The following is a 72089-nucleotide window of genomic DNA, read 5'->3' as shown; positions in this document are numbered from 1 at the left end:
AAATAATAAAAAAACATGAAACACTTTGCTGTGCTACCTCATAGAGACTCTTCGCTTTTCCGGAATATAAACCTAATTACTAAATAAAACTAATTTTTTTTTAAATTTCTTCCCAATATTTGTCTACATAAAAACCTTCCTCAGAGCTAAAGGAACAAATAAAAAAATACTCGAATTGGTCCAGCCATAAATCATTTTCAAAACGCCGTTCACAAATTGCATAGCAATGTTACTGGAAAGACTTATTTTAGTACTTGACTAGAACACAAAACATGCAATGCAAAAAATACAGGTTCCATAAATAAACGCCAAGCCTAAATCGGGTGATACAGGCTAGCACTAGGTTAATACCAGAAAGTATAAGCAAGAAGTAAGTAAGATTGTACGTATTTTTTAAATTATTGCTATTCAAAAAGCAAATGATTTTTTCACGGTGAGATGGTCTTTGACTTGCTGTTAGTATTACTACAAATCATAACTTTTTTTTCATTTTGATGTCACCGTAATAAACCTTTTGTTAACGACAAACAAAAATTCTTACTGAATGACAACAATGGCCTGATTTTAACTTCAACTATTCGACCGCAACACTTTGTGTGTAAGCAAGTGACCTTAAAAATAGCGCATTTAGTCCGAATTCCAAAATATTATTCCTGATTTCATAAATTAATTTTCTAGTTAGCCACGACATCACCGGACCTTATACCTTGTATACATATGTATGTAGCGTTATGCTGACTTAGCTACACAATTTGTGAAATAAGTAATTAACTAAATATCTTATTACGAAGTCCCCTGTAACGGTCTAAGTGCATGGTCGACTAACGATCTTTTTAACAAAAAGAACCATCTATTGCAATAAATTTGTTTTTATTATCGGATATATTACATTACACAGGGTATACTTTACACACATATCATGTGGACCCATAAAAATGTAACGATATTATATTATGTATATACAATATACATATTTATCTATGGTGGTGTAATGGTTGCAGCTCCTTACGAACGTTGTGTACAACAAAAAACTTGTCGATTAAAAAGAGTGGCGGAGAGTTTATTGCCAGTTCTTCTCTTCCGTTCTACGCCCTTGATTTGAGAACTGGCAATTAATGTAAAATTACAAGCATTTAATGTATATTTCTTCTTTGACGTTCATAAGTGTACATTGTGTTACCTTTATGAATAAATGATTTTTGAGTTTGACTTTATTAGATATGTCGGGGAATGCTTGGATTATCAGAAAATGTTCTGATCGAGTCAATTCACCGTTGATTATTATTGTTACTTTGGTTAATCATTGAGACTCCTTCAGTTACTTTTAGGAATCATAATTTATTTGATTAGATATGTGTTGTTATTACTTAATTGTTTCATAGTTTTCCAAACTAATAACTTATCAAACAACTAATAACTTAGCAAAGGGACATGAGGCTCATCTGATTTTAAGTGACACTCTCAATTCCAGAGAGCTTGCGAGTGCGGCCGGCCTTTTAAGAATTATTACGCCATTGTTTTGAACTTGCCTACACTGCTTTTACGTTATATATAATAAATTTTTAATTAATTGATTAGTTAAATTTTTACAAATTATAATAAACGTTTGTATTTCTCGAAAACCTGAGTTGAAATTGGATAACATGGGAACCTACGCTTGTGGTGGCACTAGAAATATATATTTAAAAAATATAATGTTAGCGTATTAGATTCTCAGAGAAACCTTTGTAGCATATTAGTAACAAAATCTAGGTGTAATCAAAAAGCTTTAGGCGCATTTTTTTCAATATGGCGGTGCGAAAAGGCAGTTTACAATCCTAATTCAAAAAGATCAACACTTATAAAATGTCTAATTACTTGGAGGATTAGTTACAGGAAACCAAATACCTGTTTAAAAAAATTTAATTTTCAAGTTTACAATTATTATTAACGACCCTAAACAAAGCTAGAGATTTTTAGTTATTTATTTATTCACACTTCGTTACATTTATACAAACAGCATAATACATAAAAATTATAAGGGAGGCAACAGGCGGCCTTAATGCTAATAAGTGATCTCTTCCTGGCAACCCTAGTAAGGGAAAAACTAAAAAAGAAATATAATGCGTAAAGTGCAAGAAGTTATATTATATACCAGGTTATATGTATAATTACAATAATTTAAATACCTCAGAACTAAGTGCATACATTAGTATCATTGTATCGTCGTTCCGTATAATTAGAGCAATTACGAAGATTTAATTTAATTATCTCATTAGTACCGTTGAATCGCACCATTAGTGTAAAATTTATTACACTTACCTACCTTAATAATACATAACTTCAATAATAACAAATCTGCTTTTCTAAATGAATTTCTTTTAAATTAAATTAATATAAATGTATAGGCGCCAATAAATAATAATGACGTAGAAAAATACCCGAATAAATAATTGAGTCCTGAAGTATAGATGTTAGTGCTGTTCTAGCACCCACGTATCCCGAACAACCGTGTGGAGGAAAGAAGTTGCTGTTCTTTGATCAACAGGGATCATCGACCTCGAACAGAAATGAGTTGAAGTTCGCTGTTGGGTTAAAGGGCCTTGACGGCTCAGCTCGGGCTGTTTTGGCGAGCGTTTCTATACCGGAATTCCCTATGGCTTAGATCGAGAAGTTGTATAAATCCTTAGTAATGTTATCGCAGTGATTGTCGATACAAGCGTAAAGCTGACGGTACCACATCAGCTTTCGTGATACACCAGTTTTGTTTAGCAACTGTCCCATTGCAGTTAGAGTGGCGGAAAGTTTCATATCAGCCCTGCGATTCTGTAACTCACTTTAGGAACTCACACAGCGGTTTTTTCAGTAGCGGTAGCGCACAAATCAGTCGTGAAGCAGTCATTTAATGATTTGACATTCTGATAAGAAGGGAGCTTGTAGTTTATTGTTTATCAGAATGCCAAATCGTAAAATGACTGCTTTAAGACTGATTTGAGCGCGACCGCCGCTGTGAAAACCGCTGTGTGAGTTACAGAATCGCAAGGCAGTTCTCGCTCTACGCCCTTGATATGAGAACTGGTAGTAAATTAAAACATTGCAATTTTATAAATATTGACGTTTATAAGGGCACCGAGTGCACTTATTTTTCTGCGAATGTCATGTGAAACCTCTTCCGTAAATGGCCAGTCTTATTAGCGATTACCGCGTAAAACATTTACGTATTTTACGAATATACAGCGATATCAATACCATACGGTCGAAATTCAATTAATATTATAAACTACTCGAAATAGCATGACTTCAAAAGCTTCGAAATCAAATACTTTGAAATTGTAAGTTAATAAACAGTCCAGCAACGATTTTCTGTGCACCATAGAACAATGTGTATGAAGCTCAAAATATGAATATTTTTTTTATCTTCAATAAAGTATAATTAAATTCCATCGAGCCGGCTCGGTGCGAGCCTTCGAGTTGTGAGTCTTGCGGTCCACACGTTGATATTTACTCGACTTCGAGTAAAACTATCGAGTAATACCGTATGTGAGTACTGACCTTAAGATAGACAAATTTAACGTCTCTTTCCTTGGTGTTTAGTCGAGTTTGTGATCAGAATTCTGTATCCACCAACCTAAAAGTCGTTGTTCTATCAAACGAAACTAACCTGCAACGCGTGCATCTTGTAAATTGAAACTGTACTGGTTGTTTTTACATTTGATACTGAAAACTTCTTCGTCGAGTCGAAACTTCACTTGACACAAAAGGAATTATTCAGCGCCTGAATTAGAATTATCAACATTGATCTATCAAATTTTGCAAGGCGCATATTTTATAAAAAAAACTGTTAAATAAAGTGTGTTTTGAAATAAATTCTAAAAATATTAATAGATATACAATGAATAATAATAAGCTTCACTTTATTTATGCACTCTTTAGGAATTGGAGTTTAACAAACTTTAATAAATGCGATTGACTCAGCTTTTCGCAAATTCTGTATCAAAATTCTCGTGCCAGAGGCAATTCCAACAAATTAATTCCTTATTACCACAACCAAAATTATATTAATCGTAGTCATAGTTTTCTCTCTTTGAAATAGATATTTGAGAATGTAATTTGAGTTCTCTTGCTAGTACGACACATTATTTTTTTATTTCTTTTTTTTTATGTGAAATCCGTTTGCACAGAGCATCGAAAACAAATGATGAGAGCTAGTCCAATTGGCTTGCGTGCCAAACTTTATATACTTTTACTTTATTCCTCATTGGACATTAACATCTTTGCATGTATTATTTACATAACTCTTATCGAGTGCTTTACATTAATTTCTCACTGTAATAAATTTGTTTTAATAACTTTCATTTATACATATTGACTTTGATATGATTAGATTTTTACGGAAAGTTAGTTTTAGGTTATTAATTATTAGTTTTGACATGAAATATATTTATGCTGGTTAATAACACATTGTTTTCGCTGGCCAAATTTTAACTAACAATATTATAATACAGTTAAAAGTGATTATTATACTATTACCAGAAAACCCTTTACTATAAATCGTCCCTTAGTACGCTTTAAAGAAAGTTGTTAATTGATACACTTATATGTATTATATTGCCCCTTAGTTAGTAAGGGGAAATGCCCCTAGTGGCCCCAGTAATCTGTTCCCCAGTTTCTTTATACCTATTTTCATGATCATTATTGTTTGTAGACATGGTCAACGTTTTATGGCATAGAACTGCAGCTAACTGACGACTCATTGGTCTAGTGGTTAGTACCCCTGACTGCGAATCCATGGGTCCCGGGTTCGATCCCCGGCTGAGACGAACATCGATGTGATGAGCATTTGGTGTTGTGCTTAGGTCTTGGGTGTTTAAATATGTATTTATATGTCTATCTATCTATAATATGTATGTATATCCGTTGCCTAGTACCCATAGCACAAGCTTCACCAGCTTAGCATGGGACTAGGTCAATTAGTGTGAATTGTCTTTAAAGACTAAAGACTAACGATGTTGTCCACGGAATGGGTATGTATTAATTGCCCCATTGGTATATATAGGGGTTCGAACACATAACCTTATTTCAATATGCTTAGAAATAGCTACACTAGAAATATAATACTGGTCAGTAAATTAGGCTAAATTTCAACAAATAACTCCTATTATTATGAGTTATAGATGACGCTTCGTAAATTATATCGCCATAAAATGATAATGCACACTTCCAATGATGCATTGATGCAATTAATAGATTTATAATTGTTCTGTTAATTACGTAGATAACACAACTTTACTTTATATGAAAACTATGACAATTTTGTTTGATTTTAACTCAAAACAAACATTTTTGATGTTTGTAGAACGTTAAATGAGAAAGTTTTGTTAGATTTATAAAATTTAATGGTTTGTAAACGATTTATGGTAATTTATTTATAAAGAGAAAAAATATAAATTCATGACAGAAATATGGTTGTGACAAAATTTTTCAAACGCTAGTCCCCACACCAGTACCACCACATGGTGCGTTTAAAACATTTGACTGTTTTGCAGTTTAAAACATTTTTTTAAAGAACAAGTTGTCTTAGTATTCTCGTGTTGTCGTGTAATGTATACGCAAATGTAATTCTAATTTAAAGTATTGTAAGAATTCGTAAATATTGAGTATATGTATATGTATGTTCAATACCCTGCAGAACCGGCGACACGGCGATTCGATCGAATTACGTTCAGTTTCGCGGTCATCTGGAAGGAAAGGCTAAATTAGCCTCTAAGACGGTGATTCCCCCCTGGCCACCGCTTGCAACTCTATATAGCGCTAATTCGGCCCCATATGGAGTACTGGTCCCAGATGGGAGAACAGTACTCCATATGGGGCCAGTACCAGCTCCTTCCGCTTGACCGTATTCAACGAAGAGTGATTCGAATCGTCGACGACCCGTCACTTACCGAGCGGCTTGATCCCTTGGCGTTGCGTAGATGTGTGGGGTCTCTCTGCATCTTCTACCGCATTTACCATGGAGAGTTTTCAGAGGAGTTGTTCGGACTAATGCTGAGTTTCATCATCAGACGTCAAGGCAGAATATAAAATACCATCCGTATGACCTCGACGTCCGTCGTTCCACAACAGAGCGTTTCTTCAGATAGTTTTTGCCGCGCACCACCACTATGTAGCCCACTGAAATATTTCCGAACCAATTTGACTCAGGGTCCTTCAAGAAAAGAGCGTACCAATTCTTAATAGACCTGCAACGTACTTGTGAACCTTCTGGCAAAGTCCATGGGCGTCGGTATCACTTAACATCAGGTGAGCCTCCTGCCCGTTTGTCTTCTGTTACATAAAAAAAAACAGGGTTGGACACCGGGGAATGGACACAGCCTTGAGGTACTCCAACGTGCACGGGTTTATGGTCGTATTTTATGTATTTAAAATCGAATATTAATGATACCGTTAGAATAATTATTACTACGATTTACTAAGATTTTTACAAAATAATAGCTTTGTAAAAATCACTTCAATTTAAAAATTAATCAACGCTGCGTCCTTTGTTTTGTTCTGCACATTAAATATAAAAAGTGCGTCAAGTTGCACGCCCAATTAAAGTCACAGAGTTCACACAAATAGAGGAATTTACATTAATTGATTGTATATGAGATCGTACCAATTCTTTAAAGGTCGGCAAACAGCTTTAAACGCACTCGCGAGCTCCTTGGCATAGAGTCTCTGTGACATCAGGTGAACCTCCTGCCCGTTTGCTTTCCATTCTATTAAAAAACAAAAGACAGCAGAGACAGCTAGAAAAAGGTGATTAATGTATCTGTCACCGTAAAATTGTAAACACCGTTAGATTGTAATCTATCTCGCGAGATTATAAACTGTCGAAAGATTGTGAACCTCAACGAACTGCTTACAATTTAACGTATTATTATTCGGTAGTTATATGAAATTGTTGGAAAGTAAAATTAATCTGTACTTGACCAAAGAAGTTTGAATGATAACTAAGTTAGTGTAGTACAATCTACCGAATAATAAATACGTTAAATTGTAAGCAGTAAGCTGAGATTCACAATCTTTCGACAGTTTATAATCTCGCGAGATAGATTACAATCTAACGGTTTTTACAATTTTATGTTAACATATCTATAACAATACTCAGAAGGGCCTCATAGCCTAGTGGTCGTATTAAGTGGCAGCTTGGTGAGGGGTACCGGGTTCGATTCCCGGTTCGAGGGCAAGTTTTAATTTAATTTAAATTTGTTCTCGGCCTTTGGGAGGGTTGTGCGGTATCGGGCGAGTGCCTAAACCGTACATGGAGGACATGGTCGAATTTCTAAGGCAAAAAGCACGAATTATAAAAATCTTATACTTGACGCTGGCTAATGCACAAACAGTGCCAGCGCCATAAAAAAAAACAATACTTGTATATCTTCGAAATATTTATTCATATATCTCGAAACTATATGCGATAAGCAAGTGTTATTCTGAAAATTACCGCAGATAAGAAAGATTGCTCTCTAGCGGCCGCTTTCTATACTCGATCTATAATCTTAAACTATTTGCAATCCCGATTTTCGCAAATTTAGATTGATAAATGTCAAAATTTGGAATGTCAAATTTAAATTTTACAAAAACGATCCATCGAACGGTTATTGAAAAGTGAGATGAGAAATGAGTTGAAATATCAATCTATGGATTGGGATTGCATATAGAAAGCGGCCGTAAAACTCTTTCAGAGAACATTATCAGTCTAACTTTTAAATGGGTCTTTTTGATAATATGTATTTGTAGCATTTTTTATTTCAACTTAAACCACTAAACGTTGGACTTGTTTCGTCCTAAATAATAATGCATTGTGCAAGTATTTTGGTGCAGGTCATTAAAAACATCACATTTGTGACTGTAGTAATTATTTGCATAGCACCTTAAAACAATTGTTTATATCCTGTTATAATACAAAAGACTCCTCGTTAAACGTTATAAATTTTATACGCTCATATCAACATCATTTTACTATTGAAACGGTTATCTGTTTAATAACTGCTCTGTGAAAAACCAATTTCCGTTGGAGCGTGATGTTTTTATTTGACATCCGCGGTTACGCCACTTGCCATTGTACTAGAACATCGATATTGCATTTATTCATTCATATTAAATGTTTGAAGTTTCGAGTAATAACATAATGGTTAGTTTAATGCAATCATATCATTTAGTTATCTTTGCGCTAAAATTTAAGTTAACAATACCGATTCATCGAAGTCTTTCCGAAGAGTGACCAATTTTTGGGAATATCTGAGCCTAGCTAAGTTACTAACTTTAAAAATGAAAAAAAAAACATCTCTGTTACATTTTTGTTCAATCATGTCGAAGTTTTACGTATTACAACAATTTTAGTTGTGTCTAAAATTGCACTGTTACATTATTGCTTGTGCACGTTTGCGATTTTAAACCTTTGGTATAAATTGACAATTTACTTATTTCTTGGTGTTTCGAGCTCTTTTATTGTCCTGCGCCTGGAGAAATCGCATACCGACAATATTATAGTTTAAAATAGTGAGGATTATTTATACCAACCAAATATTATGTTACTTTAAGATCTTCATATTTTTTTGAATGTGAATACAGTTTTAAAAATATATTTATTTATTTAATATATAAATATATGTGGCATTATTTTAGTCATCTATTTTTATTTTAAATTGTTAAAACCAAATGTTTTTTTACCTGACACAAAACGGCGCACTTTGGATGTATTTTCTGCAATCAAGTAAATTGCCATTCGTACAATAATACTTGTTTCGTGCTATTTTGATTTGTGAGGATTGTTATTTTTCTTAATTATACATGACCTGGATACAAGCCGATTCGCCGACATCTTTTATAAATTTTATGACAAATACTGATATTTAGACAGTCAGTATTGCTGCTTTCTTGGTTTAAAAAGTGCGTTTGATGTGGATTGATGACAATTAGAATATAGTATTGTCTTTGATTGACATAACTTATATACATTTAAATTAAAAACTTTTTTTGAACGGATTGAAGTTATGTATTATTATAAATTTACAACTATTTAAACATAATTTTAAATTTTAATAACATAACTTCAATCCGTTCAAAAAAAGTTTTTAATTTAGACAATTAGAATAATAATATTCTACTGCTACAGAGACCTGAAAGTATAATATTATAATGTTTTTTAACCCAATAATCTTTGAGCTCGACAATTCCAATAACTCAGTGGTGACAGCATAGATGGTTTATCAGAAATATTTTTGAAAATAAAGTATGATTATAGCCAAGAGACGGCTCGTGTCGCATGGCTGCGATTGGGCTATAACAAATCGCAACGCGTTCGTCGTTTGTTTTGCATTTTATTCCCACTTTACTTCCCACGCTATGGTAGCTGATGAAATTATTCAAATGGAAAAAATATTTGTTTAAATGTTATTTATACGGTTTTATAGCAAAAACTATTTCTGTACCTGATTCGTATCATTTGTTTTCCCCTAATAGGCAATCATCAGCATTTTGTGCCTGATTTACGCATGTGAAGGTTTCCTCGCGATATTTTTCTTTACCGTACGAGGTAAGTGTTAAATGCGCATATAGATTCCCTTGGTACTCACTCGGTTCGAAACTAGGACCACTTGGTTGTGAGTCGCACGTTCAATTCTCAACTCAAATTGCTTATCAATAAAAATATTTGTCTCCATTAAGATAAGAGTAGGCGAATTCAAATATGCGAGCAGTTTCATAATATTGTTTTCTATTTGCGGGACCTTTTAACAGATAACTATTTGTCTAGAACCTTTCATGTTATATAATCGTTTCGCCGTAATACATTTTTTTTCCTTAGCCTACCTTTTTAGTAGCTACATACCAACATATGGAACATTTTGCTATTACAAAGAGACTTTTCGCTACTCCAGAATGAAAACTGGTTTTTAGGATTTTGCTTGCCTATTTTAACGACGAATTAAACGATTCTTCTATCGCACATTAAGTCGATAATTTGTAGACAATTGACATGCCCCACGGTTTTATTTTAGTCTAGTCTATGCATATGTTTATAATTCCCACGACTGTATCTATTTTATTATTTTTTGGTTTTTAGTACATTTATCTTAAACATTGCAATGTATGTTTAACATAAAACCGTTTAACTTAAAAAGTTTTTTTACCTATTTTTATTTTCTAGGTTTTAGTTTTTATTTCGCATTCTGTTTAATTCATTTAGTGCTTCATTATTGCAAGGTTCCTTGCCCGTTAGTTTATATAAATAAATAAATTCTATAATATAAATATAATATATATTTAATTAATAAAATAGATACAGTTTTTAATATAATGTTATATACATATATATAATATTTATTTATTTTTATTTTATTTATTTAGTTTATTGTATTGTCACCAAAATCCAAAGTGTATACAAAATTTCAGATTAATCGGTTGACAGGAAGAGGGTGAAATTTGAATTACTAAATTTGACCCAAGAATAAATAAAACAAACGGGGTGAGCTAAATATAAAACCGTTTAATATACTCGATTGGTTCAGTCGTCTTCGAGTTTTACACTATGTAACCTATTTTGAGATTAATTTATGTTTATGCCTAACATGATCACGGGTAACGGGTAAACATAATATTGCTTGTATCATTTTCGTTGACTTAAGTACTTTCGATGGTGTGCACTAGCTGTGCAACGATGGATTTCGTATTTTGTTTTGATAACTTGCGCGTGCGGCAACTACTTGTCAATCTATTTCTTAAGAAATTTAAGGAAAATTACCAAAGAAATAGATGCTATCGTAGGCCATATAGTTGTTAAGATTCCCGAAAGAGTTTGAAAAAAAAATGCGTTTCTTGTAGATTTAGTTTTTCATACATTACGGTAAGGACCTTGTTTCACAAACTACTTGCAATTATGCGGCGGCGCGTCCGCCTATCTGTTTCCAGGAAGTGGTTGCGTAATTTGTTTCTTCCAGAACACAAACAGTTTTTATTACTTTTAGCTAATATAAGTGTTATATTTAAACACGAAATGTATAGCTTAGTGAACATGGCAATGCGCTTTTCTTAAGAAAAATAAAAAATGCCGTTTGTTAGCATATACAGTGTAAACTCTTTATAATAAATTTCAACAATGCTCAACTGAGCATTGTTATTCGTTATAGGGCAGGAAGAATTAATGTATGGGTATTAGGTTAAACCAAATAAATTTAATTCATTTTTACGCTATAGAGTTTATCGTTATAACGATAAATATGTTCTATATATGTGAAGTCTCCAATACGCATTGGGCTAGCGTGGGGACTACAGACCATTCCCTCTCGCCTAAGAGAGGAGGCCTATGGCCATTAGTGGGACATATACGAGTATATGAGTACGCTGAAAATCTCGAAGTTTATTAAAATTAAACTGTGTACAACGTGACGATTTTTACTGATAGGGCCCCATCAAAATAATAATTTGCCACGGGCCCCAGATGGTATAGTTACGCCACTGCACCGTATGACTGTATGCTTTTAAAATGTCAATTACGCCAGAAAAGTAACAGCTAGTTTTGTTTAATAAGCTATCTAGTCCACAGCTGTTACATGATAACAATAACCTATATTATGCATCGTGGAATTTCCACCGATGGTTATAATGACGATAACACAGCATGAAGCAAGTAAGCAACAAAACATTATGTGTACAAAACTGAAAAACTCTAAAGCTTTGACTACGATTCTACGTCACTTCACGTACTTTAATTCTACGTCAAAAAGTGAATAACTTATTAATGGATTATCTTTATTGATAGCTCACTGTTGGCCTGAAGAGTCTTGACAGATCAGCTCGGCCTGTTTTGGTAAGCGTTATCGGAAATGGACCACAACTAGCGCAAGGGCGTCTGCTGCGAGACACGGACTTAGACTTGAGCTGTGTGGGCAATTGCCTGAAGGGCAGGAACCCCATTGGAATGAGCGAAGTATTCGTACTTCGCGAGAGACCTCGCCTTCCCCGATGAAGTTTCTATTCTAATCTGAGTTTGCTTTGCCGCGCGGGCTGCTTTTAATTTGTCGTTAACTTACGGGGGTTTTTCGGGAAAGTAGAACCTGTGCTAGTTAATTCTTTTTTGGACCAATAAAAATATGGACATTGGTTATAATATATAAAACAAACGGCACTGTTATTTCGTGTTATTGGGTCGGCAGCATCATCTCTTGATAAAAAAAGCGATATACAAGTTTTCAAGAAAATTTGTATAATTAAAGCCTTACCAAAACTAATTTAATAACAAGTAACAAGAAATTTGTATACAAAATTTAAAAATCGCTTCGTGGACGTATTGGAAAGTATACGCTCACATGTTCAAATAGCATTCCCGTCTCAAAGCCAAATTTTAAGCTACCAAAGCGTTCTACCTGTCAAAGACATTGTCAGTTTCTACGCTCGACGTATAGGTATTTGACTTTTACTGGGCTAAGGGTCGTGATATTTTCGATATTAGACCAACGATTTTCAAGGAGCTCTGGACATTTACGCATACATCCAGACTAAAATTACATCAATAAGGGCCATTGACCTCCTCAATAAAAATATATATTAAATTACCGGAAAATTTATAGTATGAAACAAAACACTTCAGTTTTATCAGTGTTTAAGGAACTATTATATTAGAAATGTTATGACACCGTTACAGCGTATGTGACTGATCGACTTTAATCTAATATAGAAAATTCTCGTGTCGCGGTGTTTGTGGTTAAACTCCTCTGAAACGGCTCGACCGATTCTCATGAAATTTTGTGTGTATATTGGGTATGTCTGAGAATCGGACATTTTTCATCCCCCTAAAAGTTAAGGGTTAACCCCTAAATATTTTTTTTTTATTTTTAGATACTTTTTTGTTTTTATGATACAGCATTAAAAAATCCATACAACCCCTAACTTTCACCCTTCTACGATCAACCCCTATCTTTATATAAGTAGTTAGTTTATTAATAATGTTAAGTACATACTCCTTTTCGCAACGCGAAGCCAAAGCAAATATAATAAATCAATAATGTATTTACTTATAAGATTAAAAATGTATAAGAATAGAATTAAATATAATAAATCATGTCCTCTCACATCATTGCTGTGCCTAACCAAGGTCCTTATTGTAACCAAGTTTTTTTTGCTCCTCAGCATAATGCTAAGCCAGGGCCAATTACAACCACAGTACACACACATTGCACACTGGAAGCGAACTGAATGGCAAAAGGGAATTTTTAATTTTAGTTCTAATTTTTTATTGTTTTTGATGTTTTATTTAATTTTTTTCTTTAAGTACTGTGATTTTGTGTGTTTATGTGTGTGTGTTTTTGATTGTAATAAATCTTATGTCTATGTCTATGTCTATGTCAAATTGTAACATATCACCTGTAAAATATGAATCTGAATAAGGATTTGACATTGACAAACTCTGCGCAGGGTGAAGATTGAAGAATATTCTAATAATAATAATAATAAGGAAGTGTCAAACAAGTACAAAGAACGCATTATTTTTGCGTTAATTATGTTTTAAATTATTCAGCATTTGTTTAGCACAAAAGGTGTTAAGCGATGATGTCATCAATATCGATTTTATGTATCTTTCGTAATTATGATAACAGAGAACTAACAATTACGTTGTCTTGTACATTCATCGTTTGTGTACATAAAAATACATTGAAACATATTACTCTATAGCATAACTTATTATTTGGCAAGTTTTAGTAAAAACTAAACAATCTGACTTTAGTTATTATTTTACGAAAATATGGCATTCAAAAATTAAGAAATGTTGACATTTTATTTTAACTTTTTATCGACCTGAAAATATCTAAGCATGGTCTCAAATAATTCTATAGTGCAGTGACTTCGAAATATTATATATTATATAATATACCCTATAAATAAACCAATTATTCTTTATTTCGCAATACAGCGAGGCAACGCTGCCAGCGTTAAAGGTACACTGCCAGAGGGAGCAAACTTTTTAAATTTGTTTTGAATATTCTTTATATTAATAAATATTTTTATTATTATTATGTAAATAAATAAAATAAAAAATAAATCAATGGCGCTACAACCTTATTAGGTCCGGGTCTCAGATTTCTGTATCTGTTTCATGATCATTTGTTAATCTCATATGCAAGTAGGTGATCAGCCATCTGTGCCTGACGCAAGTCGATGTTTTTGGGTCTAAGGCAGGCCGGTTTCCTCACGATGTTTTCCTTCACAGTTCGAGCGAATGTTAAATGCGCACATAGAAAGAAAATCCATTGGTGCACAGCCGGGGATCGAACCTACGACCTCAGGGATGAGTGTCGCACGCTGATGCCACTAGGCCAACACTGCTTATAATTATCATGTAGGTTAAGAAAATCCTAAATACTGTATATTGTTATTTTATATATTTAACTCTCTTTATACATTCTATATATACCAGTAAGCGAAGTGTTTTTAAAACCCGTCTTGACATTACGCCTAATTAATATGCTGACAGCGCGTTTAATTAAAACGTGTCTTCAAGTGAATTCTATTGGCTAATTGTTTTGTTAACTTTATACTAATCTTAATATTGAAAAAGACTAGTCTTTTATTTGGTTAAGAATTCCATATAAATGCTTCTTTATTTGTACAAATGTTAGAAGCTACTAAACCGGTAACTATTTCAACAATACATAGGCTGTATTTGTTAAAATATTATTTTAACTATACAAAAATTTAATTTAATAACTCAAACAACTAGGCGCTGTTATTGAAGACGGTCAGTATGGGAATGCGATGAAAAATGGCCTACAATGTATACTTATTGTAAAATTAAAGCTATAACGTAGAGTATATTAATTACATCTAAAAATGTCACAGTATTACCACACTTTAATGTCTTTGTATTAATCAATCGTGCCTAAACCGTTTAGGCGTGTAAAACAATCTGTAAATACTTTAAGAACGTCTATATAATATAGATGCTTAGTCAGTCCCATTATGTTCATAATAATAGAATAGTGTTGTTTACAGGCCTCGTATCAGTTTCGCAGAAGTAGATTAGTAGTTCAGTGAATCATTGTTAGCATGGATAATGCCACTTTAAGGTTGCTCTCAATTACTTCCTCTATGCGAAAAGTATGGGTGAGGAAATTACTTGAAATTTTAATATCATCCAATCCATGTACAGTTTTTAGTTTTATAATCACTTGATTCCCGGCGAAACAATAATCAATCGTCGATGAAGCAAACATGGAAACATGTGTTTCAAACTTCTTAAAGATATTTTTATTGAAGTTATACTTCTTTAGGCACGTTATGCAAAATTGATGAGAGTGAAATTTTACGATGCGCGCGCACCGTTACACAAAATTATCAGTATGAAGTTGCCCCGCGGAAGATGCTACGGCATTGGACATAATCACATTCGAATAATAATAGAATTAATGTTACACTTAATGTAAGAGAATAATAATAAATATTTACATATTTAATTTTTCAAATGTAAACTGAACTTCATTGACTATAATGACTCCTTTTCCAGTCTTTGATTATTTAATTGTAATAAATTATTTGCATGCAATCAAAAACTATTTTTAATAATGCCAAAGAAGTATAACTTCTTACGCGCGTACATAAGTACACGCACCCTTTTTTTTGTTTAAGCATGCAAATGTGTGGTGTATTAGCGAGTGAAGACGGTTCATGTTTATTTTTATAGAACGGGCTCGAGGTTCATCCGATGTTAAGCCACCGCCCTTTAAGAATTGGTACGCACTTTACTTGAAACATAAGTGGTATTGGTTCGGAAATAGTCGTATAACATTAACCCTCTAAAAATACAAAAATACTTGTGGTTTCTACTTAGCGATGCCTACATCACCTGCTATCCTTTTTCATACGTTCCGAATTGTGTAATATCATTGACATTTAAAACCGACAGTTTGTCTAGTACGAAATCATGAACCATGACTTTTGCGATTCCGGCTTTTATGATTTTAGAAAATTAACATGATATCGACAGTTCCATTTTAATTTATTATAATTATTCATGATGAAGCATTGAGTAAATTTAATATTGATTAAAGCTAATGGTGACAACATCAAAGTGAAACTGATTTTGTTTTGTTTTAGCATTTTAGAATTATTTGTCTTTTATTTAATCACAGTACATATGTACTATGTTTTCTTATTCAATTCAGATTTTTCTTATTAAATTATTATTTATATTCATTATGAATATCATAATCCAAAATCCGTTTTAACCGACTTCAAAAAACACAGTCGGAGTTTTTTTTACATAAATCATAATAAAGAAATCAGTGGCGCTACAACCTTTTTAGGTCTGTGCCTCAGATTTCTGTATCTGTTTCATGACCATTTGTCGATCTAATGGGCAAGTATGTGATCAGCCTTCTGTGCCTGACACACGCCGCGCCGTCGACTTTTTGGATCTAAGGCAAGCCGGTTTCCTCACGATGTTTTCCTTCACCGTTGGAGCGAATTTTAAATGCGCACATAGAAAGAAAGTCCATTGGTACACAGCCGCGGATTGAACCTACGACCTCAGGGATGAGAGTCGCACGATGAAGCCACTCAGGCACATGATCAGGCCGATCTGTGGCCCAGAAGCTAAGCAGCAGGGGAGTGTAAAATCTTAACTTTATATACTTAAACTAGGTCTTGTAGGCTTTTCGTCTCCCGCCGGACCTTGGCGACATCTTTTCCGGAAATATCCTCATGATATTTATGGGCCAGTCGGACCCCGCTGACCGGCGGGACCCGCGTCACCTATTGTGCTATTCATCTTACTGGCGTATTTGACAATTCTGTGGCAGACATTTTCCAATTGCAATCTGTCCTCAATCAACATGTAGGATAGCCCATCACGGGATATCCACGAGCCAGTCAGGATCTGCGCGATGTAAGGTGTGAACTGCCTTATTTTGGCTTGTTTGTATGCCGCGTTGGCATCTTTGAAAAACATTTTTGCGGCTGAGGCTCTTTCAACAAAACGTGATGCCCCCTTCCAGGTGTCTATCGAAGGAGGTTATGAATTCGACATATATTTTTTTATAAAACGTAGACTACAGCAAAATTGTAAACAAACTTAACGCTTGTTGACTACTAAGAAAAACATTTTACTAACACATTAGGTTAATAAACAAAAAAATTCAAAATGCTTGAATAAGATCTGTAGGTTGCGGATTTAAATATAGCTTATACCTATTTCCAATACACGCCCGCATAAAGTAGGTACTTTTATAATTGGTTTCTTAATCTACAAACGGAAATATTATCGAACTTAAAATTTGATGACTCTGATCGAAGGTTCTCACACAATACTTGCTTCCGTTTCATTGTTTAAGTCTGTGTCAATACAAACATTACCGATTCGTAGAACTTCTGCTTCACATTGTACTCTAAATAGTGAGTAATTATGACTAACATGTCTTTTGTTTACGCGATACTCACAGTGGCTCACAGTCTTCGTGTTTTATATGTGTCGGAGAAATATGTCCATTCATATTGACGTCGTCATTAGAGGGTTAAGTAGGCGTCATGTACAGCGAGCACAAAAGATACGAATAATTATCGTAAAGTTATTTAGATTAACTCCTTTAACATTACAAATAATGAGCTGCTTCAAGACACGAATCTCACTTTAAATCACAATCTACTAGACCAAGTCGGTCCAACCTCTCATCATCACAATGCTCTATTGAAAACTCAGCAGTACTACCCTGCGTTCCCTGAACGCACTGTCCAAAGTCAAGATGGCGCCCCCACTCGAGGCATTTGCTCTGCTTTGTTGGTCGTAATATTCGTTTGGAAAACTATGAAACAATTAAATAATAACAAAACAAATCTAATCAAAATAAATTATCATTCCTAAAAGTAATAGAAGTAATCCCAATGATTAAACAAAGCAGCAATAAAAATCAACGGTCCATTGACTCGATCATAATATTTTCTGATAATTTGAGCATTCCCTGACATATGTATTTTTGAGAGACTCATCCAAATTAAAAACAATTGAATGTATATGACCGATTTGATATTTTCGATTTTATGTGTTCGATTCGGATGAGATGAGACCTAATGATTTTGAAGAAACATATGAAGACATGAGACACATTTTTAGTTCAGTTCAGTCGCTTATATAAAACCTAACTTGCCTAAACATATTATATTAGGCTTTTTTTGTTTGTTACATATAATGATAAGATTACATAATGTAATCTGTTAGTAAATAAGGTAGTAATTATAAAATACTGGCGATATGTCGCAGCTTTGCTTTAAAATAATTTGCAAATATATATCACCTCCGGGAACTGAACTTAAAAACATCATTATATGGTCAGAATACATTAGATTACATAGAAATAGACAACCTATTGCCAGAGCGAATTCTAATACATTTATTTAATGTTTACTAAACTGGCAAGTTTTCTTTCACAGTGAAGACACGAAGTCCCGTCACATATACCCAAGTTAAATATTGAAACCACTTTATATATATATAACTGTCATGATCTCGTGAGTTGAACGCACCACGCTTTTAGTTAGTCAAATGTTTGAGCTCAATTAGCGCTCGGAATTCACAGACCAAAAAGTTACTTAGATTTTTTTTACGAAATCTACATACGTATAATTGAAACAATTTTAAATGTATTGATTTCCAACATAAAATATGTATAGTATTTACAATATTAAGAATATTGTATCTTATTCCTCGAATAATAATAATTCAAAATTGATAAATTGGTCCATGTGGGACCTCTGTGGACCTCTGTGTTTAATGCTGGCAGCATCTCGTCGCTTGCGATATTTATTCGTTGAGGGAAAAAAGCACCAGGTCTAGGTTCCCGCTAGTTTGTAGATACAAGGGGGAAATAAATCAAAGTTGGAGGAAAGACTCTTTATATTTGAGCCGTCCGAGAAAGGTGAGACGGGGCTAACGTATCTACACAAGTAGTATCAAAGCCCTTCCAATCTTCCAAGGAATCATACACATAAAATCTATTTCCTTAATTATTAATCTGTAAGTGACTGATCGGCCTTTTGTGCATGACACATACTTCACTTATAAACTTCAGAGTCGAGACAGCAATATTCCCGAGTGCCAGATCCATTCCATGACATATTACGGAAGTCATTTGTCAAAAATGTATAGAGTTTTTACATATGGTAAAGTAGGGAAGTAAAAAAATAATGGATGTGGACGTAATGTTTAAAAATCAACTATTTCTTATTTAATTAAGAATTATTTTGTACTTTTGAGTATCATTCTTTAAACAATTTCTAATGTCTTAAGAGTTAATCATATAAAAACGAACGGTAATTATAGTTGGTATATATATGTCTACTCAGTTTTAAATTTAAAACCGAACTACTTGAGTGATAATGTTGTTCCCTTACATAGGTGGGATGCAACAGTATGAAGAATCTACACTAATAACCTTAATTTGATTGGCTAAAAATTACTGGATCACTATGAAAACTTCTTTCACCATCAGTTATCTCTGATAATCATAGGCTATAGAATATTTCCAGAAAAATTAGGGATCTGTATGAAAACTTCAATAATGAAACCCAAGGTGCGAAATACCAATAATTATAATTATATCGCGTACAATACTGTTTTACAGAAGTTATATCTACAGAAACGTATATATACCATATGTGTTACTATTACGTATTAATAATATCCAGCCGTGCCAAACCTATATAAGTCCCGATGCCATGCTTTCAGTGGCTAATGCCCACAGGCATTGTTCAACTCGATAAAACAACCTATTAAATCCTATCATGATTGTATTAAAGGAATTCACAATATGCAAAACTATGACCTATCGACGCGCGTGACATTGAGAGAGATTTATATGACTATAAAATAAAATTAATTCTTCACAGTGTGATAAATAGTCATCGGTATTTACGGATAAATTGCAACAGTATTCGTATTTTCATATATTTTTATGACCATACCATAAAATAACAGTTTTCGCCTAGTGGCTTCAGCATGCGACTCTCATCCCTGAGGATGTAGGTTCTCAGATGTGCACCAATGTTCTGCCTATGCACTTTTAATACTCGCTCGTACGGTGAAGGATAAAATCTTAAGGAAACCTGGCCTAAGACTCAATGGCGTGTGTGTCAAGCTTGCCTATTAGAAAAAAACAAATGATAGCGTAATAGATACAATCTGAGAACCAGACCTAATAGGTTGAAGTACTACATATCCCTTTATTTATTTAAAGTATGATCTATCTCCTATGTTTTTTAATATGTCAGGATATTATTATAATTCATTATTCATTCGCTAGAAATCAAACCCGAAGCCGAAGGTACAACCTTCGGCTTCGGACCAAACGCTTCTATTTAATCAAGTGAAATTGACGGTAGTATAAAAACAACAGTTTTTAAGCCCCCAATTAGCCATTGATATATTGTTGCTTGCGTTTCACAATACTTTTTTTTGTCCAAAAAGTAGTTTTCGACGAGATTCCACACCAGGAAGCCCAGTTTTCAATTCATTATTTAAACCTGTTTGAGCAGCTGAGCTACGGATTTCGTGTTACGAAAATTAAAGCAGGGTCAAATCGAAACTCCAATAGTGGATGCTTGCTATCTTACTCATAACGCACTGAAAAAAGGGGGATAGAAATATATTTCAATAATTCGCTGCAGCGAAGAATACCAATACAAAATGATTGCGTGTGGAATGCAATGGTAATAAATATTTAAAAATATTTTGACCTACATATGTAACAATCACTAATATTCTAGAAGCTTCGTGTCAGTTGGTATTATAAATTCTTACATATTATAAAATAAAATCCGTGAACAAAGAACGTTACTTTACGGACTTATGATTTATTCATATATGTATAGTATATTATGAAATTTGACTAAAAAAGGTTTAAAGAAGGTTTTTATAGAGAGAACTATTGGGACAATCTTTTTAAAAAATAGTTTTATTTAGTACTAGATGGCCTGGCGAACATCGTACCGCCTAACAGTCGATTCTTTATTTTTTTTAAATACTTATTCTGCTATTCGGGACACCGGTCTAGCTAAGATAAAAAAAAAGAAAGTTGATAAGACAACAAATACATTATGTCAAAAAATAAAAATTTACCTTCCCGCAACCCCTCCACTAACACTTGAACTTTATGATATGGTATTAAAGTTCAAATTGACTTTTAAGTATTACTACGAATATTATGTATGGGAATATAGAAAAGTGTTGTTTTTTCACTCATTTTTTTTTAATTTTTCTCTCCGTAAGAACCATCCTCGTACTTCAAAGAATATTATAAAAAAAGAATTGGCCACATCGGTCAAGCCGTTTTCATGTTATGTCGTGACAACGGAAAACGGGTTTCATTTTTATATATATAGATTTAGGTTCTAGAAAAGTGAACAGTCTGTTTGGAAGCACAGCAAAATGTTCCATATGTTGAAATGTTACTAAAAAATAGCCTTAGTAAAAATATCATATTAGGGCGAAACCAAGTAATCGTCATTCGTCAGTCAGTCATTCGTAATACCTAGCTAGTGATATCATTTTTACTATTCATGTAATTTATGGCCCAATCTTAAGTTTTTAAACATAGAAATCTAAAGACTGAATAAAGAAATGTCAATATATTTGATATTTCTACCTTACTTTAAGAAAGTTACTTTTGTATGCATCCATTAAAGCGCTGTAGTTTTCATTATAACAATACTCTTAAGGAACAGCGCCCGTACTCTGTAACATTATTGTGCTCAAGTTCGATACTTCTCTCCTTCTTCGCCCGGTACAAAAACTCATTATTAAAATCGGGATCCTACAGGCGCTGTTGAAGACAAAGGTGTACGCTAATCTTTAAACATACTTTTAGAAACCTTGTTGAATTGCATTGTTCAATTTTTTTTCCTAGAATAATTTTCACAAAAGATAGTGCGACTTTACATGAATCTAGCCCAGAGTTCCCCAAACTTTTTTGTGTCGTAGACCCCTTGCCATGTTTTTCCGTGTTGGGTAGACCCTCTACTTACCTGATATTGATTTCCTGTAAATTTCTAACTATAGTGAAGTTTAGTGTTAAAAACTTCAAGTAAAAACACTTGTTATTTTATACATTCATTAATTGAATTTAAATTAAAACTATTCAAAATAAAATTTTGTATCTGTAAAATTTTGTACTATCGGTATATGTGTTGAGATCCACTATCGTGGACCCCCATTTTCATTTCATGGACCCCCAAATTTTTTTTCGCTGATGTAGACCCCTTGCAGGTTGTCATAGACCCCTAGGGGTCGATATAAACCACTTTGGGAATCACTGATCTAGCCTATACAATAATTATGGCTAATAAGTATTATTATGTTGACTTAATTTACTACAATAGTGAAGAGCCTGAACTAAGGTAATGTTCATTAATAGTCTTAGTGTTCTATAATATTTTGACACTATGTTCGTGTGTCCGAGATATCGCACTTGCATTTTCACTACACTAGTTAACTCAAAAGGTTTAATTCTCTTTAGGCGTCTTAATCCTGTTGTGTCAAGAAGTTGGATTGCCTCAGCATTTACATGGCTATGTAGACCGTTTAAGTGAGCTAAGGCAAACCTTTTTGCCGTATGTAGGATTGTATCCACATTAAGATCCTTGGATACTTTAATTTGTATATGTTAACGTAAAATTGTAAACACCGTTAGATTGTAACCTATCTCGCGAGATTGTAAACTGTCGAAAGATTGTGAACCTCAGCGTACTGCTTACAATTTAACGTATTATTATTCGGTAGATTGTACTACACTAACTTAGTTATCATTCAAACTTCTTTGGTCAATTACAGATTAATTTTACTTCTACCGCATAATAATACGTTAAATTGTAAGCAGTTCGTTGAGGTTCACAATCTTTCGACAGTTTACAATCTCGCGAGATAGATTACAATCTAACGGTGTTTACAATTTTACGGTGACATATATACCATGGTGGACTATATATGGCTGATATTACCGAAGGATATCGTTTGGTTTTAATTACCAATTATATGTTAAAAAGTAAAAAAATATAATTAATAACATTTAAATGTCAACCACATATTTTTTCATCAACATTATTCGATGAAACTTAAGCGGGCCATAGACGGATTTGTTGCAGTCGGTCTTGACTGCAACATGCGGTCGCCGCACGGCGATCTGCAGTTTCCATACTAAATTCATATTCGCAATACAGAGAGCAAACCGCATGTTGCAGTCAAGACCGCTCAGGTCCGTCTATGGCCCGCTTTAGTCCAATGGACAACAAACCACACAGATGACTCATTTTTCTGTCACGTTTAAAGTTATTGTAGACAAGAAATACGGGATGCGGAGGAATAGTTTCAACGGGATGTGTACGATGTGTATGCGTCACTCGGCTTGCTTGATATTTTATTACATAAAAATCTTTGCAGTAATCTAGTATGCATGTCTCGTATCTACCTAATCGGTGTATTCATTGTACCATTGTTTATAGACAGAGCTATAAAAATACAAACTTAATTATATATAGTTTATCGACTATGTCGACTTAAAAGGTATAGGGAATATAATAGGCATAGACCAAAGAAAGAGGTCACGTGTTAGTTTGTGACTAAACAAGCATCTTATCAAAGAAGAAGAAAAACGAAAAAATTGTGGCTGGCTAGACGTGATTTGAAGGCACGACATGTTGGTTGAAATTCGTCAATCGCCTATTACCCTATTGTCTAGTAATATATTTTTTTATAGAACAGGACGCAAACGGGCAGGAGACGCGCCAAAAGGTTCGCAAGTGTGTTGTTGGGCTATAAATAATTGGTACTTTCGTTTCTTGATTGACTTTTATTTGCTTACCATGATTTAGTATGCGTAACATCTCATAGTAATAAATATATAAACTTAAGATAATTATTAGGAATTAACTTAGAATATCACTAAAATCTGTCTTAGTTGGTTACTGTCAGCGAGTTTTGATCTTGAGATAGTAATTAGTTGAGTTTCCGCAATCCAACAGCTCGGTGAGTCTAATAAATTAATTATTTACTTCGAAATCTTAACCAAAACCGGAATATCAACTTTGAATCTTTAATGGAAGCTAATGCATATATTTAAAATGAAATACACACGATTTTGTAAGGTTTTATTCATCCATAGTGTGTTATTATAAAACTCTTATAAATAAGTAAAACATAGATATGTTACAATTATATACTCAGGAAAATACCGCATGAACGCTTAGCTGACGAATGACATCCAGTTCTATTGTTTACAGCCGGTCATCCAACGCGTGCAATCTGTATTCAAGTTACGCTCCAGCCATTAAATACTACGCTAAACGCATTCCAACTACCCAACCACAGTACCATAAAAATATTATATACTAGAAGTAACCGGCTCTAAATCACTAATTTCGTTCTCGATATATGGAGTAGTATTCTGAGTAACTGCTTCAATGTTTGGCGTCGTCTGTTCTTCACTGTTTGCTTTAGCTTCATTCTCTTCTAACGAAATTGAAGGGGTAGCACTATCGGAGAAAGTCTCCACGTTTTCAGTCGTTGTTAACTCCACTATAATTTCTTTTGTTTCTATCGTGGTAAACACTGGATGTTCTTTAGTTATTTCAGGTACAACGACCGTAGGTATTTCAGGTGCAGCGGTGGTAGTTATTTCAGGTGCAGCAGTGGTAGTTATTTCAGATGCAGCGGGTTTAGTTATTTCAGGTACAGCGGTGGTAATTACTTCAGGTGCAGCGGTGGTAGTAATTTCAGGTGCAGCGGTGGTAGTTATTTCAGGTGCAGCGGTGGTAGTTATTTTAGGTGCAGCGGTGGTAGTTATTTCAGGTGCAACGGTAGTAGTTATTTTAGGTGCAGCGGTGGTAGTTATTTCAGGTGCAACGGTAGTAGTTATTACAGGCACAGCGGTGGTAATAATTTCAGGTACAGCGGTGGTAGTAATTTCAGGTACAGCGATGGTAGTAATTACAGGTACAGCGGTGGTAATTATTTCATGTTCAGCGGTGGTAGTTATTACAGGTGCAGCGGTGGTAGTAATTACAGGTACAGCGGTGGTAATTATAGCATCCGCCAGAGCGACTGGTGTAGTAGACACTTTTGTGATTTCTGTTACCTCCTCATTATTTACTGTAGTAACCTGAATTTTATCTTCACTTCTATCTTTGTTTATGTAGTTATCGTTAGATTTCATAATAGGAACTATTTTATCATCATACACGACTCCTGTGTTCGAACCTTTATTAGGCGTAGTTATAACTAAGTAATTATCACTATAGAACTTTGCATACACTTCGCTAGTATTAGCGTTGATTGGAAGAGTGGCCGTATATAAAAATTCACTAGCAAGATCTCGATCGTCGTGCACGGTTTTTCTGGATCCTTCAATAGTAACATATCTTCCCTTAACTCCAACTGTTATTTCATCCACATTGTATTGATCAGCCTTAATTATTATATTCGTATATTTATCGCCAATTTCAATTTTGGGTCCAATATCAACGAGACTCGGGAACAGTTCAATAATTGGTTTGAATATACTGAACAAAGGGTACGAGCTTTCTTTTTTTTCCTCTACTATTGATGGTCTCTCGGCCGGAAATGCATTGACTGCAGTGAAAAGCGCTAAAGCGATTATATAATTTCTTATGGACATTTTGCGACGACCGTTTTTAAAATATTAGCTAAAAAACTGGCGGCCGCGTGATTGCAGAATGTTATATATCAAGAGAGGTATCAAAAACCGGCTTAGTGACTTCGCACATTGCGTCGTAGCAGATTTTTCGATAAAGTAGCATGGCGTTATTTTTTTTATCGGGTTTGTGTTATTCTCAGTTTATTTTCAGTCAGTGTATTGAACTTATAAAAGCGGTTGTTCCAAACTTTTTGTGTCAGGCCGTTACAGATTGGTGATAACATATGGTACATGTAGTGGAGTATTTAAAGTGACTGGAAAATTGAGCTTTGATATTCATAAGATTTTTAATAACAAAAGATAACAAGAATAGCTTTTGTAGAAGTACATTTAAGCTTCTATTTATTTTCCTATGTGTTTTGTGTATGTGCCATTTACAAAATACCTGAATATTGACTTACCATTACTAGTAGTACTAGTATTTAGAGAATTTGAGTTGATTTGTTATTATCATGCACATTGTACTATAAAGCATGGTTTAACTTTTTACATACGCTTATTACGCATTACATATTGTATACACTCAGCCAAAAATAATACAGCGTTATTTTCTGAGTTATGATCATAGGGTATGATTGACACATTATTACGTGCAAGAGTAATGTGAATCGTATCAGGAAAAAAATATAACGTAAACAAAACTACTAATAAAATACAATATTATTCCAAAGGAAACACGTACTGACAATATTTTCTTTATATTTTTCAGGGACAGTTGAATTAGTTTCTTGATGACAAAATTCATTTATGTTGGTTAGTTAAAAATTTAAGATATACACAGTAGCTGGAGCATGAGACTGTAAGGTCGTGAGTTCAAGTCTGTGCATTTAAATTTGATTGTACAGTGAAAATAAACACCGTTTGGAAACTCGAAAATGAACGACTTGTGTCAGACACAGGCATCACCTACATGTCCATAAAACATACACTATACTGGATTACAATTATATCCTAGAATACAAGGCTTTACGTCATAAAAGAACACGTAAATATTAAAACGTTGGTATGCTGACCATGCCCCATATAGGAGTCTTTTTGTTTTTTTTACTAAACAATACAACTAAGCAACTAAGACCGACTAAAACTACAAAATATATATATAAAACTACATATACGATCTGAAATAATGAAGTTATTATTATTGAATTATGGTAAAATAATGAAAAAATTAAATTTAACTTCTAAATGTAATATTATACCAGTAAAGTATCGCAATACGAGAAACTGCTTCCAGCATTAAGGGTACACAGGGGACAATATTTTTTTTAGTTTATTATTATTACAGAATATGTAGTTTGAGTGTAATGCAAATACTTTTTATATATGTTTGTTAAATATACTCCAGCGACAATAGGATAAGATCCTAAGAGCAGTTGCAAAAGTACCATGGTACATAACCAACAACGAAGTTCACGAACACCTTAAAATGAGAACTATCAAAGAGGAAATCCTAAGACTGGCAGCTAAATACAAAGAGCGGTTAAGCTGTCACCCGAATGAACTTGCTCGCCAACTCACCATTAGACAGTATGTGAGTCGACTTTAACGTCACCATATTCTAGAGCTAGAAGACCGGCAGTAGCTCTAGACAGAAGATGAGTAGATGCTTCCAATGGGAAGTCACTCCACGTGACAGCACCACAGAAAAAAATTGCTCATAGCCTTGGGGCTGATTGTAAATAACCGCAGAAAAAAATAATAATATATGTTTGTAGCTAGAAAATTATTCTATTTCAGATTGAAATAATTCACAGTTCTCAGTTCTTACACAATGTCACCCAACGAAATCAATTCAATAGTTCTAGTTCAATCTTCAGCCCACACAGCCCATTAAGATAATCGGAACACTTGTCATATTTGTTCGCTTCTTATGATTGGCCTGTTTTTCTTGAGTGATATCATCAAGAAAGCTAGAAAAATAACTTTTCACTCATATTTACTTAAGTGCTCGAGGTATAATCTATATGGCTAATTAAATACATAGTTGAAAGATATGGCTATGTTGACTCTAGGCCTTGGTTGGTACATAAATGGAACATCAACTCTCAGCAAAAAAATTCTTAGAAAAATTCATTCCATTCATAATGTTTACATATAGGTATGTAAATATAAATATTAAGCATACATTTCGTTTATATACTTATTCAGAAAAACTTCAGTTAAATTTAGTTAAGTCTTTTTAAAATTTAGGATTTTTAAGATTTAAAGTTGAGATTTACGAATTCAAAAATCCAATACATACAGTTGTAATTTGATTTCTAAACAACTTGAATTTACGTCCAACAAAATGTTGATTGTTTTGTAAAAAGAAACCAATTTTTCTGAAACCTAAAACCTAGTTTATTGTTTACTTTTTAACGTCACCGCAAGTAGCGAACAAATATTGTTTAAGTTTTACACATATGGTTAGAAGTAGTTCATGTAAATTTTGTAAATTTCTTACATCAGTTTGATACTGAAGAAAACTTACTAATACTCGTAGTATTATAAGTAATACTTCAAAGTCATTAAAAGTCAAATTGATTTATTGGCACGTGCAATAAAATTGTGCAAAATTATAAATAAAGAGAATTTTAATAATGTAGACTGCAAAAGGTCAATATTTACTTTTTTATTCAATGTTTTTTAAATTATTTAGATTTAGAACATAATTAAAGTTTTCAATCGGGTTGAGTGTTTTTTTTTACATTATTTTTTGAATTTTTTTTTATAAAATGAATCGGCCTAAAGCTATTTATTTACATATTTCTTATATATACCTTCGATGCATGCCTGGAAAGATAGTGATTGATAACATTCAAGTTTATATCTTACTAGCTGACCGGGCAAACGTCGTTTTGCCATGTATATCATTTATAATAAAAAAATGGGGTTGATTGTAGAGGGGTGAAAATTAGGGGTTGTATGTATTTTTTAATGCTGTATCATAAAAAAATAAATAATAATTTTTTTATCTAAAATTAAAAAAAAAATTAGGGGTGCACTACCCTTAACATTTAGGGGGATGAAAAATAGATGTTGTCCGATTCTCAGAAATACCCAATATTCACACAAAATTTCATGAGAATCGGTCGAGCCGTTTCGGAGGAGTTTAACCATAAGCACCGCGACACGAGAATTTTATATATTAGACTAGTAGACTCGGCCAAGCGTTGTTGTGGCTAAGATTTTTGTTATATTACATAGTAGTTTCAAGAGAAACGGCAGGAGAACACCAATCCACCATACTTTTATGGTGGTTATGCCTTTAAATTGTAGCTTATGTGAAACGTTGGTACTTTTAACACAGCGCCATCTGTTAGAATTGTGACTATCAAATATTTTGCAATAAAATAATATTGCGGGTATAAATTGAGATGTAAGCTATCCTATCTTTTAAGTTAGATCAAACCGCACACGGTTTGCAAATTTGATTTAAATCGGTTAAGTAGTTTAGGACTCCATAGCTGACAAACAACGTGACACGTAATTTATATATATTAAGACTAGCTGGCCTGGCGAACATCGTACCGCCTAACAGTCGATTCTTTATTTTTTTTAAATACTTATTCTGCTATTCGGGACACCGTTCTAGCTAGTAAGATAAAAAAAGAAAGTTGATAAGACAACAAATACATTATGTCTAAAATAAAAATTTACCTTCCCGGAACCCCTCCACTAACACTTGAACTCTATGATATGGTATTAAAGTTCAAATTGACTTAAGTATTATTATTATACGAATATTTTGTATGGGAATATAGAAAAGTTGTTTTTAGACTTTTTCACTAATTTTTTTTAAATTTTTCTCTGCGTAAGAACCATTCTCGTACTTCAAGGAATATTATAAAAAAAAGAATCAGACAAATCGGTCAAGCCGTTTTCATGTTATGTCGTGACAACGGAAAACGGGTTTAATTTTTATATATATATATTATGTAACGTAAGTTTTAATAAATACTTTTTACATCCGCACACATGTGTACCACATCTTTAACAGCTCAACGGTAAAGTGTGTCAGATCTTTGTAAATACATCGGGTGACAGTGACTGTTGAAAACACTGCTTTCACTGAGATAACAATGCACATTTTCCGGTTGAAATTTTCTTTAAACAATATTTTAAAATTTGCATGCGAATATTCTTCAATAAATACTTTTATTTTACTATGAAAACCCAGTTGCACTAAGAGCCCTTGGTTCGGCAAGTAGGTGATCAACCATCTGTGCCTGACACGAGTTTCATTTTTCTTCTCCGGTCGTTAAATGCGTTTATAGAAAGAAAAGTCCATTACCGCCGTGATTCAAACGCATGACCTCATGGTTGACGGGCGCATACTCAAGCCACTAGGCCGGCACTGCAGCAGACATACGCCTTTGACCTAACAGCGAATCCTCGGACAGTCGGTCATGTCCCAACAACCAACTAGAACTAATTATAATACCAGGAAACTAATACGGTCTTTTTACGAAACCATTTATTAATGCTTTTTATGCTCAATAGTAATTTTTATACAAACCGGAAACCATTAACTTCCTTGTTTCCCGGTATTTAAAAGATACTGTTGGAATAATAATAAAAATAATTTCCATTAAATCTGCAACTGTATTGATCCTATTATTGACATTGAATAAAACATTACATAATCATCAAGCTAAATTTAAAAAGACCTGTGGTACAACCTTTTTAGTTGGGCTTCAGATTTCTTTATCAGTTTTTACCAATTCTTAAAAGGCCGGCAACGCACTCGCGAGCCCTCTGGCATTGAGAGTGTCCATGGGCGGCGGTATCACTCAACATCAGGTGAACCTCCTGCCCGTTTGCCCCCCGTTCTATAAAAAAAAATCAGTTTTTCTAATAGGGACTCGTTGACTAGTCGACTTTTCGTCGGCCGTTTCCGTCATGAAGTTTTCCTTCACCGTACGAGTCTAAGCTAAATAACTTACAATAATATTAAAACAAATTCGGACTTGCCAATACCCAATATAGCTAACAACTTAATTAAATTCATAGCACGAAAAATACGTCATTCTACACAAAGGCAAACAAACGAGCCTCATTCGTCTACAGAATTCAAACTTTAATATTGGTTTCTAATTATATTGGTAAATTTTAAATTTGCAGGCGGTGATTACCTAGTGGCTTCAGCGTGCGACTCTCATCCCTGAGGTCGTAGGTTCGATCCCCGGCTGTGCACCAATGGACTTGCTTTTTATGTGCGCATTTAACATTCGCTAACACGGTGAAGGAAAACATCGTGAGGAAACCGGCTTGCCTTAGACCCAAAAAGTCGACGGCGTGCGTCAGGCACCAGAGGCTGATCACCTGCTTGCCTATTAATAAATGATCATGAAACAGATACAAAAATCTGAGGCCCGGACCTAAAAAAGGTTGTAGCGTCTGTGATTTATTTTAAATTTATTAAATTATCCCAAAAGTTTCTTCATAATGATTTAGTTTCGTTATCAAAGGGATAGAATGTCCTTTAACTTTTAAGCCAAACCCTATTTACATGAAATCATCATAAAACTGCAAAAAAAGGTTAAGCGATAACAACTAATGAAATACAGATTACAAAAAAATCATTTATTAAAATACTTCTTTTAAATACACTCTTATCCTAAATATCACTTAGGGCTGCACTTCATTGGCAGCACTATTATCCAATTCATTTAAGGTCGGGCTCGCTGTTGTCGGTTCACGGTCGGCTTCGGTAACATCTTTTTTGTCATCTACAGCAGTTGTTACCCCAGTTTTCTCGGTATTGTACGCCACATTGGTTTCCGTAATTGGCACTATGAGTTTTTCGACCTTTTCCTCGCTCGGCCCATTCAATTGCACCAAAACTTCCAGTACTGAATCAGTATACAATTTTGCGGTGACGTCTTGTGCACTTGAGTTCACGGGTAGGGAGTATGTGTACAAGAAATGGCGAGCGAGCAGGTCATGGTCATCCTTCTTCACTTCATGGGTGCCTTGGATGATGATGAAGTCGTTTTTCACCTCAACTTTTAGATCTTCAGATTTATAGCTGTCGACGTTCACGATAATTTTGAAGTTCTTGTCGTCAACTTCGATCTTAGGACCGAAGTCCGCAATGTTGGGGAAGAGGTCCCATATCGGCGAAAAGAAGTTCATGAACGGGAATTTGGGGAATGTAAACCATGGCGCAGCTTCTTCGAATTCTTCTGGTATAGCTGGCTGCGTCGGCTTGTCGCTGGATGGGAAAGCAGTTGCCGTAGCGCACAGCGCGAATATCGCGAACAATCGCGGTGAAATCATTGTTAGCGTGTGTCACTCACAGGTAAGGTATAAACACTGTTTGCGGCGTATGAGCCGTGGGCTTTATAGAAGTGGTGGGGGGTACAGAGGCAAGCGCATCGCTGCACCGGCCGCTGTGACGTGCGTCAAAGTATAATAATAATAGATACGTTATTTGCATGTAAGTAGAGAATAACACAAAAAATATATAATATTTATAAACTATTCGAATTAGTGCATTAGTGCACATTAGTCTTAAGTGGTAAGTGAAAAAATAGTATAAGTGTCTTCTCCTTAAAAGAGACTGTAATTAGTGTTTGTTATTGGACACTTTGTTATATTAATTATCCTTAGGTTATCCCTAAATAACTTATCATTCTTAAGTTAGATCGTAATGTATGACGATGTCTCAGTGAAAATACACGTATTAAAAAAAATTGGATATTATTTTCCAGATTAATAAAAATATAGCCCATGATAAAATCAATCTTTGAGAGGAAATTAGACAAATTTGTTTCTCATCCAACACCGCGGTAATCGGATCTGGTGTTTTTATAAATTTTCATTTCCGTTTAACTTGTTTACAACGTTTTTTCTTTTGTAACGCATTAAGGCTGACTCATAAAGTTCTTATTAATTCAGCGGTTTTTACGATTAGTAAACTTAAATTAATTTACTTATATTAATTAAAAAATGGCCTGTTTTATAGTAATTTTTTTTTTACTGCTTGCAGAAATTAAGTTCGGTAGCGGTTGTTGTATGGAGATGTGTTTTTGGTGCCATGTGTGCGACGATGGCAAACATTTCGTTTGCGCTTCTAATTATTTACTAAAACATATATATGTAACTAAACTAATGTAAGGTTACATAACTCAGGCATCGTAGAAAAATGTCTTTAATGTTATTCAAACAAATGATTAATCATTTGTATTATATCTTTGTAACATCTGTTCTATATTTTAATATTTGTCCGTGGCCTTGTGAGGTTGTTCTAGAGCCGTCGACAGCTCGTTTACCTAAACAATACGTGTATCTTGGACCAACGTGACTTAACGACATCTGACTCAGCTCATATAATCATGTTTTTCATTTTCATAGACTACTGAGCTACTATATATTCAGTATAATATAATACTTGATGCGTTGGATATAACATGACATATAATTCTACACGAATGAAGTTGCGAACAACCCTATTTAGATATTAAAATATGTAAAAAAAACAGATAGGCGCATCTGAAGTTAAATAAACCCGCTACCTATGGGCAGAAGGCTCGCAAGTGCGTTGCCGGCCTTTACCAGCTATTATGAGAACACATAAAAATAAATTGAAATGATTCATACAATATTTTTACACTAACTTAACCCCAGAATATTAGTAATAAAATATAATGGCGTCTTATGACTCAATGGTTCGAGCAAAGGAAATCAAGTTACGAGGAAAATTACGGCGCATTTACTTAATGGGTTATTGGCGAGAATAATCTTTCTTTGTCATTAACTTCACTAATAGTTTCTTATTGAAACTTTGTTTCTGAATATTTACTATGAAAATATTTACACTAGTTTTATTGTCTTAGTATTTCTTCTTGGGATCTCTTTTAGTAATCCTATATAGAATTACTAAACGAGATCCCATGGTCATTCCAATGGCAGATATAGAGGTTTGGATGCCTCAACAACAAAGGAATCCAAATTATTTTCCAAAGAATATTGGGTTTTTTTCCCTTAAATTTTAACCCTCTACGATCAAACCCTATTTTTATTATAGTAGATATTTATTTTAATGAACTAAAAAAATGTTTCCTAGAAATAATATACATGGCAAAACAACGTTTGCCGGGTCAGCTAGTATTTAATATAATAATGTTTGTATAAAGTACTGTAGGTAAAACTGAAGCAAGAACATTTAAGTTCGAACCTAAACGAAAATATCTATAAAAACATGCAGACTAGACTAGACACACATTTCCCTAATGAGAATGGCTTGCAATTTTCCTTATCGTATTGCGCTTTCAAAAAGAAAACGACACTTTCTTACTCATATCTTATCACTGACTTGCTTCATATTACAAGACCGACTAATACACTGCGATAATTAAATGTTTTGAAGAAATATACAAAATAATTTTATTAAAAAAATAAATCATGCATATTTTTTTATTGTGATAATAATAAATTGTTTCACAAAGACACAATTTAACATTACGACTAACTTAAGTCTAATAAGTAATAATTTAAATCTAACCTAATTTACTAAAAGGGATATTTAGCATAAGAAAGTGTCCAATAACTAAGTCTCTATTAAGGGGAAGACACTCTTCATGTATACTATTTTTATAAAATCTATTATTTTTGTAAATCATACATAATAAATTTTTAAGTTTTCTAGTTAAGTCACGATTAAAATATTTAATTGATATTTATAAAGACAGTACAATCTTAACATAATAATAATTAAAAATGTATAAATACTATAATAAACTTAAAAAGTCCCAGTGGCAGAGTACCTTTAATCCTGAAAGCAGTTCCTCATTATTTGATTATTCCCAGAGAGAAGAAAGCACCAGCACTACCGATACAATCTACCAGACGCCGACTCGATATTTAATTAATTACGTCACGTGTCATTATTTATTAGTTAAGTGTTTTTTAAAATTGATAAATTGATAGATCACATAAACCAATATTTGTTATTAAAAGTGACTTTTGGACTCTCGTTATTAAGATATAAAGAACTTCTAGCGTTTTTATACAATCAATTATTTTAACATTACTCGCAAAAGTTTTTGTAAAATAAATATTTCACCCTAAAAGGCCCAAACGAAAGACAGAAAATCGGACACGCAGTCTTCCAAAATTAAATTAAAAAATTTAAATAATCATCTAAGTTGCGCTATTAATTACGTATAATTGGATTTCAACTTCCTTCGTTAAATTTATAACATTTTTTCCTATTTCATCGGTAGCTAAACAACCGTTTACATAACACAATAAGAATGCGAAGTAATAAAAAGAGATATATATCTTTACGAGCCTTTCATTCATATTTATAACATAATATAATATTATATTATCTGCAAACTTTGTATTAAAAGTCATAGAGTATACAGTATAATCTGCACACGGTGTGCAGTTTGATCTAGTTTGATTTTAACGTGACGCGTAATTTATATATATTAAGATAATAACTTATCAATATATTTCTTTGGTAACGTGAATCATATCTACACTAAGAACATTTACCTAATGACATTTTAATAACCGCTGTTTTAAAGATATATAATTCTAAATCATAAGAAAAATTTAATGCTAAATCGATCTAAGCAACAAACGCAATATGTAAATTAAGAATCATATTTCTTTTAAATTCGAGTATATCGTTTGCTATTTGCGTTGCTTGAAGATTTTGCTATATTTATATTTTTATGACACGACATTGTATAAATATAATATTTAATAATAAAAAATAAGGGTGCGTGTACTTATGTACGCGCGTAAGAAGCTATACTCCTTTGGCATTATTAAAAATAGTTTTTGATTGCATGCAAATAATTAATTACAATGAAATAATCAAAGACTGGAAAAGGAGTCATTATAGTCAATAAAGTTCAGTTTACATTTGAAAAATTAAATAAATAAATATTTATTATTATTTTCTTACATTTAGTGTAACATAAATTCTATTATTATGCGAATGTTGTTTTTAAATTATGTCCAATGCCGTAGCGCATTCCATGGGCAACTTCATTCTGTTAATTTTGTGTCACGTTGCGCGCGCATCGAAAAATTTCACTCTCATCAGTTTTTCATAACGCACCTAAAGAAGTATAATTTCAATAATCAGAACTGGGGTCTTAAGGATTATAGGGACTAATAGGGTACCACGTACCTCACGAAGAAGAAAATCGACAAACGCGCGGCGACTGCTGCCTTACATTACTCAACCGGCACAATAATGAAGGGATTTTAAATCGAATCATTACCTGTGATGAAAAGGGGATCCTGTACGATAATCGAAAACGCTTATCGCAATGGCTAAATCCAGTCGAACCAGCCAACTCTGACGGGGCAGTCGAAACTGCCTTCAAAGATTTTATTGATACCCGTCCGAATGGTTTTATTAGTAAAGGGATCAATGAACTACCTATACGATGGCAAAAGTGCATAGATATCAATGGTACATACTTATATTTAAAATAAACTTCTACGTTTTGTTCCTCCCATACAAAACGCCAATTTCATATGTAAGGACCTAATATTATATATAATAATAGTGCTAATAGTCGTTGGTGCCCTTCCTCCAACGTAAAGGCAGGATCCTGGAACAGTCTAGCCCCAGTGGCTAAGTCAGAGACGTTTTATATATCTTTTGTAGTACCTAGGTAACACTGAAAATGTTTAGAAAATGAAAAACCAATACCAATAGTTGCCAATACTTTTATTGTGTTTCGAAGTAATCTCCGTTCCTCTCTAACCATCGTCGCATTCGATGGAACCACTGAGAAGGGCCGTGAAAATTTTCTCGCGTTAGGTTCGTCTTCACGTGTAACAAGAGTTTTAGATTTGCCGCCAAATCACAAAAACAAATGATAAATGAATGCAATATACTACATTCGGTTACCAAAGAGTTCTAAATATGAAATTAAAAAAAAGTTTTCATTAGCAATGTTTCTAACTGGCCAGTTCTAAACATTTTCGTGTTACCCACGTATTGTAGGCTACAAGTTTTTCTTTAAGACTAAAATGCATGAAAGTAATGTAGTATCAGCGTCTCATTGTGGGTCCGTAACGGTTTTATTAAGGATATGTTATCTTATATATATCTGACTTTAAACAGGTTTATTTTGCTGATGCATTATGACACGTGCGTTAATGGGGACACTCACCCTGCCTTAAAAGTATATTTTTAATCATGGATTAAAAGCCCTTTCATAAAATTCATGTACCGTGTCATTTGGGATAAGATAAATTAACTAACTGTATTTTTTTGACAAGATTCCAGCGCATTAGCAATATATATTATAATGAATGTTTAACTGATTCTAGTATTTACATCAAAAATTAACTAGAATATAGATAACAAAATAATTTGATATGTACTGTATATTGTGTATTTCCTAATTTTACTAAAAAAACTAAATAAGTTAGAGAACCATAAGAATTAAATATTAATATTAACAATAAGCTTCGTGTAAAAAACATCATATAGCGGGCGGCCTTATCGTTAAGCAAAATGTACAAATTATTTTAAGAAAACCGCATCGCTGCGCCAAGGAGCCCATTGTATTTTAGTTAAATATATGAATTTAAAGGTATTTCAAATAAATATGTACCAAATAAATTAATATTAGACTTGCAATATTTGGTATTCGGCTTAAGAATTAGCCGTACCTTTACAATATTCGGCCGAATATTTAGTAATACCTATACGTATTTTTAGTAATATAATTGCTGATTTTATAAAAATTTTTTAGCTGACTTCTAAAGATTATCAATTTAGTTAGATATTATAGATAACTGTACCAGTATTTATGATTTTTCACAATTTTCTTGAAGTTTTTCGATTATCCGGATCAGGTACATTCCAACTTAGGGAACCAAAAAAAAATCCGCACAAGCTTCATCAAAATCGGTTCAGTAGTTGAGATGTGGGATAGGTAAATAATAAATTACATAGTTGGTCATTATAGTTTACAGATATTTGAAGACAGCTACATTTTTTAAATTACTTTTATATTATTATATGGTTATAAAAAGAAAACAACATAAAATAATACAAAGAAACAACAATGAATGATAAATAAAAGTAATTTAATACAGAACACGAAATCTCTAATTAATTGTCAGTCACAAAGCACGCCAAACGTCTCATTAAGGCGCCGACTCTGTTGTATTGCTAATATTAACTTTATAATTGTTAAAAAAGCTGTAGTTCTGACATACCATTTTCGTATTTGTGTCTATATTGTTAAATGTCCCCCACCTTATGACCTGGAAGTATAAAAAATACCGGAGACCACACTTATAGACAACCGTATTAAAAAAACTACATTCAATTTTACTTGCGACAACCGTGAGTTAAACTGGTATTAATTTGTAAGGCTAATATTATGCTTATTAAAATCTTTATACTTTAACACAATAGTTAACGCTACAATCCTATATTCGGTCACACATTTCGTGCGTTTATTTGATTTGTTTTTCATAGAGATGTAAGTATCCTTCTGCGTGGCATAATGTAAATTGTCGTTGATTTTTTATGACGCACCCGTTTCCTGTCCATGTTTTCCTTCAGTGTATGAGCGAGTTTTAAATACGCACATAGAAAAGTCCATTAGTCCAAGCCGGGTATGAAATCTCATCACCACACACTGATGGTTAGAGACGCCGAATACTCGGTAACAGGATGTTTTGACTACTAAGCAATTTATATAGTGGGTACCTTAAGCTTTAGGCTTTTATTTTTTATATATATGTTTTATATTCATAAATTCAGAATTGATTTTTTTTAATAGCTAAATAATGCTTTTAAATGATGATGAACTGCCAGTTCAGTCACTCTTTTAAAACGCCAAGGTCGCATTATTTTATATATTATTAACATTAAATATGTTAACATATTTTTTTAGATAAACGTATGGATCATGGAACACACAAGCTCAGTATATTGTTGAAAATGCTTTCGCGCCAAATAATTCTTATAAATAAACCAACCAACCAACCAATCGTATAATACTTTGGCCGAATACACGGTTCATTAACAACCGAGTTATCCGGTATTTCGCCGAATCCGATTATATTACCTGTTACAAGTCTAATTTAATATGCTTGAGTTTCCGGAGTTGGTATTCCACAAAAATGTTTTATTAATGAATGAAACATTAGTCATAAATAATTAATTAGGTACCCCATAATTTATAAACGTACAATAAATCCTAAATAGCTAATGAATATTTTGTCCTTGTCATTCTCGAGTTACTACAAATAAATAGACATTACAAATCATTTAAGTTATTAGGGCTGTAGTATGAATATAGTATATGTTACCTATGATTACCAATTACCAAACGATTTTTACATATTGTTGCCTTTAAGTGCCGTTTTAATATGATTTTGTAGAATAACGTTTATTAATTTAAAAGGTGATGTGGTCCTGCCATGGACACGGCCGTGACTACGGCTATTTTATACGTTACATTTTTTTATAAATTTTTTAATTTATTTATGTAAGTCGATGAATTCTGGCAACGGCTCATGATTAACACTTAAACGGACATCGTAGTTTCTCCCAGTCAAAAGTAATACTAATTACAAATCTCGATAACAGCAAAATACCTTTTAAATGGCGGCGCTTTTCCGCGCGCGTGATGCGTCACTGTTTTCGCTTATCGTGATGAATTCTTTGGTCCTTCAGCTGTCTAAGGATATAATTTTGGAAGTAGAGAATAGATTGAAACTACAACGACAAACGTATTAACTTTGTTATCTTTTGGTTTTTGGATTGCCCTCGTATGGCAGCATATTAAAAGATCTGTTGACGTCAAAAGAAACACCTTATTCAAAAGTTGTAATTTATCACTACGTAAACACAATAGGACAGAAAGAAACAAAAGAGTACTTACTAAATAAAGTACAATTAAACTGATTAAGGTTCTAATTCGTTTCTCAAGTTACAATTTCGTCTTGAGCGCTGTCAAGTATGTCACATTTCATTTTTTTTTTCTACGAAATGCGCGTGGTATTTCGTACTTTGCCTTGACGTCCGATGATGAAACTCAGCTGCAGTTATTAATCCGGCCATCTCATCTGAACACTCTCCATGGTAAATGTCGTAGAAGATGTAGAGAGACCCTACTATCCCTTGGGGTTCAAGCCGCTCGGAAAGTGAGGGAGCTTCCGCCCAGAGGTGAGTAAAAGTTAAATTGGACTAGATTTAGTCAACCCTAGTCCGAGTGAGACTCCACGTAGCAGAGAAGGTTTGCCTTTTTGATTTTTTTAAATACAGGCATTAGTTTATATAAATTAGAGATTAAAATTCTAAAGAATAATATATACAACCGTAACTGTGATGTCTTGATAAATGTAATACTTGCCTTCTAATCTACGAATTAAATTATTTTTCTCAGAAATGATATTATCGCGCTCACGTTCACACGAAGGTCACGATGTTAACTTTAATTTTCACTCATAATACAAACCAAATAAATATTTTAACAAGATAATATGGATTTTTCATACAAATTAGGTGTTATTCATGGAGTCATCAATTCTACATTTACCTAATTGTATTAGGAATTGTGATGGCAACGCGCGGAACGCGAAACCGATTCGTATGTAAAAAAAAAGTCTATGTCTATGTCTAATATTAATAATAATAATTATTATTTATTATTTTATTATATTATTCCTTCAATTTAATAACTAGGTATGTTTCATAACCTTTTAACTAAGCAACAATAGGTCTTTGTGAAAAAACATTGCTAAAGTTCTTTAAAAAAAATAATTAAAGCCCCTTTATTTGTTTAAAAGGTACTACAAAGGTCATTATGGTCATTCTGATAATTTTGTGTCACGGTGCGCGCGCATCGTAAAATTTCACTCTCATCAATTTTTCATAACGCGCCTAAAGAAGTATAACTTCAAAAATAAGGAAGGAATATGGGCAGTAAATTGTAAAAGGTCATCCAAATCTCGTGGACAAACGTTGAACTCATAAAGTCCTGTAATTATGTCTTGATGTAGTAGATATCTGTGACCCTACTCATGTTTTTGAATATGAGATGAAATTAACAAAGTTCTAAATGACTTGCTAACTCCGTCAAGTATATTTTGCAATTATAATAATGTCGGGTCTCTTTGGGCGGTAACTTCAATATTTGTCAACTCATTTTGTTGAAAATTGTATAAAGTTACTGAACTCATATATTTTTTTCTAAGTGCTATCACTCAAAAGTTAAATTATCATTTTGATTAACATTGTAAATATATTTTTATCTAAATTTAACAAATCGATAGTCATCTTTTATAGTGTTTCACTTGCTGAAGTGATTTTATCAGATTAATTCGTATAGTTCTTTAAAACCCAACAAACAATTGTTATTGTTTGGAATTACCAAGACCTGCAAATTACACAGAGCGTTATCAATACGTACCACAGTAGCGAATTAATGATATATTTTTCCTATAAAGTTTCATCCAAATACATTCAGAGTTTTTGTCTGTTAGAGAATACATCACTTTAAAATGCAGTGTCGCTGCAACTCATGATTTGGCGCATTAAATACAGCCTCAGGTATCTGATTTCTATCTTGATCAATTATCTTTAAAGGAAAGTACCAGCCTGTGTCTGCAACACGCCAGTTCCATGCGTAATGTATGCGCAAGAAATAAAAAACCAAATCGTAATTCCAAACGGGATTTGAGTTCAATTATTCTATACTGTTTAGTTCATTTCGAAGTCGATTTTCTTAAGTGAAATATTAAGGTCAAAGTACAAAATATCACTGCTATTTAATTTAAATTTTATTTCATTAAACTACCCTTTACAACGACTAGTACTTAGTTTGTGTTATTGTTTATTGCTTCGGAAGTTTAAGCAGCTTAACGCTGAAGTTTAAGAGGATGAGAATTTCAAGTTAAAACTTTGTCTATAATTAGTTTTGATCCAAAATCGTGTCATTGTATCTTTAAAAAGTTTATTATAAATATTACTGCTTATATGAAATTGGACTGTACTTAAAAAAACGTGTGTGTACTTATGTACACGCGATAGAAGTTATACTTCTTTGGCGTAACAAGATAATGATCATTACAAAAATACTAACAATAGAAATTAACTCTCTTCATTTTTCCCTAACGCGCCAAAAGAAGTATAACTTCAAAAATTCTACGCAGTTGTCAGAGAGTATTAAAGTATAATGAAAAGCAAATGATTTTAATGAAATTCGTTGCGTGTACACAGGGTACAAATGGTAGGAAGCGGGTCTTTAAAAATATCCAGAAATGACAAATAATAACCCAACAATGATAAATGTTATTAGGATTTTTTATTACAGGAGTAGGAAATGCTTTTGTATTCCTTGTTTTTTAATATTCCAACCGTATCATCTGCATGTCATCGTTCTACTGAGCGTTGTTAAGTTGTCGCGATCCACTATATGTGGTAGCCTTTTGTATTATTTGACTAATTTGATTTAGCGAAAGACAGCTCCTCTCTTGAAAGGAGGCTTAAAAATCAGTGGCGCTACAACCTTTTTATGTCTTGGCCTTAGATTTCTGAATCTATTTCATGATTATTTTTAAATCTAATAGGCAAGTAGGTGATCAGGTGCCTGACACACGCCGTCGACTTTTTGGGTCTAAGACATGTCGGTTTCCTCACGATGTTTTTCTTCACCATTCGAGCAAATGTTAAATGCGCACGTAGAAAGAAAGTGCATTGGTGCGAGGATCGAACCTACGACCTCGGGTATGATAGTCGCAAGCTGAAGCCACTAGGCCAACACTGCTTACAAAAATTAAAAGGTTCCCTTTTTCCTTGGACTCGGAGTCTAGGAGGTTTCAGTGTGCCTCTTATGTCTTCCACGAGGGCAAGAATCTTCTATGAAGTTTATACTGCACTAAAGGTTTTGATTAATAATAATGCCCCTAAAAATGTGAAGCGACCCCGGTTAGGGCATTGTAGTTACCTGAGGTGGTATTAGTAAGTATTGCCCATTTATTGTATTAAAATTAAGTTACTATTAACGTGAAGAATATTTTGTAGGATAATTCTACACGTTTGAACAGTTATAAATAATTAAAATATACCTACACCAATGTAATACATGATAATGTGTAAAATTTAACGAATATTTATATGTCCATATATAATATCGGGTTTTCACAATTCGTAATATAAAAGTATAATTTTGGTTACTATTTATTATTCTCATTATTATAAACTTGTCCTTGAGTAATTATGGAAAAACCTACTGCAGAGATCATTCGTGACTAACGTCGGCGTTAAAATAAAAATAAGAAAATTGCTTATATTGTATATTTCACGATTTTCCTGTTAATTACAAGTTTGTAATCATAATACGAGCGTAAACATAATTTAAAAAAAGATCTCAGATTAAAAATAAGAATATTAAAATATAAATCATTAACTAGTTTTCCAGGGCAACTCTATAAATCTTAATAACAGTGATTGACTTAAGAATTGGATTTACACTTTTATAAACCTTATTTGATTCTCTTACATGATGTATATTCCGAAGCAACTATATCAGAAGCCACTGACGGGTCAATTTCTTCTGATATAGTTGAGAATAAACCCCTCAGAGGTTTGAGTGAAAGTTAACGGAAGGATAAAAAACAACATTCGCTATGAAGATGACACTATTTTAAGGGATCAATGGTTGTGAATAGAGTTCATGAAACTGGCGAAAGAGACGAACTATTAATTCAATATCACCTTGATGGTCATTTCTCAAAACGAAACGCTTTAAGACCTAATCTATCTGTAGCCGGAATGTCGTTGGAACGTGCGGCCATTCAAATATTTGGGAACTTGGGTTACAAACGAGTGGGAGAATTAAGTCTTGAATTGAAATTGCCCGAGGATCTTTCAACAAAATGAATAAAGTCACATGACCATGACTCTTCGAGTCCGAGTTCTCCTTTGTTACATATGGCCAATTGTTCTGCAAGGCTGTGAACCTTGGACAATAAAAGAAGAACCCCGCCGGCGCTTTGAAGCATTTTAGATATGGTTTCTTCGTCGCATGCTTCGTATAAGCTGGATCTAGAAGGTCTCAAACGAGAAAGTTCTTAATTGAGTTGGAATATCGAAAAAACTTTTATTTTTATTTTTTTAAAGACAATTCACACCAATTGACCTAGTCCCATGCTAAGATGGTGAAGCTTGTGTTATGGGTACTAGGCAACGGATATAGATACATATTATATATAGATAAACATATAAATACATATTTAAACACCCAAGACCTAAGCACAACACCAAATGCTCATCACATCGATGTTCGTCTCAGCCGAGGATCGAACCCGGGACCCATGGTTTCGAAGTCAGGGGTACTAACCACTAGACCAATGAATCGTCAGAAATCTGCAACATTAAACAACGGAAGGTTGCGTACCTGGGCGACGTGTTGCGCCATGACCGCTGTTGGTAGCGGTAGGTAGTAATTCAATTACAATGAGTAAAATCCAGGGCAATCGTCGTGTTGGTAGAAGGAGGAAAAAGATTCGCAACGTGAGTGGACGGGTATGCGACTGCGGAAGAGTTGCTTCATCTGGAACAGGGCAAGACACGCTTCACGAGACTGATGCCAACCTCCAGTAATGGAGAGGCACCAAAAGAAGAAGATAGCATGTTTATTGGAACCTGAAGTTCAATATAGTTTTTTCAATACGAACTTCTAATTTCGCCTGGAGTTACGTGGTACTGAAAAGTAGAAAGCATACTACTATTTTAGTTTCAGATAATAAGTGTAAAAAAAGGTCTTTAGACACTCCAAATCTCATTTTGCGTCTTGAAGGGGTCTGATGTGTATTATTTCACGATTTGTGCAAAACATAGTTACGTGTAAGCCTACCATTTGGTCGTACGGCACGTAGGGAACTGTAATAAATCCACGTAGGAACAATTTATCAACATTCTAGTCTAGATCACGTACATTTTTTTAAATGTGTATAATAGACGTTTTTAATACAACCTAGATAAGTTGATACGTTTTAATGGCCTCTATATAAGTTTATTTAGAGCTTAGCGTAGTGCGACTCATCCCTGAGGTCGTAGGTTCGATTCCCGGCTGTGCACCAATGGACTTTCTTTCTATGTGCGCATTTAACTTTGAACGGTGAAGGAAAACATCGTGAGAAAACCGACATGTCTTAGACCCAAAAAGTCGACAGCGTGTGTCAGGCACAGCAGGCTGATCACCTACTAGCCTATTAGATTGAAAAATTATCATGAAACAGATTCAGAATTCTGAGGCCCAGACCTAAAGAGGTTGTAGCGCCACTGATTTTATATAAGCTTGTAACCAAGATAAGTGCATACAATTTATGATTTATACGACAAATCCGGTCCGGGGTTTGAACAAATTGAATTTCTAAATTTTTGGTAGAATAAACCCAGCACGGAACTCTTATCGATTTGACTGAAAAATAATTAAATTGAAAGCCGTTTGATCGTAGGAATTAGATATTGATAATAAAATTTTAAATATGAAGCCTTCAATATTTTTGACTGTGCATGCGATTTTCTTTATACCTGTATATCTGATAAATATAAAAATAACCATAATCTTAAGTCGTGACAATTTTCAATCTTAATAGATTTTTTTTTAATTTTTGTTATATTTGCAATCACATGTATGACCAAAAAGACTACAGACCTGATATGGCTTTTAATTTATTTTCATTAATTTAATTCATGTAAGCTAGACGTTTCGATTTTTTCCAGTTGACCTGCCTTGCGATTCTGTAACTCACTTTTCGAACTCGCACACCGGTTGTCGCAGCGGCGGTCGCGCTCAAATCAGTCATGAAGCAGTCATTTTACGATTTGGCATTCTTATAAAAAATTAACTTCAAGCTCCCTTCTTCGAGTTATAGAATCGCAAGGCTGGTCTGCGTTACGATAGCAACATCGTAGGACAGGAACTAATCAAGTTAATTGACAAAACATTGGCATTGGATATATAGCCTGTTTTAGCCATAGATTTCGGTATACATTTTCTTAAATATTGAACAAGTAACTACTCTGCCTTTATCTAAAGCATGTGCGTTTCCTCTCGGTGTTCTTACAACCAAGTGCTAAATGCATAAAGTCTATTGATTCACAGTCAAGAATCCAATGCGACTAACTAGCTACCAGAGCAATACCACTGAATGATTACGTAATATCACTTCGCTAGCCCTGCGACACAAAATGTGTCTTTGCCTCCTAAACCAGAAACTTCCACCGCTCCCTGTCCTGATTATTTAATCTATATAATACGGTTAAATAACTAAGAAATACCTGCTTAATATTTGAAAGAAATTTTCGTATTACATTTTGAGAATGTTGTTACGAAAATAATTTTTACGATAATATATTATATTTAATATTAGCAATTTATGATCTTCTTGACAGTGATTTATAAGGAGTCCTATTGGTTCTACACACATGTCTCAGGAATATAACGATCAAAATTAAATATATAAAAAGTATTAGTGATTTATTAATAAATTGTACAATTCACACACCTACAAAAGCACTAATTAGAATAATTAAGAGTAGTAGAATAATAAGAGTTAGACAGTTTTTACAAACAAACAGTAATATAATACGCTATATGCCTATATAGTTTATTTAATAATTCTGAGAACAAAGATCTTAGATTAGATCTCTATCATTAAGAAAACATATGTGTAGCATCCCTAATAAACATAATTGATGGTGTTTACGCTTTAATAGCTCGTAAAAAGTAATTTGCTATTTATGGCAGAGAAAAAAGATTTATCTCAGGAGTCATAATAGTCTTGTGTCTTTGGAATGGAATGTTTATGGCTGAATGCAGGATTGCATTTGTATGCACAAAACAGATTGTATTATATTTCTACCATAGAAATCTACTAAGAAATAAAACTTAGAAACAAACAATCGGTCACAATTTATTATTATTAATTACTAGCTGCCAACTTCGTTTCGCCTTAATATGACTTTTTTAGTAGAAAAAAAACCATTGGAACATTTTGCTATGCTACCGCATTGAGACTGTTCGTTTTTCCGAAATAAAAACTGGTGTTAACTAGTGTTTTTCCAAAAAAAATTCTCAGAACATACGTGTACATACATACGTGTTCATACGTGTTCGATTATTCCGCTTAGCAACATATTTTGTGATTCATTTTTATTTACATAGATTTAGTTAACACACTAGCTGAAAATGTTGAAGCGTTAATGTGTGAAGAAATCTCCATAGTTTTAAAAGATCATGTCTTTTATTTTTGCTAAACAAAAACCGCGATAAGGCTTCACACCTCAGCTTATCTTTATATATATAATTATTCTGTGAGTGTGTTTGTCACTGAACTTCTCTCAAACGACTGGACCGATTTTGATGAAATTTTTTGTGTGTGTTCAAGGGGATCTGGGAATGGTTTAGATTCACAAATCAGCCCGCCAGATGGCGCTGCAGGCAGTACTTTCATACTTTGCTTTACTAATCGCTTGAAATATCATGCAGGACAACGTCTGTCGGGTCCACTAGTTCTTACTATAATCGTAATCCACGACTGTTTTAATGTAAAGTGGGAACAAACCGTGATCCATGTGGTATCAAATTATTTCAGTACATTTAGTATATTATTTTCTTATGTAGCCAAGTTCATACTTCAAGTATCGTCATGCTCGCTTCAATGTCATTGCTTGTGGCGGCGTCCATGCGTCGGGTTGTCTATCTCCCTGAAACATGGCAAGGGGGCCGATGGCTGGCCATGCGTCATACTCGTGAACGGGTTCTACTTGTAGTGACTGGTCGGACTTAAATTCGTATATGCGGTGATGTTAGTTATTTTGACTGGTGACTTGTGGTGACTGGTCGTACTTGAATTCGTGTATGCGGTGATGTTAATTATTTCGACTATGTGTTTGCGTGTTGTTCCCGCTAGAATGTAAGTGCGTGCTCCTATTTCACCATGCCTCCTGCTGATAGGGGACAAGTCTTTGTTTTTAATTTATGTTATTATTTTTAATTACTTAAGATGTCATGTGGAACATGGTGTAATGGTAGCAGCTCCTTACAAACGTTGTGTAAAAAAAAAACATGGCGATTAAAAAGAGTGGCGGAGAGTTTATTGCCAGTTCTTCTCTTTCGTTCTCCGCCCTTGATTTGAGAACTGGCAGTAAATGTAAAACTAGAACGAATTGTATATTGATTATAGGACCCGAGATTCAGCCGTTAGTTTGTTGGTACCTACATAAAACCCTTACTAATAGGTACCCTAAACCTTTGCTTATCGTACACTGCGTGATATTGTCCGTAAATACGCCATCTATTGCCACAAAATTTCAATTGTACGCCGCGTTGTATGGAATCATTTCAATTAAATACTTTTTGACAAATTTATCTCGAAACTTTAAGTAAATAAATAAGAAATTCATATCCATGAAATTAAATTAATATGACCAACTATATTTCCAATATAAAAGCTAGATTATAGTATATTTGATGGCGAGACCGTCATGAATTTGATACGAAATAGATATTTTTAAATGTTTGCTGAACTAAGTTGAATGACTCGATATATCTTGAAGTGTTATTTATTTTGTTGTACATGTGTATCATTATTAGTCTTTCATGTTTAATGTAGTACTTAGTACGAATTACTTGTAATATGTTAATATGAACGATTACAACTAACTAGCTGGGATAACTAGCCGATTATGTAAATATATTTTAGTTTGATTTTCTCTATAGAGTCAGGATTCAGAATTTCTATGTTAGTATATCTGGGATTCGGATCTAAAGCGAAACTAAACAATCTTGCTAATAGATCTGATGGACTCGTTCTCAAACGGGCAGGGTTTGCACCCTCAATCAATTATCAGTTGTATAGCCTGCCATGTCATTATTACGTATATTATATACTCATATACATATGCATTTTCAAGCTTTGGTGAAAAATTAATGAATTTTGGTAACATATAAGGGAGCGTTCAAGTATTACGTAACGAATTTTGGGGGCGAGGGGGTCCTTTTGTAAAACGTTACGATGCGGGGCGGGGATTGAATTTCGCGTTATTGTTAATATTATCTTAGACTTTCCAGTACTTTACACCACATAATGGTAACTTTTAGGTATAAACAGTCATTAGGTGGTCACGAAACGTTTTATTATACTTGGATACAGAAAAACGTTACGTCGCGTTACATGGTGGGAGGGTTGTCAATAATCTCCAAAAAATGCGTGCGTCCCTAAAGAGTTTGTGTTTTTACTTTAACGTATATTTGATATAATGAGAATATCAATGCCATTTACTTCAACAGATTTCCATTTTGTCTCACAAATCTGACTAGTGACTGGTATGACGTAGAAGTAGAAGGACGCATCAATAGTTGTAGATTTGATCCTAAAAGTAAACACAGAAACATACAAAGATTCCTCTTTATAATTTAATTGTATGTTATTGACATAATCTAATAATCGCATGGCTGGTATAAAGCAAATGTGAAATGTCGTGTTTTGTAATTCATTACAGAAGTTTTATTTCAATTTGTAGTACTTGCGAAACCTAAAAATGATACCTTAGCTGTATGAATTTTCCTTCGAATTTTACGCATCTTTGATACGAACATCAACCTTTAATGTACTACAGTCTACAATTTAAATTAAATTACAAAGTAGTAGAAGCTCCTACGCAAGAAAGGTGAAATGAATAGAAATATAAATTGCAGAAATAATCACGTAGGCGTCGCTTTCTTAAGTTTCAAATTTTGACCAAACGTTTTTATTAAGATAATATTTAGATAAAAGCTAAACAAACTATGGTTTGTATAACTATTGTCTGTTTGATTTTTAATGATCACATAAACACCATGCAGCAATGTTGGCCAAGTGGCTTCAGCGTGCGAATCTCACTCCTGAGGTCTTAGGTTCGATCCCCGGCTGTGCACGGAGTGTTAGGATCAGAAGACTGATCACCATCTCGCATAATAACTCGAAACAAATGAGCACGAAATAGGTACAGAAAACTGAGGGCTAGACCTAAAAGGTAAACAAACGATATGTACATATAAACGTCACTGATTTTTATAGGTGAGCTACAGCTACCAATCCGACTAGAACTTTGCCAAACTCTTTAGTTTCGTAAAGTCATGAAATAAAACTTCTGTAAACGTTTAAAGATGGATTGTGGATGAAGGATGGTCCATCTCTTCCTCGGACTTAAATGAAGCTACCTGGACCAGTCTAACCACTGACTGGTTCAAAAGCCAGTGGCTAAGGTTGAGAAGTTGTCTATATCCTTAGCGATCGGAATAACTCTCTCTTTCAGGGTACGGCGAAATCATATTGATTGTAGAATGTAGACGTAGATTGCAGGTGTCGCTACAAATTTAAGGAACAGTATTTGCGAATAGTTCTATTAAATTAATTATCTTATTAATGAAAGGGTAAAGTGCTCGCCTGAATTCTTTATAGCAATCCTCAACGATAAGGTATAGAATGGAATAATAACGGCCTTTGGATACGAAACAAAAATCTAACTCGCCTTAGACTCGCAGACGACAGCCGTCTTCAGTAAGACCGCTACAAAGCTAGAAAATAAATGCCTCAAACACAGACAGGGAAAGTCAAGCTACACGTCATAAACACTACAAAAACAAGAAATTTATCCAATAGTCTGTGCTTTCCAATAAGAGTAGACAGTAAACCATATAGAATATGTTAATAACTATGTATATTTAGGAAAACAAGTATCTTTCGACAAGAACAGGAGTGAAAACGAAGGAGATAGAAGCATAAATGTGACTTGGAAGAAGTACTAGACCCACAAAGAAATTCTGAAAGGAAACTACAGTCTATAACACAATAAAATAATTATGGCTTCAAATATTCTACCATATCTGACAAACGCAAGTCAAACGTGGGTGATCAACAAAAAACATCCTGTCTTGCCCGCATACAATGGAAAGAAGTATCTTAAAGTTGAGAAGAATAAACAAAAGAAATGTTGACATTCGTAACAAAACTTACAGATGCACGTGTACACGATCTAAGGCAAAAATGGAAATGGGCAGGTCAAATTGCTGGAGCGAAACTCGAAACAACGAAATGGCTACTGGAAAGAGATGTATAGGACGACAAAAGAAAATATGGACTGATGACATAATAGAACTAACGGGAAAAACTGTATGAATGTTGCTCAAGATAAAGATAACTGGAAGAATATGGAGAAGACCTTTAGCCAAAAAGGGGCCATACAAATACTAGATCACTAATAAAGTAACAAAGTTAGATTTTTAGAACATATATTAACACAACCAATGCTCATATTAAGCTTTGTGCTGTGTTAATGATATTGGTTATGCAATGTGTAATTCTTTAATATTTTTTTTTCAAAACAAAATTAATTTTAAAATGGACTACCTATATATAAACTAAAAAATTTGTTCAAGAAACTAAAATATTTCAATTGAGAATTGAAAAGTTGGAAACGGGTCGGGCCTTAATGGAGTTCTTTTTGAAATGCCACTACATTTGAACTATTTTTATTCAGACACAATTTAAAGTTAGTGTATTTACTTGTTAAAGTGTGGCTCCGCAAGGTACGAGAGGGGTTCTTGCAAATATTACGTATCTTTAAATTTCCTGGTTCTCCGACTACCACATAACGACTGAGTATTTAAAACAAAACTAGCACTAATTTGAACAGTTATTTTAAAATTTTGTTGGTCCTATAATTTCCTAAAAATATCAATATTAACTTAAATAATAACAAAGCAAACATAAGCAATAATACCTATTTTAATAGATACGTAGAATGTTATTACAGTAATTTTCGAGAATAATTCCGACGAATTAGTGCACCTATTTGGGACAATTAGCTCTGGAAATTTGAGCTGAAATAGGCTTCTGTTGTTACTGTGCCGCGATACCGGCTTGTACTTACGAATTAAATTCGAATAATAATACCCCTTGCTAAAATTATAAAAATAAATTTGATACAAATTTCTTTAAAGATACAATAAAACATCATTACATAACTATCTATAGTAGGATGTGCGAGTAATAATGAAAATATTAAAACAAATCAGATCAAAAATTATCTAATCATGTAGGTAACACAATGTACACTTATGAACGTGAGTAATTTTACATCTACTGCCAGAACTCAAATCAAGGGCGTAGAACGGAAGAGAAGAACTGGCAATAAACTCTCCGCCACTCTTTTTAATCGCCGAGTTTTTCAACGTTTGTAAGAAGCTGCAACCATTACACCATGTTCCGCATGACATCTTAAGTAATAAATAATAATAAAATAATTTAAAAACAAACATTTGTCGATAATCAGCAAGAGGTAGGTAAAATAGGAGCACGCACTTACATTCTCGTGGGAACAACACGCAAATACATAGTCTAAACAACTAACATCACCGCATACACGAATTCAAGTTCGACCAGTCACCACAAGTAGCACCCGTTTACGAGTATGACGCATGGCCAGCCATGGACCCCCTCACCATATTTTAGGGAGAGAGACAACCCGACGCATGGACGCCGCCACATTAAACAAACATAAGTGGAAATGGGCGAGGCCACGGTCCGAGGAACTGAAAAGTGGAGCATCAAAGAAGTAAACTGATGCCCAAAGTATAATAAATGCAAAAGAAGAAGATAATTAAAAAGGTCAAACCAGATTAAGGAAACAGCAGCTACATGAGAGTGGCAAAGTACAGAGAGAAATAGACGGATTTGGAGGAGACCATTGCCAAAAAAAAAAAATTGGTTGTTTGTAAAGTAGGTTTACGATCGAGATGTTTACGTGATAACGTCTTATTGGTGATATAAGTTTTTGGGAAGTAAGGAATTAATGAAGATAACAATTTTTTCAAATTTTAAATTACATCTATCGTTTTATTCACACTTTTGATGATAAATTTCGGGTGTAAAATGACAAGTTTACTTATTCGACTATGATATACATTTTTCTTCATACATTCACGGAATGACTGGCAGCGCTCGAGATGAGACGGGAGATCGGTCCGTCTCTCTCTCGTTATACCTGCGATCGCGCTCGTGAGGTTTTGGTGTGACTCAAGTTTCTGAACATGTCACCCGACTAAAACGATTTTAAAGACGTTATCACGTCAAAAGGGCACACAGATACCTAGGAATTATTAAGATGATAGAATTATAAATGTATTGAACTTAAACGTATGACATAGTCATTACAATGTTGTTAAATTCTAAGGTAGTTTATAACACGTTGCGTCTAACTTCATTCAACATGCATTACTGAATCGTCGTGGGTTTGAAGAAGGACCGCCAAGAAACTAAGTACATTATGAATTCTATGATTAAATCTATTGTAATGAAATAACTTTTGATGCTAGTTACTGTGAGCTTTTCAGCTTAATGTACTAACCGGTTCATTACGTGATCCGCATCCCTTAAGCGTAGTTGGAAACTGGTTTAAACTTCAGAAGAGAACCACGCAAAGGTAATTCCAATGTAAATCTTCTTAGATAACTGTGATGCATGTTATTAACGTCATTCATTTCGCTATCATTTGGGTTTTTTTAAGAGTAATTTATTTGCAGGAATATGGTCCAAAATATCATGGTGGTACAATCTAAACTTTGCATATTCTGTCATACATAAAGGCGTACAAAATCTTATATATATAAAAGAAAGTCGTGTTTGTTACAACACTTATAACTCGAGAACGGCTGGACCGATTGCCATGGTTTTTGATTTGTTGGATTTGTTTCCGTCCCGAATAGCAGAATAAGCAATAAAATATCGGATAAGTTATCAAATAACAATAAATAAATTAATTAATTTTACGAATGCGAAAACCATATGGTGCCATCTGTTGACAAAACTACGCATCATTTTACGTCGAATTCGTGTCAGTTCAAGAAATTCAGATCTTGAGGTGAAAAAGGAGATGCATAACCATGCTTTGATCCTGATCAAAAGATGTTGGATATCAGAAAGTGCTTAACATGCAGTATCGCCATATTGACGCTAGAGAGAAGATGCCTAATGTGTAAAACTGCCATTCTTCTTTCGCAATGACAAGCAATAAAACATTTCTGTATTTGCAAAAAGTTGTATTAATGTAATACTTAACATTAATGAAATCCTAAAATAAGTTAAATTAAAGTAACAACGATATTATAAGGTTGTAGGGCGGAACGAAGTTAGCCAGGTCAGCTAGTTTGTCTTATAAAATTAAAAGGTAGAATTTTATATAGTAGTTATATATTAAATTACATCATCGAAGTCAATTCTTATATTATTTTATCACTACATAATCTTTACCAAATTACTGTTTATCATAATGTTTCACTTAAATAATCATTAATGGAATATGTGTTTCAAAAGTAGTATATTAATTTGATATTTAAAAACTCTTGTTGGAAGATCTTTGAATGTTTTTGGTAAAATGTTTAATAACATGGCAATCAATGCCATACAAAAAAAATTCCATACAAATTATTTTATGATGGGTCACTGTTTTTTAATCCGACACTTGACGATATATTTCTGTTTGTTTTAATTATTAGCTACCGCGCCAACAATTGACAATACACAAAATCACACGTATATTAAAAAATATTGCAATTGTGTCTGCATAAAGTTAGTCTTTACTTTCGCTTTCCAATCTTATAGGTATCCTCCGGTCTGGATAAGATGACAAATTATGTAGGTGATTTAGTCCTAGAAAGAGTGAACGCGTTGATAGTTTACAGTACTGAAAAATGTATATTGTATTATTCTAAACTCTTTCATACTTTTTAGTACATTTTAGAGTTTGCTAAAAAGGAATTTACAATAAAAAATTCATGAACGTAACGTTTTTGTAAAGTAAATAAGCGTGATATAGTAAACAAATTTTAGGCATTTAGTACACATGCAACGTTATTTATGACAAATGTATATTCAAATAGTTTTTTATAGGCTTTATACAATCTCGCTAACACATGAATTTTCCATTTCCATTTTCCATTCCAACGAGGAATATTCGTGCTCCCATACTTCATACGTTACTATAGATTAACACAAAAAAATTATATTTATGTTATAGGTTCTATTCTATTCTATTGTCCATGCCATTTTGTTTTTTTTTTATTGAAAAAAGCTTGCCAACAATCGGCAATACCCAATAGACAATTTTTAATGTGACAAGCATTATGACAAACGCAAACATGACCTACACGAAATAGTAAAGAGATAATACAAATATACGAAACAATTATTAAACAAAAACTAAACGATAATCGTTTTTAATGTAATATGTAATCATTACTAACTAATATTCTAGTAAAGTTTATTGTTCCATGCACCGCCGAATGCATTATCATAAATTTACGAGACATTTAACTCGATGATGCTATTTTAGCATCTCATTATGAAACTTGATAATTTCCGCATTCGTACTAAGTTACGCTTTAATTTTTGTAAGAAAGTACTACAAACTTTAATCATATTTTAAAATGCCACAAATAATAATGTTTGCGTTGAAATATAAAGCATTGAATTCGAATGGTTTTCTTCAGATTCAATGGTTTAAAAATAACAGTAAAACTCGCTTTATTGCTATTAATTAGTTATTAATGTGTTAACTAGGCGGCTAACATCGGTCGGAAAAACATAATGCGAAATCGGCGTTCCGGCGTCTTTTCAAGGACATACCTACGACCTCCAGGTACTTAAAAAAAGAGCGTACCTTCATTTAAAAGCCAGCAACGCATCCACTAACAAAATGGTTATAGTATGGTATGATATGCGGCTACTATCCTATAAAACAGCATATATATTAAAAATTCTTGTTTTCCAATATCAAATTCAAGATTTAATAAAAATAACAACTTACGTCAACTTTATACGCATTCTTACATTTAATAATCAACTTCACAATTTAATTAATCACTAAATATTTTTATTAATTGCTTTTATTATAGCAAAATATTTCTTAATATCGAATAAATATGTCCAGGATCTACAGTAATATACGATTAGTACCGCCCTAGTGGCTTTCGGCGTGCGAATCTCAACACATTATCATTCAATAGAACCCCGGCTGTGCAGTCATGTACAACACCGTGGGTGGCCTCACTGGTTTTTTACTACAGTTACTTACTGTTACAGGTTCTTATTGTGTATTTGCTGAACAATATAACAGGTGTCTCAAAAGAAAGTTATGCTTTAATTACGCTAGTTCAATGTGCATAGATCTTTATTACACCGCATTTTACGCGCAGACCTGAAGCTGCACCCCTAAAAAATTCGATTGGTGCAAGAATTAAAGCCCTAAGATGGCAGTCAAAGGCTTGACTTCGTAAATCAGGTAACTGAGAGCTTTTCAACGTATAAATATCTTGTTTTCGGATGAAGCTCAATTTCATTTTAATAGACACGTAAATAAGCAGAATTGCCGCTACTGAAATACAACAAATCCGAAACGCAAGCTTCATTCGCCTATAGCGACTGTATGAGCTGCGATGTCAGTAAAGGAATTATCGGCCCTTACTTTTTAATTTCATTGTTCGATTAAATTATTGCCGCGAACGCGAGGGTCTACATTTGGACGGTATTTTTTTTAAAATAAATTCCCAAAATGTCTACTTTGGTAATAAATAAACATTTTTTTGATACACGACCTACTTTTTTAATCGATCAACTGAATATGAACTTTCTTTTGAGACAACATCATATACAATATGATATATGTTAATCGTTCTTTTAAGAAAATTGATTAATTATTGTGAGGAAAACGGGATGTCGTAAGTCTTTCAGAATTAAGGCTTTATGCCTAGTATAGGCGGCGCCACTTACTACATCGGCAAAACTTACACATAGACCAGAAAATTATCAAGGAATAATTACTTGATAAAGAGCTATACGAAGTGAGTAGGTACTAAGCTACATAAAGATCCCGAGATCATTTTTATGCGAAATAAAATCTAAGTTTAAAGTAATATTATCTTTATTGTTTACTTAAAAGGAAACTCTTTGATGGAAATGCTATGAAATGTTTTATGACGTAATAACTTCGCTAAATATTCGATATTATTGCTCGAACATTAAACTGCGCAAAATGTAATACAAACTGTATAAGCTGGTCTTACTTTAATTAGTTTTTTATGAATCACGCTCGTAAGCGTGAACCGAATAATTTTTATCTATAATAATACAAACTGAACAAAATATAAGTCTTTTTATTTTGTTTCCTTTGGAGTAGAGACTCTTGGGCCGAAGGGATTCAAGTGCACAGGTGCTAATTAAATATTTAAGTTAGCACTGGGAGGTACCGGTCACCCCAAAGCTGGTGTTTTGGGGTTTTCCCCACTCACCGGATAAACATCGCAATTCAGCTAGAAAATGATGCCAGCATTGAAGGTACACTGCCACAGAGACCACACTTTCTAAATTTAGTTCTAATTATATTTTTGTAGGTTAAGGATTAAATAAATACTTTATTATCTAAACATTATTGCTTTTTATCTTATATTAATAGTTCACTACATTTAATAGTTTATTTAAAATAATAATAATAATTAGGGATGCGCTTAGTACAAAGTTTCGCTGTGTTGCTGGTTTTTTTTTTGTTTAACAGTAAGAACAAATTACTATTATTTTGTCTTTATTATTTGTAACATTTGTATTTACCAAAATTGTCATATATTTTAGATAAGATAGCTTGTAACATATACCGTAGATATAGTATAATGTACGTTATTCAATTCATTTTGCTGATTAAAATCTATAAAAATATCATATTAATTGTTAAACTGATTTAACAATTACTGATGTAAAATTACGCGATGTATTCAAAAACATTATAAAAGTAAGCAAGTCAAAATAAAATCAGGCCAGAAATATCAGACTGAGGTATTGTCAGACCATTTTATTCAATTTGAAGTTTGATATTGGTATTGTACTCAAGACGAGATACGGCCCTAATAATAAGATTCAGTGTCGACTTAGCTCTAAGTATGACTTTCGTATCGCAAATACAATAAATACATAGTTCTTCCTGAAGTCTAGACTTATTAGTATCTCTCGTTTATTCTACCTAATATAAATAACCTAATCGACAGCGGGGTTTTTTGTTAAAAAAATACATCCATAATTTGTTGTACATATTTTCGTCACATACGTTATGTATATGTCACCGTAAAATTGTAAACACCGTTAGATTGTAATCTATCTCGCGAGATTATAAACTGTCGAAAGATTGTGAACCTCAACGAACTGCTTACAATTTAACGTATTATTATTCGGTAGTTATATGAAATTGTTGGAATGTAAAATTAATCTGTAATTGACCAAAGAAGTTTGAATGATAACTAAGTTAGTGTAGTACAATCTACCGAATAATAATACGTTAAATTGTAAGCAGTAAGCTGAGGTTCACAATCTTTCGACAGTTTATAATCTCGCGAGATAGATTTCAATCTAACGGTGTTTACAATTTTACGTTAACATATATAAATCATTGATGTATTCTGTGATTTCGCAAAAATATATTTTTCTACTGAATAAATTCTCGTAATCCGATCACAGGCTGTAAAATCTTGAACTGGGCTCCAGTGTGCCTCCCTTGGGACCTGCTGGCTTCAAGCAAATCTCCGTTCCGAATAAAAATATGCATTTTCTGTACATTTCCATTTCAACGTTCAATATAAGTGTATCCACAAATGTAGAGGTTTCCTTATTCTTACAATAAATCTAAGGAAATACAATTGAAATCGGTACACGTAACTTCGAAGTATCAACGCGCAATAATTGTTTACGGAGAGGAAAGCAATAAAAATGAAATCGAGGAATATTGCTTTTTAAATGAAATATCGAGAATTCTGAATAAGATACTCCTTGCTATTGACTATCAAATATTCTATATATTTCATTTTGATGACTTTGTCATTTCATAAATCAAAATTCTGTTGCTAAATTAAAAAAATGGACGACAATGATATTCATAATCTCGATACCGAATATAAACGATATTTACAAATTATGAGACCATATTTGGGACAGCTCCTAGACCAAGAAGTAATACACACATGCAATGCTTGGATACAAAAGCTCTCAGACTGCAAAGAAGGTGAAAAGGTTTTAAGAAATAAATATATATTTACTCTTTGCTACCAACTTGCTAAAGGTATACTCGAAGAGCCGTTTTTAAAAGCACCTTCAAAGAATTACTTATCCCCGCTACCTGATGACTCTTACAGTGACGAGTCTTCAACTGAAATCGAATGTGTAGTTATTAATAAAGATACAAACACGAGAATTATATACCATAACCCAAAAACTCCTTTAACTGCTGTAGGTGGCGATGAACAATGTTATAATGATACGCCCTTAAACTCGATACATAACATCTCGAAACATACACATAATTTACAAGATTCGTCTAAATCGCAGATACTAACACAAGACATTTTATCAAATGACGATTTCCAATACCTGTTTTGTAACGAAAATGAAAAAGGTGATACGGCAAATGATGCGAAATATAAATGTAGAGTGTCTAACCTGATAAAAAAATTGAGACAAATTAAAAAACAAAATATGTTACTCCATAACGAACTACATGCTTTGAAAGAGAAGTCAGAAACTAGTCTTGATAATTCTCAAGATGTTTTGAAAGTAAACAATGAAACAAGCACTAAAATGTCATTACATAGCAGCCATACGCACGTTAATTCACTTAAATGCAAGCTACAAGAAGTTCAAGATTCCAAAAATACTTTAATAGACACTATATCTAATTTACAAGAAACTCTTGACTTTTTCCATAGCATGAAATCCCAAGAAATACAAGAAATTGAAGCTAAACATAAGCTAGAAATTATAAAACTAAAAACTTCAATTCGTGAAGAGATAACAACAATAAAAGATAAGGAAGTGGAAGACTTAAAAAACAAGTATGACGATACTGTAAACAAGCTTCAAATTGATAATTCTAAACAAATTGAATCTATCAAACAGGATAAAGACGCTATAATATTAGAAAAAGACAAGATAATACAGAATAAAGAATCGGAAATTTTACAACTCAAAAGTATGATCGATGAAATGAAACGTAGTCAACTAAACTGCATAAATAAAATGATGTTCGATAAACCAGACACTTCAGAAAGTTCTTCATCAAAAACTGAAGAGCTAGAAAGACGATTAAACAAAATGGAAAGAGCAAAATACAAAAACATTAAAAGTTTCGAATGTAAACTGGCTCAACTACAAAGACAAAAGCATTTAGCTGAATGCTCATTGCAATTACAACTCATGAAACAACGCACACAAGTCGTGGCCGAGGTAACAGATGAAAATCAATTAGAAATAACAGCAGCTTTAGGCAAATTAGAGGAAAGATATAAAGAAATTGTAGCTTCGGTACAAGCAACAGCCGTTCAAAGAAGAATGCAAGATCAGATAGCTTTAGACTCGTTAATTCAAGCAATTTGTGGCACTCACGATAAGAACATAAACTTACAAGGAGCTAGTCCATTGCAAAACAAAACTATGCGTAATTCAAACAAGAGTGGTAATCAAACTTGTGATATAGAATTATCACCGTTATTTCACGGCAATAAGGTCGGCAGTGTAGTTGCGGGGAAGCCCTTTGGCGACGACAGTATAGTGAACGAGTATTGTCTTGATAGCGAGAAACTTGGACAACTATTTGAAAGGGTCCACATTCCTCAAAGGGACACTGGTGATACTTTAACAAAGAAGTAATAAACTATTTGCATGTCTCGATTCTGGAATAACATTGTAAAACAATACATAACATCGTGTAAGTGTTTGAGTACGGTAAACATAATAGAGTTATACAAACTAATTTAGCCAAGCAAATTTCTCTCTAAATTTACAGTTAACCAAATTATCTAAATTGGATATGAAATATGGATTTTTTTGAGTGTTCAGAGAAATAGTTTAATTTTGTATAGATAACATGTAATGTTTGTTATGTTAATAAATTAGTTTTTTGTGTTTTACTGCGTAAACATTGTAAATTTTACCTAACTTACCATAAATAGTTTCCTAATTCAAACGGGCTTTATCTCGAAAAGCGTCGTACTTATCGGAAATTTGCATAATAATGCCATTAGTTCAACTAGTGGCGATCATCCCTGGTAATCTACACTAATATCTAGATTTGCATACCGTTCACAAATAAATATGGAGGTCGCTTCAGTGGTGCTTCTTATCAAGGACATTGTGATTACGAATATTCAAATTTCTAGATCCAACTTTGTTTTGCTACATACAACCCGAAGGTTTATATAATAGAGCGAAAAGAAGCAAAGTCAGGACTTTCTTTGTCTGTAAGTTTGTTTTTAAATATACATTTATTGAATTATTTGTTTTACTTTGTGAAGTAAAGTAAAACAAACTTTTTTACAGTGGCATGGTCATTGCCCTATCTAGGGTTATTTTTTCAGAACTGGGTCTCCATGCCTGCAACCCCGACATTTTAGCCCCATGAACCCTATAACGTATATAGAATCCGAAAAGTGATAAACTGATTACGTATTGTTTCTTGGACTGGTATCAGATATCAAATATCCACTTTACCTGTAAAATTGTTAAGAGTCACAATTATGCATATTTATTAAGAATTATTTAAATGAAGCAAGATATATTTAATTATGTTTCATCCCACATTGAGTTTTAAACAAGTTGATTTTAGATTTAAGTTTGGATTCATAGCAGACAAATGGAAACGTTTTGAATTCAATTAATCTGGTCATTCACTTGTCCCGCGGGCCTTTACAACTGTAATTCTTCACCGTCACTTACAGTGACATAAAAAATTAAGTACCCAGTTTCTTTGAAAAATATCCTTTAATTTAGAAACCACTTCCGCTCCCAAAAGAAATCTCCCGAGACGCGATAATTGAAGCGTTTTAACGTTTTTGAGTCTTTAGGAGTAAGAAACAGGTAGTAGCGGCTTGTTTCCTTTATTAAAATACTAGCCGTTTGCCGCCCGCTTCGCTGTGCGAATTAAAATAGGAAATAAATAAAATTTTATGTTTCATTATTATTATTCTTCTTTTTAACTTCCCACTATAAGATTGAAAATTTTCGCAAATCGAGTTTTTAACAGATGTTGACGTTTTGAGGTTCTAGGAAGCCTCTTTTGTTTTTATTAGCGGGAAAAATTTTCATAAAAGTAAAACAGAAATAAAAAAATGAAGGAACGTTGGAATTAGAAAAATTTCGCATCGAATAGTGGTAGTTTCATGTCGATACGATCAGTGGTTTAAGCGTGAAAGAGCCTCAAACGAACACCATTTTCTTTTTATATATATAGATTATTACTGAGAATCTAAAACATTGCGAAATATATCCGGGATCTAGTGGCTAGCTAGATCGATTACCGGCAGAACAGTTAGATAATATGACATTTCATGTGTATGATGATATTTCGTTTTTAATTAAAAGCGCAATAAATAATAATGAATGGATATTGTTTTAAAAATGGGGCCATCTATTTTAGCGATTCAATCTAGATATTTAAATTTCGAGAAGCGCAGTTGGGGAAAGATTTAAAACACGTATCTTGAGGGAGCAATTCGATACATAAACATAATGAGAGATATTATTTAAAATATTAATAAGTTTTCCTGCAAATCGTATTATAACGGGTCTGTGCTGTCACGGCTCTTAACTTAGGACATACGTCAATTGTTTGACAAATGTTTGGTTTTCTTGAATTGATAGCGTCAGCAATCTGAATACTTTCGAAACTTTGCATTAAATCTAATGATACTATAGTAACGATATCAAAGGAAATTTCGATTAATAAAAAATAGATTTTTAAAATTTATAGGTTTATGTATTAACTAACAAATTATAAAAGTCTGCAAGACTAAGGACTCGCTTCATGATACGCTAGTGAACTTTCAACATCCAGGTACACGAATGGTCCAGGGCTAGTTTCGCTTCGTCCTTCTTTGTTCGCACTGGTAAGAAATGCAGCACCTTCTATGCGTTTGTTGTCCTGGAAAAATACAACGTTTGCCTACATTTACCAAGTAGAAGAATAGTAACAAGTGTTTGTATGCTAAGTAGCGCTCCGTTGTTTTATTCGTATTTAGAACTAAACTATCTCCGTATATTGTTACATACATGATACAACGTATATATATGTTCACAAACGGAAAATTGAGTTTTCTTATCGGTGAAAAAAATATAATCATATAATCTCGTGGTCATTCTCTCAGTCAGTCTCGGTCAGTCTCTCATTGATAATTATATTGTCAATTCTGAGCTCGCGCGTTTGGGTCCGACCCCGCAGAATATATATTTACAACTAAAACTCAACTCTTGTTGAAGGAAAGCATGGAGGAAAGGAGGGAAAAGCCTTCTTAGGTATATTAAACGCGAAATCCTATATGCGACCTCATACAATCCCTGAGGTCGTAGGTACGATCCCGGGCTGTGCAACAATGGACTTTCTTTCTATGGGCGCATTTAACATTCGCTCGAACTGTGAAGGAAAACATCGTGAGGAAACCAGCTTGCCTTAGACCCAAAAAGTCGACGACGTGCGTCAGGCACAGAAAGCTGATCCCCTACTTGCCTATTAGATTACCAAATAATCATGAAACAGATTCCGAAATCTGAGGCTGAGACCTAAAAAGGTTGTAGCGCCATTGATTCTTTTTTTACCAATAATATGTACTCGTATTATAATAATAACACAGCTGAGCAGTGTTCGTCTAGCGATCGTTAAGCCTGACTGGAGATTCACAATAAACACTTATGCGGTGAAGAAACATGACGTGACCGGCATGACTTAGATATAAAACCGATGTGTCGCAGAAGGCTGATCACCTACTTGTCTATAAAAAATAACCAGATGCCATCCGAGGAACTAACAGATCCTACAGGAAAAGCTATGGTAATATGATATGACTATTAATTAATTCGTCGTGATAATTAAATTGTGTACATTACGCTTATCCGGAGAGTAAATTGTATTTTAATGACCCCTATCTAATATCCAAGACAACGGTAAACATAAATTATGTCTCGTTTCCCTTTCCCACTTAAAGATTAGTTAGGTATTAAAACTTGATAAATTATTTCTCAAGTTAATGGGTTTTTTTAATAAAACACCAATTTTATAAAAGCCTAACCTAATCCGCATAGTTAAGCGAATAAATATCAGGGAAATAAGTATTTTTAAATAGGAATTTACTAGTAATAACGAAAATTTGTAGTGGGTTGTGTCATATTTCATTATTTTTTTATTTATTTGTAAGATTTTTGTTCACCGTATTTGTCATGTATTTAACAATAGATGTAACTAAATAAGTGTATATAAATATATATAAATATAAAAACAAATACAATAAAAATAATACATGTATCCGAATGCCAATGCCCCTTTTTTGACATACCTAAATAAATATAGCCTTTATTCGAGTACTACACTACACTAAAACCAAGTCATTATATTTTACACAAGTACTCGAACTCCAACGGACGGAGGCCTCCGCCAAATTCTTCTACGTGTCTCTATTCCTCGCGACAATTTTCCAATTCTGCCCCGCTTTCCCTTTGATTTGATCTTCACAAGTTTCTGGTGGGCATCCTCTCATTTTTCTTCCTACCGGGCCATTCCGAGTAAGGCTCTTCTTGACCCATCTGTCATCACAAATGCGAGCAATTTGACCGGCGCATTTCCACTTTAACTCTATTGTATGTGTTACGACTCGTTTTTAACTTCTTTAAGTTTCAATCGAACGCACCGCACCATAGCCCTTTGGCATACTCCAACCTTCTTTATCGGCAACTGATTTGACATATGGGAGTAATATTTTAGACTATATCGCGACTGCATTTAACCCAGACTTAAATCTAAATACCTGCAAAAAATTCGTCTTATTAGAAAATTTACTATGGCGGCGGATGAATTCTAAGGAGTTCAAAGTTCTTGAACTCCATTCAAGTGTATTTTTCGCCTTAATTAGTGATATAAGGTGTCAAGCATAGCTTTTGTTAACAAAAGCGTCTAGGATGTATATGTACTTGACTTTAGGATTAACTAACGTTTTACTTTAATACTAGCTTCCGCCTGCAGCTTCACCTGCCTTGACTTTGGGACTCTATGGCATTTTTTGCAACATCTACAACAATTATTTTCCAAATAACTCACATTTTCCGTCGTTGTGGATTTTATTGGCGGCTATTTTTGATCGAAATACACAGATTATATGCGTATTTGTGTAGCATACATCGCAGAGTGGTAATTGACACGTAAAACTTGACGTTTGTTTACATGTTTACAAACACGATAGGTACGTCATAGGTACGGATGTCATATTGTATAGAGAAGTTTTGGCGGGTTTGTGAAATGTTAAATATTTAATTTTAAAAGCCAATACTTATTAGAATTAAATAACGATTTGTATAGATTCTACAGTCACAAAGAAATAATTTGAAATGTTATCCTGTATGAAACTCTTTAAAATAGAGAAGAAAATATTATAAATCGCGTCGACACGTCCACCGGTGTTAATAGTTGCATATGGGATCTACGTGAAATCCAGACCGCACAGATTATGCTTACATACTGTGTTTGTTCACTTAAATTTAATAAAGATGTCGCGAATAGGAAAATATCGCCGTATCAACCTATCATGCAGACTTTCAAAATGTAAATGAATCTTTTGATAATCAATATTTGATGATCCTTAGAATATTAATATATGTGAGTTGTTAATTGTTAAAGATTATCTCTTACTCTAAAATTATTGCAAGTTGGGTTGGCACGGCGAAGTTTTTATAAAAATAAAAATGTGTTTATTCTTTAGAAACAATTCATGATAAGGTGTAAGATTTGGGAACCCTTTTAAGTAAAAATAGTCCCTGTCACAGCTATTCTATAACAAACTGAATAGTTCATTTATTCGCCAAAAATTATACGTTATGAAAACGTTTAAAACAAAGAATAGCGGTAATTGTACTCAAACTACTCTTACTGATAAGGAGTTATGATAAACATAAACGGGAATTGATTCCATTACTGACCCAGCGAACATCGTACCGCCTATGAAATGAAAATCTGTAGATAATCTACACTTCATTTATGATTAAATTGAAGTAATAATTGCAAAACAAATATTAAGTTCACTACTTTATTAAGATAATAATGATATATGACAATCTTATTTCATTACTGACATAATTTTACATTTCACATTTTAAATACGACATTATCTGAATATTGTGGAAGTATGTTGACGATTCGAAACCTTTATTTAAATACGTTATTTGATATGAGGGAAGAGTTTATCGTATCGATTGGATGAACATTAAATGTTACGACAAAAAACCCATGAACATTTTGTATTATTTTTTACAGTTACTCTGGTATTCAGAGACAAATACAAGATATAAAAAACCAGGAAAATCAGTCCACCCGTTCTCGAGTGCTCGAACAATTCTGACTTTATTTAATATATTAAGATGACGGGCTATGCGTTGATGGAATTAATATAACTGACCAATAAAGAAGCAGATTAATATTTATTTCTTTAATGACGAATCACAAGTGTACATTGTGTTACCTACGTGAATAAATGATTTTTGAATTTTGAATTTAATTTGAATTAAGAATCAGAATTATAACAACAACTACTACTTTTTAAATGTATGTAGGGTTTTATTTATTATTATTGAAATAATTGATTATAAACCAAAATTAACTACATACCATATTGATTATTAAAACTATAAATAAAAAACAAAACTGATTTCTGTACCTGTTTCATAACATTCGTCAATCTAAAGGCAAGTAGGTGATCAGACTCATGTGCTTGACACCCGCCGTCGACTTTTTGGGTCTAAGTTTCCTGACGATGCTTCAACGTTCGAACGAAATTTAAATGCGCAAATAGAAACAAAATTCCTATGCACAGCCTGGGATCGAACCTACGACTTACAACCTTATAGTAGGAGAGGTGGCAGCAATTTTTGGGCAGGTATTTGAGGCAAGCTGAAAACTTGTCACATACCTCTCCTATTATATTCCAACACGGAATTGCAGACCTGGCTGGTGAGTAGCGGGGCTAAATCAACCCCTACATTTTTGAAAATATTAATTTTTTTTTCCCAAAAATATATTTGAGGCAATACGCAATTTATATATGTTGCAGTGTAATACTTAATAAATACGAAAAAAAATAAGCCAGACAATTTAATCGGGGCTTTAACATTACCAGACGCGTGCAAATATTTTTTCAAAAAATTATAAAAAATGTTTTTGAGGCAGCTTGAAATTTTAATGGAGTGTTATTTATAACTATAAAATAAAATTCCCAAAAAGACAGATCATTTCGGTAGGGCTTTCTACCTGCCAGGCGATCAAACAAATAATGGATGGGTACGGGCCTGTACTACTATAGACAAGCTGTAGTGTGAGAGAGAGCGCATATCGACAGCTGTCTTCGTTCTTGCTTGCCGCGTTACTATTGGCTCTAGCGAGGCCACGTGACTTACAATAACCCATGAGGTTTCTAGTTAGAATTTCGGAGTAAAAAAATATAAAATTTTCTGAATTTGTACTAAATACATTTTGCATAAAAGTATTGTATTGATTTATGGACGTTAAAGGGAGATATTTTTGTGATTTCTTTTTTATCTTAAAAAATTAGCCATTTTGCCAATTTTAATGCGAATTTAAACGTAATGAATTGTTAAATATTTGATATTTCCGTAAAAATATTTATTTTTTGAAGAGAATTAAAAAAAAAAATTTCAGTACAGAATTCATACTGTTGCCCCTACATTCAAAACTAAAAATTGTTTCTCTGACATTATTGCAAGTCAAAATTTATACGGAAATTTAAAACCTTTTTCATCTTAAAATTAATAAGGGTTACGTATAAAAAAAACCAATGATTAACATACAAAATCGCAAAACTAGATTTATAAAAATATAATATTTCTTCAGTGTTTCAATTATTTAAGTATAAAAAAATTTGAAATAAATTAAATTCGTTTCACGTCAGATAAATTATCATTTTTCGTCTGTGGATCAGAATCTTCATCAGAACTACTTGAATCTTCGGATTCATCTGTATCAGATTCGGCAACCTCTTCATCATCTGCGAAAAGAAATAGATATTTATTTTTTTAATTAATCACAGAAATTTGAATGCAGCAGTTATTAAAAATAAACCATTTATTCTCACCTGTAGTATGATTTTCATCATCGTTATTTTTATTTTCCTCGTGAACAACAGCGTCGAATACTAATTGCGGCATACACTCTCCGTCAAACCAGTGAAAATCTAGCGTATCCTCATTAAGTGTCCATCCGTTTCTATTAGGTGTCAAAGAACTGGGGAATCGTAAATATGCATTTCTCCAAATGCTTGTTATATATTGCGTTCTTAAAAGATGTTGTTTTAATTCAGAAGAAAGAAGAGCTGTAAATGCTTAATTTTATTTATCAGTATGTAATGCTTGAAAAATAATTAAATTAATACAATACCTTTTGTAAGAGTATAAATATTGGATTCAATCACAGTATTTTCACTATATTTTTTCATCAAAGCTATAAAATTCTTATAACAACTTGTGTGATAACCATCTGAAAGGTTAGGAATCACTGGCAAAACAATATGATTATATTTTAACCTATGATGTTTACGGATATTTAACACCTCCTGACTTTTTTTTAGAGTTTTCTCCACAAAAGCAATCACTTTAGCATCATTTTTTTTACAAATAACACGAACTAACTTTTCACTAGACATTTTCTAATTATTTGAGTTTTAAATAGTGTAATAATACCATTAGTAGAATAATACGACAGAAAGTAACGACTCCGAAATTCTAACTAAAAACCTCATGGGTTATTGTAAGTCACGTGGCCTCATTAGAGCCAATAGTAACGCGGCAAGCCAGAACGAAGACAGCTGTCGATATGCGCTCTCTCTCACACTACAGCTTGTCTATAGTAGTACAGGCCCGTACCCATCCATTATTTGTTTGATCGCCTGGCAGGTAGAAAGCCCTACCGAAATGATCTGTCTTTTTGGGAATTTTATTTTATAGTTATAAATAACACTCCATTAAAATTTCAAGCTGCCTCAAAAACATTTTTTATAATTTTTTGAAAAAATATTTGCACGCGTCTGGTAATGTTAAAGCCCCGATTAAATTGTCTGGCTTATTTTTTTCGTATTTATTAAGTATTACACTGCAACATATATAAATTGCGTATTGCCTCAAATATATTTTTGGGAAAAAAAAATTAATATTTTCAAAAATGTAGGGGTTGATTTAGCCCCGCTACTCACCAGCCAGGTCTGCAATTCCGTGTTGGAATATAATAGGAGAGGTATGTGACAAGTTTTCAGCTTGCCTCAAATACCTGCCCAAAAATTGGTGCCACCTCTCGGACCATTACAACCTTATACTTTGAAAGGATTGAGGCAGCTGTATTCAATAATTCACCCGTGTCAGGAAATCTATCAAATTAAATTATCTCAACGAAATGTTTAGTCAACTTGCGGTGGTATAAAATATCCTTACATTCAACGTTAGCTTTGTAAGTTCTGCACAGTATGTAAGACATTGGCTGAACTCCAAATTAGTGGTAATCCAATCTTAACAGGCCATAACTCTCTTTTGCACCACCCACAATGCATGCTTTCAGGCTATGCAAATTATATATCTTAAATATTTTACTAAATACGCTTATTTAAAGGCGCGTGATTTTATTATATAGCGTCCCTACAACCGGGCCAGATGTCATGGCCTCAGCTTGCATTTCTTTAACTATTGGAAAAACTCAGTTAAAAAAAAAACACGAAAGGAGGTTATCAAGTCCATGTATATTTTTGTATATGTCCAAACACTGCTCCTTTACACGGCAGCAGCGAATAGATCCTATATCAAGACTAAAATGTCTCATGAAAAATCCAAACCTGGATTTGACCTCTTTTAATTACAAAAACTGTTTTAGATTCAAGGTGGAGATTAATCAAAGGTAATTTAATATGTTTGAATTTCGTCTATTATTTGGTGTTAATTGTGTTTGCAGAACAGGCCGATAGTCGGGGGCTAATTTTATTCCAATTAAGGAGAATAAGACAACGCGAGAAAACCAGTATGCTCAGAAATAAGAGGATAAAAAGAGTGCAGTGATCTATTATTTTAACCTAAGTAGTTTGCATACCATTTCCATTACCCTCTTGTGTTGTACTCTGCGAATCCATCTCTCTAATCAACTTCTGTTAAGCAAAAACATACGCCATAATATGTCAATTAGCATGCGAATTGAAGTTCGAAGTTCCACGAAGTTTGCTAATTTAGATTTATGCAAGCTGCTAACGGTTTAATATGATGAAATATTTTGTATTTCAAAGTTCTATTTTTAAAATTCTTGGTATAATTTAATTGACATATACGCCCAACTTTTAATGCCCATGCGTTTTTTTTGGTATCCTAAAGTACCAACGGGTTTGGGGTTAACTAAAAATTACTTATAATATTTCATAGTTCCTGGTTAATTAATAAAATAGACTTGTTTGTATATTCATTTCAACTTATAGGCTGATGGATAAAGACCTCGTTCCTACACGACCAGTTCCCCACACTTTGTATCTAACCTGCACCAAGTGATCTGTCCACACTTTCGGACAGATTCGCAATATTAGTAGAGACTAGGTCTTTTTTTAATTTTATAATAATCTATTTATTTATTTTATTTTATTTCACACCTGTTGCAAGGACAATCAGATTGTTATGTTATACAAGGATATTCTATGGCTGGCCATGCGTCATGCTCGTGAACGGGTGCTGCTTGTCGGGTCGTACTTGAATTCGTGTATGCGGTGGTTATTTCGACTATGTGTTTGCGTGTCTTTGTTTTTTTTATGTATGTTATTATTATTAATTACTTGATATGTCATGTGGAACATGGTGTAATGGCTGCAGCTCCTTACAAAGTACAAACGTTGTGTTAAAAAAATGGCGATTAAAAAGAGTGGCGGAGAGTTTATTGCCAGTTCTTCTCTCCCGTTCTACGCCCTTGATTTGAGAACTGGCAGTAAATGTAAAATTAGAAGCATTAATATGTATTTCTTTACTGACGAGTCATAAGTGTACATTATGTTACCTATATGATTAAATGATTTTTTACTTTACTTACTTTATGTGTGAAAATGGCATGAGAACTTAACAAGGTGCAAGGCAAACCAGATCGATGCAACTTCCTCACAATCGAGTAGCCCGTAATATCGCAGCACAAAACTCACGGGGGGATTCTCTGTATTGATGAAGTCGTAGGGGTCCGCCAAGCATCCGCGAATATACACAGTTAATACATAATTATGTAGGAATAAATAAAAACATAATAATAGCAAATAATTAACACAGCAATATGTTGAAAATGTCCACCGAGTAATTATTCATCCCAGTTTTATTGTAAATACTATATATCAAGGTACAATTACACCTTCGTGTTTCTATTTCAAAAATAAACACGAAATTTAATTACTTGGTGATACAGGATAAAGCAACGATCAACATTAAACCGTTTTTCCTTGTCGCTTCTAAGAAGCTTGCTTACTTTCACTCTACAAGATACAGAGATGTTCTGAAGATATCATTTCACGCCTTATCGGACCTTATTGGATATTTTATTGGTCTAATAATCCTTGTTTAAGGATTTCTTTATCTATTACCTATGCGTTCTGTATAGGATCTAGATAATCATACGTTGTGGATTGTCTTGACGAGGTTATTTACTTAAATGCTTACCTTCACCTTGTGAGTAAGTATTAATTGCGCATATAGAAAATTCTATAGGTGCATACTGGCATGGTGCTGGAGTTTGGGATGTTTGCACGCACCCAAATTGGTATTACAACACCTAAGAAATAAAAACAATAGCATTCTCAGAGAAATTTTGATTTCATAACATTTCAAACGTAACAAATGTAGCTGTTAATTGATTTTGAATAATGGAAAAATTTTGTGGACTGACAGTCTCTAGACTAGTTTTGTCTTAAATTAATTATTTATTATCTAAAGAGAGTAGCACTGGAATCGGCGTTGCGCTTCTTTTCTTCTTCTCAAGCTTCTTACCGAGTGTCTATCTCATTTAGCCTTATCACTTACTAAAGTTACATTTTTTCATCGTTACTTTTACGTACGTTAATTTTGGAGATAAGAATGTGTAAATGTGTTTGATGTGGCTGAATAAGTGATTTTCTTTCTTTTTTTTTTCTTTTTATTGGACAATTCTCACCAATTGACCTAGTCCCATGCTAAGCCGGTGAAGCTTGTATTATGGGTACTAGGCAACGGATATACATACATATTATACATAGATAGACCGAACACATATAAATACATATTTAAACACCCAAG

General features: G+C 33.4%; 3 protein-coding genes across 3 annotated transcripts; 1 reads left to right on the top strand and 2 right to left on the bottom strand.

The window, feature by feature from the left end:
- Positions 1-24203: 24203 nt before the first annotated feature.
- LOC125059961 (mucin-5AC-like) lies at positions 24204-25723 on the bottom strand. The gene has a single exon (XM_047664683.1). The coding sequence runs from the start codon at positions 25668-25670 to the stop codon at positions 24378-24380; it is 1293 nt and encodes a 430-aa protein (XP_047520639.1). The 5' UTR covers positions 25671-25723; the 3' UTR covers positions 24204-24377.
- Positions 25724-31259: 5536 nt separating this feature from the next.
- Positions 31260-32021, bottom strand: LOC125059980 (heat shock protein 23-like). Its single transcript, XM_047664712.1, has one exon. The coding sequence runs from the start codon at positions 31968-31970 to the stop codon at positions 31320-31322; it is 651 nt and encodes a 216-aa protein (XP_047520668.1). The 5' UTR covers positions 31971-32021; the 3' UTR covers positions 31260-31319.
- Positions 32022-58612: 26591 nt separating this feature from the next.
- LOC125059947 (rho-associated protein kinase 1-like) lies at positions 58613-60694 on the top strand. Its single transcript, XM_047664660.1, has one exon. The coding sequence runs from the start codon at positions 58641-58643 to the stop codon at positions 60423-60425; it is 1785 nt and encodes a 594-aa protein (XP_047520616.1). The 5' UTR covers positions 58613-58640; the 3' UTR covers positions 60426-60694.
- Positions 60695-72089: the final 11395 nt, after the last annotated feature.

This window comes from Pieris napi, chromosome 20 (assembly GCF_905475465.1).
Source record: "Pieris napi chromosome 20, ilPieNapi1.2, whole genome shotgun sequence".
Classification (NCBI taxonomy): domain Eukaryota; kingdom Metazoa; phylum Arthropoda; class Insecta; order Lepidoptera; family Pieridae; genus Pieris; species Pieris napi.
The sequence above is the reverse complement of the archived record's forward strand: the minus strand, read 5'-3'. Positions and strand labels throughout refer to the sequence as shown.

Bases quoted from the DNA above. Each gene is read 5' to 3' on its own strand.
- LOC125059947 (XM_047664660.1), top strand. From the start codon at position 58,641: ATGGACGACAATGATATTCATAATCTCGATACCGAATATAAACGATAT.
- LOC125059961 (XM_047664683.1), bottom strand. From the start codon at position 25,670: ATGTCCATAAGAAATTATATAATCGCTTTAGCGCTTTTCACTGCAGTC.
- LOC125059980 (XM_047664712.1), bottom strand. From the start codon at position 31,970: ATGATTTCACCGCGATTGTTCGCGATATTCGCGCTGTGCGCTACGGCA.